Raw genomic sequence first — 60,852 nt, 5'->3', positions numbered from 1 at the left:
CTTTATAGGTGTAGGGAGTTTTATAGCGAGTTTTACGGGCTATTTCTCATCCACAGCCCCAGGTGGGACCCTGTCGTCTATCCACCCCATTGAGCAGCCAGGGATACTGAGGTTCTGGGTAGGAGGTGGTACAGTGTAACTTATCCCACTTGGCTGGTGGAGGCTGAGGTTTTGGGCCTTGTCACATATATCTGTTGGCAGCGACGGCTTAACAGTCTCACAGCTAGAGGCTTTGTGCCTTTTTTAGTGCTTTTTACCATGATGTGGAATAACTGCACATGTGGTCCAGTGCATACCTACCATAGCCCAGGGAAAGAAAGAACAAACGAAGAGGAAATTACAGGGCCGGAGACAGATGAGACCTGAATTCACTGCTGCCCGGGCCCATCACGGAGGCTGGTTGACAGTGACAGTTGAAGGGTCATGAGTTGGCTGGAGGACTCATCCGGCTGCGTCTGCCCGAGACCTTGGCCATCAACACTGCCAAAGGGGCATATTCATTCTAGGACATGCTGTGGGGACAGGGGCGTTGTCCTTGCCTCTGGGAGGGCAGGAAACAGGCAGTGACTCAGCTGCTCTTCCACTTTTGCTCACCTGTGAGTGAAACAGTTGTGCCCAGAAGCCAGAGGTGTTTTAGAGATTTAGCTGCCCAGAATGGGCATCCAACAGCCCCCAGTGACAAGGGCCTTTTTTGCTTTGGCCGACGAGAATTTATGGATAAGAATGGTTATAAGTTTCTTTTCTAAAATGTAGATGTTACCGTTTCAGTCTTTCCCCTAAGATCCTTCAGCTCCTGCTTGTTCCCACGGCACACAGAGTGAGTGTGGAGGTGGGTTCACATGAAGCCAACGAGGTTCATGCCTCTGGGTCCCTTCTGCAAGGTCCTGGGAGGAGGATATAGTCACATGGCCATTTGTGCTTGTAAATTTGCAGAAAGGAAGATCTTTGGTGTCCTTTCCTTTAAGAATCCCCTCCCCCAATTGTGCAAACATCAGGACCCCTAACACCTGTGTTGGTCGCATGTGAGTACCCCTGTGGCAGATCCTTTCCTTTCCAGAAGCCTCTCTCAGTCCTCCCGTCCCGCCCCATGATGTATCTACTGCACAGAATGCCTATTTTTCTTGGAAAGAGCTCTTCTCGCTGCCTCCCCTCCCCCCTACCCCCCGCTACTTCTGTGTTTTCCTATGCTTTTCCTTGACCAGGGATTTCCATCAGCTGTCTGAGGTCATTCCACTCACTGTCCAAGTCCAGCTGAGATATCCTTGACCTTCCCAGGAGAGGGGCTAGTCATTGCTCCCTGAGCTCCTGTGCATCTTGAGCAGATGTCTCGCGGCACTTAACACCTAGCTTCGCAATCATCTACCCATGGCACGTAGTATAGCTGCTCAAGAAAACAGTGACCAAACAAACCAACACCTGCGATGTCTTGCAGGTTATTCTGGTTAATCTTGGTGAGAAAGACCTAGAACATCTGGGTTCCTAATTTTCTGGCCCATCTCTCTGGAAACCAAGACCCTGGCGCCTTTGTGCGTGTAGTTCCAGGCTCTGAGGCTGGAAGTGAGGCAGCCATGTCTACTCGCCCTCACCTGCTGGAGTGTAGCCTGGAGCACACAGGTCAAGAGATGGCCTCGGGGGCACTGGGGGAGAAGCTTCTCTTTCATTCCATCTTAGGGCAGCAGAATGGAGCTGAGGACAGATGATCTGTAACTGTCTGCTTTTTCTTTTGAGAAAGTTGTGCTCTTGATTTCACCCCAGTGAAAGGAAATTGGGCAGATGGAAGGTGGGAAGGAAGGAAGGCAGGATGGGAGAAAGGAAGAAAAAGAGGTATCTCTATCATCTATTATCTATCTATCTATCTATCTATCTATCTATCTATCTATCTATCATCGATCTATCATCCATTTATCTCTCTATCATCATCTATTCATCCACCCACCTCACCCACTCATGTGTCTATCATCTTTCTATCCATAAGTCCACCCACCCACCCATCTATCGATCGATCTATCAATCATCCATTGGTATTTTAGTTCTCAAAAGAGACAGTGTTTGTAGAAAGTTTAGAAAAAAATAGCATCATAGAGAAAAAATAATTCATCTATTGTCTACAACTTAGAAACATTACTGAAAAATTGTTTGCATATATTCATCCAGTTTTTTTTTGGTCTAGCTCTACATACACATATGTCTTTTATAACAGACATTTTGTTCATTAATATTAAATAAACATTTTTCTGTGCAATTAAACTTTCTAGTTCTGCAAAAAAAAATCAACAGAAAAATTTTCGGAAAAAAAGAAAAATTACCCACTATGACCTTGACAAAACCATTTTCAACATGTTTACTTTTGTGTGCTGAACTCCCTAGACCTGTACTCGTGCGCTCGGAATTGTATCTGGTGCGCTCACAGCACAGACGTAGATCTATTGGTATTTGGCTTTATCCTTTCAACATCCTGTTGTAGACAGTTTGCCACACTGACATTTGTCCTCATAGTTGTCTTTTTTGATAACAACACTATACTTCACTACATTAACGTAGCTTAATTTACCTGATCACCTCCTTGCTATTAGATAACCGAATTGTTCCATTTTAATTTTTTTGCCTTTATAAGTAACACTAAAGGGAATATTTACTTGTTTATATCCTTGGCTGGATCCCAGCCAGGATATCACTGGGTCTAAGTGTGTGAACAAGTTTACAGGCTTTGCTTCAAACTGTGTGATTGTTGTCTTTCCCAAAGCGTCTCAGCTAATAGTTTAGGCACAAAATGACTCGGTTTAATTCGCAGAATGAACCGACTTTTAACAGGAAGAATTAAAACCCCTGAAGACTATTTAGAACTGACTTACATCTAACCAGGCTCAGGTGGCTTCCCTTGCCACAGTGGCTTTGTCTTCCCGAGGACCTATTATGTGCTTGCTGCTAGCTTCCATTGGCAAATTGAAAGTGTTCCTTTCCCTAAACACCACGTGGATGGCTCGCCCTTCCCTGAGCGCCAACTTAGTATGTTGGGGAAAGGATTGTTCTGTCAGTTAGCCAGGCAACTGGATTGGTCCCCCCGAGCCCTTAGAGCACAACCATCCGGGCTGCCAGCTGCACTAACGGGCCCTCCGAGCTCTAGACATAGCGAGAGGGTGTCTGAAAAGAGCTGGAGTGGGAGTGTGACCTTACCCCATCATTGGATTTCGACTGGGACTTCGGCAAATCCTGGACTTGTTCTTTCATTTAAGGGGGCACTTAAGGAATGTGTGGGCACTCGAAAAATTGTAAAGCTTAATACATGTGTACAGGATAGCTATTGTCTATTTTAACTTTTTTAGACAATTTACATTTCTTTTAGGCTTGGAGGCAGGTACTAGACTGAAAAATCTGGAGCTATGTCTTCAGCGATTGTCATCCCGGCATTGTGTGGGAGAACTCTGTCAGTTTCTTTCTCAGGGCACTGAGCTGGAATTGACAAGAAACCATTTGGGTCATTTAGTCCATTCTCCTGCCCCTACCGAGGACTGTCTCTTAACCATCCTTGGCAGGTGAATTTCTGTTTGATTTGAGAGTCCTCTAGAAAAAGGGATATTTTTTCCTCTGGAGGCAAGTCTAACAAGTTCCGTCATCAAAAGTTCTTTCTTCTGCCGCTTCTAACTCCCTCCTGCGTCAGTCCAAGTCCATGTCCACTCGATGTCCTTTCTGGAGGTGTACACACCTCGTCCCCATCTTGCGCCAGTAGTCCTCGTCCCCGAAGGCTGACGGTTGGCTCTTTTCCTTTTGGTTACTGCACCATGTCTGAGGCATGGCAGGGGCTGTGGTTCCCTCCAGACTCTCTCTCGGGTCTGCACTCCCCTTAATCAGAGGCCGAATGTTGTATGGAAATGGGAGAAGGAGGCAGAAGGAAGTCTCCCTATCCACACCGGGAGAGGGGAAGGTGGGGGATTTCGCCAGCGCGTGGGAGGGTGAACACTGTGGGCACTTTTGGAATGTTCTACATGTAGGCATAGGGCGTGGTCATTTCTCAGGGGTTTGTATCAGTGGGTCAAATAGTCACTCATCTTCTATCTATCCCAGGGACTGCGGTGTGGCACAAGTCTGGAACAATTAGGGGGCACCTTAAGACAAGAAAAAGATTCCACTGGATTCTGGAAACATCACTAGGTTATGATAAATGAAAGGCCTTTGCAGCCCGCGGGGGGCCTCGGGGAGCTGGCTATTGTGTCTCATGATGAAACTTGAGAGGTGAGGCTGTGACTTCCAAGGGTAAGAGGTTATTCGCAGAGGACAGGTGGCCAAAGCTATCTGCTTGCTCCCACATATGTTTCTTCGCCCTGGTTTGTACTTGTCATGCCAGAGAATCCAAGAGAGATCTTCTAGCTCCTCTGTTCCAGTCCCAACAAGTCCATAACTTTCTTTTTCTTTATTCCCTTTCCTGACAAATAGAAGCACCAGCTCCCACATGTAGGGGGCTGCGAAGGTCAAGGAAAGTCTGTAACGTTAAACTCTGCAAGAGAGAACATAATAAGAGAAAGTAATGTGTTCAGATGAAGATCATCACCTGACGGAGGTACCCTAATGAGAACAGAGCAGGCTCATTTTTATTGAAGAGAACACAGGCCTCATCCCATCTCTGTGACCTTGAAAAAAATCACTGGCGGTCAGAGTTGGAAAAAATCGTTATCATTCTGTCAACCCCCAGATTTGATGAAAAAGGAAACGGAGGCCCAGAAAGGTCAGGGGATTCTCCTGAGAGCCAGCAACTGAGCTCAGAAGCTGGCAGAGGGTTCTGGGGGTGGGAGGGTGAGGGGCCAGGCGAGACCCCTCAGGGTCAGGCGGTCAGTGCTCCTTAGCAGCGCCAGCCAAGTAGCCAGGGATGAGGGAGAGGGCACCCCATCGCTCTCTCTGCTGAGTCAGAGTTCTCAGCAGTGGGCAGGGGCTAGTGGCACAGATACAGGAATGCAGGGTGACAGGGAGAGGGGCCGTGGGAGCGTAGGTGGGAGGGAGGCAGGAGCCCTGTGTGTTAGCATGCCTTCGGAGACTTCTCACAAAGATGCTTCTTCTCATGTTCCTTGAAGCCAAGATGATCTCAGTGGGTTTTGGCCCAGGAGAGGGAGGCCGGGAATGGCCTCCCTGAGGCAGGCATGTGCCCTTGGCTTCCCAGGCGCTTCAGGGAGCAAGTGGTGGCTTCTGAAGACCAGGGGTGCGAGGAGCCCGCCCGGACATCTCTGGGAGATAGCGCCCCTTTGTCTTGCTTCTGTCATCCCTGCCTGCCCCACCCTGTGACCAGGCTGCAAAAAAAAAAAAAAAAAAAAAAAAAGTAATCAGGCAACGCAGGGGTGGCAGAGGGCTGGAAGGCCAGGCGCCTGGGCAGAGCTCCGCCGGCGGCAGACCCAAACACTGGGCACTCTGCCTCCCCAGCCCTTTGGAAGACAAGGAGGAGGGCGAAGGCACACAGGAGGGGCTGGAGAGGGCGGAGGAGCAGCCAGGCTGCTGAGTGGTTTCCTGCCCCTGGGAGCTGCTGTGACCAGGAGGAGGAGGATGTGGCCAGAGCCCAGTGTTTCCTGTCTGATAAGCCGGCCCCTCCCCGGGAGTCCTGGCCGGCCTACCCTCCAGCCCAAAGCCCTGCCCAGGGAGGGGCTGGCTAAGGAGGAAAATCACTTCTCCAGATTAGCTGGCCCAAGCCAAGCCTTCCTCCCCCACCCCTGTCCCCGAACCAGCCACAGGAAATGGGGCCGAGGCCCAGCACGCCCAGAAGTCCCCACCTCAGGGCACTCAGGCTCCAGGCCCAGGGACTCCTGTTTGTCTGGGGACCCCCACTGCCCAGCTGCCTGTACATGGAAGCCTTCTGGCTCCAAAGTCAACCACTTCCAGGAGGGCAGTGTCTGCGAACCTTCTCACGTACTTGTCCGATTTCACGCTTGGAGTTTGGGCCTAGAAAACTGGTCACTTGATCCACAGGCAGTGCATATACCAGCCCCCTCCCAGTCGGCCAGTTGTCCCTGGACACTGAGTAAAGGAGGTGGTGGGCTGGGAAGGCGAGATACCAGGCTAGCAGTGAGGGAAGGGTCCCCAGGACCCAGCTCCTGCCCTGCTCTGCCCTGACGGGCTGTGTGGTCGGGGCGAGACCCCCACCCTCTTAGCTTCGCTCCTCTTCTCTAACTGGGGTGACCATGTGTAAGCGAGCGAGGGCCTCCTTCCCTCCCAGCATTCAGAACTGAGGACTAGGGTGCTGGACTAGACCACTTCTAGGAGCACCAGGCACAGTGGCCATCCCTGAAATGAGGACAAAGGCCCCGGGGGGTCGGGGAGTCTGCCCAGAGACACATTCACAGACACGAGCCTTACCAGGACTGTGGGCCACCAATGCTCAGGTGAACCCCCTGCCACAACAGCATGGTTCCCCCCAGGCCCACCACCCTAGGCATTCCACCTCCAAATGTGGGTGCCAGCACCTTCTCCATACCCCGAATCTGTTACCCAACCATTGGTAAAGGCACCCCCTCTACCCTCGCTGGGGAGCCGGCTCTTGGTAATAAAAGCGAGTATTTCACGCCCAGCCCAGAGGAGCACGTGCTTGCCCTGGAGAAGGCATTCGCATGGGTGTCGACAGACACCTGAGCATGCGCACTCACGCAGACGAGCAGGCGGCGCCTCTGCCTTTCACAGGTGGGGTGCACCGCCGTTCACAAAGTGCCATCGCATTGGGTACTTCGTGTGATCATCGCAGCGATCCTGACATAAATGAGATTATGTCCGTTCACAGGTGGGGAAGTCGATGCTCAGGCGGGGCAAAGGGTCTGAGGAAGGTCATGTTACTGGCAAGCAGAGATGGGGCGCGAACTTGCCCTCCCCAGTTCCTACCCAGGAGGAGGGGCTGTTTGTCAGCCTGACCCCGGGGGGGGGGGGGGAGCAGCCACGCAACCACAGCTGAGCCCAAGCAGCTGGTGGTGGCTGAGGGGAAGGCGGGGAATTCCCTGGGCAGCAAGACAGCCTGCAGCCCAGCCGATGGCACGAGGCCACCGAGCTGCCGCGGCTGCGCAGCCCTCCCGGCTCTGGGGTCTCCTGGTCATGGGAGACCTGGTTTGGGGAATGGCGCGAAGGAAGAAAGATCGGGGCCTAGGCCTTTGCATTTTATATTCTGCAGGGCTGGCCCAACCACTTGCCACTGTGTGACCTTGGGCAAATCACTTTCCCTCTCTGGGTCTCTGTAAATTAGGAAACCAGACTTGATAGTTTCCAGGAGCTAGAATACCCTGGTTCTCCGAGTCTGTGAAGCAAGGAAGAGAGGAGAGTCCCCTTCTCTCTGCTGGTCTTGGCAAAGGAACGGTCTCTAGAGAGGTGGCACTGGTGAGGTGTCCTTCCGCAGCGATGTCGTGCGCCCTTGAGCAGAGCCGGAGCCGCACACACCTGTGCTGGCGCTGCGGCTCCCGCGTCCAGGCCCCGAGCACCTCCCAGTACATCGCCCACTCCTGCCTCAGCCGCCCCGGGCTGCCGCCCAGCCTCTGTCACCAGGCCACAGCAGGAGGCCCCCAGACACCTGGCCTGGCTCCATTTCCATGCATCGCCCAGGCCCGGGCCCCACCTCCTTGGAACTCTGCCTCATCTTGCCCACATCGCCTAATCTCTCCACCTCTCCACAGAGGGTGTTGAGTTGGACAGGACGGGGCAAGTGGCTTCTGTCGTCTGGGCCCAGCCTGGCAGGTCCTCATGTAAACTTGATATCAAAGAGCACCCTCCCTGCCAGGCAGGACAGGGTGCAAAGGTCGCATCTGGTCTCCTGAGGGGGTCCATGGAGACTCCTGAATGTGTGCTCAGCCCCACGACTAACTGTCCACTTCAGGCCCTCACGGTGCCTATCGCCCTGAGCCTCTCCCCCTCCAATCCAGCCGGCGGGTCCGTAAGTTCTGTTGCCCTTTTGCTTAAGCTTTCCCTATCAGGTACTGCCGACCAGGCGAAGCTCAAACTTTTCAGAGGGATATTCGAGTCCCAAATAACCAGCCAGCCTCTCCTCCCCTGACTGGTGTGTTCTGGGCATAGCCAATTTCCAAATAGAGTTTGTTTCCTCATACCCAGCTTCTTTGCATAGGCTGTTCCCTCAGGCTAGAATGCCTTTCCTCACATCTTCACTCTGGATTCCTACTCATGTCTCAGGACCCAGCTCAAATATTTCCCCTCTCAGAAAGCCTTTTCCATACACTCTCCACCCATCCAAACTATCCTCCCCCAACCCCCATTCCAAGTGAGTCTGTGACCCCATTTTCTGCATATTCCCACAACCCTCTCACGCAGCACCCTATGGGTGCTGATGCAATCTCTGTTTTTAAGCCTCTATCCTCCCGCTAGTCTGGGAATGCATTTATCTAGGAAAGGCATCTCATTTATCTTTGATTCCATGTGGCCTACTTTGTGCCAGGCACATAGTAGGTGTCCAATCATGATGAAACAGCTACTCAGCTCTAACACGTACTGGTCCGTCCTCTGCTCGGTGTTCGAGCTTAGTTAGACCTGTTGCTTCATTTCTCTGACTGTTTTTCTCTCTGTACATTGATACTGGTTTATGTCAAGAGTTTTAGATTATGGTAATAAATAGAGGCAATGGGAATAGCTCAGGAGATGATCAACGGTGAGGTACACATTTGCAACACAATTACCTTTGGATGATCCTCGGAAAAATTTAATTCTACGCTGACTCTCTGCCACTTCCTAGCCTGCGTCCATACCCCGCCCTTGGCCATCAGTCAGGAATGAAAACTACTTGGAATATTGTCCCCACAAGAGCAGATTAGAAGAAAATTTGTGCTGCACGTGGAGGTGAAACACACACGCGGACACACAGACACACAGACACACAGACAGACACGCAGACACACACACAAACACACGTCATGACTTTCCGAGCCCTGATATAAAAGACACTAGGATATCTTGCTTTCTGGCTGACCCCAATGAGACAGAAACAGGGGCCGTCGGTAATAATGATTAGCGTTGGGGTTTATTACGATGAGGAGCTGGCTGCTAATTCTATAGTAATAAAAATTCTAAGTTCTCTTTGGAAGTAATTTAGCCCTTCGGCAATTTCCCTTTTCCAGGCCTAATTTAAAAATTGTTAATTGTTTCCTTTATTAAATGTGTTATGTAGGTACATACAGAAAACTTAGAAATACAGAGACACAATGAGAGAGAGAGAGGTAGGGGGAGAAGTACTCCGTAATCTCACAGTGCAAGATCTTTTGTTAACATCTAGTCACGTTCCTTCTAGGCTTCTTTACGTATATATGTGTGCGCTTACACAAATGTTTTTGAACTTTATTTTAGAATATTGGGATTATATTGTTCCGTAAACTTGCTTTCTAAAAAAATAAAAATGTAGCCTGAATCTCTTTCTGTGTCAATGCGTGCCTCTTGATGGGTGACCAACGTTCTGTGGTGGGCTCTTCTAGGAGTCACTTTTCTGTTCTCCATGTTACTGGACCCCAGGAATGTCTTGCAGTTTGCTGAGAAGCATGAGTTGTCCTCAATGAGGACTTTCCTCTTTTGCCACAGAGCAGTTCACCTGCTGTTCTGATGAGCAACGTATACAATCCCAAGCTTTGGGGTTTCTCAGTCTTCGGCTGACCCTTTTCCCAGGAGTACAGCCCCCCACACCTGCCCAGGTCTCCCCACCACCCATGAAGTATGCGGTGTGTGTTATGAAAATAGGTAGGCATTTCACTTTCTAAATGTAGGTTATATTTTCCATTGAATATCAGTTTTCAGATGACATGTTTCCAGCCCTTCGCTATCACCTGACCTCCATCTCCACTCAACCAGCTGCCAGTGGCTCTGGCGAGAAGGACCCCTCTGGCACAGCTTGTGCAGGCCCAGATGTGGGCAGCGAGGAGCACCGGGATGCCCACTCTCAATGCCACAGGTGCCGGGGGGGAAGTGACTTGTCTGAGGGCTGTTCCGTGAGTCAGCAGTTTGGCCCAGCTGCCCTGAGAGTGCTGGGAATCGGCCTGGGCTGAGGGCTGCCAGTTCTCAGCCTCTGACGTGCGCTGTCTTGCTCAGGGCGGAAACTTCTCTTCCTGGAAGGAGGGGCAAAGGCCCTGGGGTGTCCCTGGGCCTGGAGATGGCTCCCTCTGCTAGAAAATTCACAGGGGGCTTTCGGGTGGTATTTTCCTGTGTGTGTCTCCTCTCTCCAGCCAGACTGTGACTGTGCAGGACGTGGCCTTCCTGTCTCCTGCACCTTTCTAGGTCGAAGCCCTTCCAGCTCGTCACTGCGAGGGGAGAAAGTGCTCACAGGCGGGCAGAGGCTTGGGCCTGGCTCTCAGCCCTCTGGTTGTTGGCTGTGAGCCCCAGCATGAGGTTCTTAGTTTCGTTGAGCCTCGATTTGCTCAGCTGGAGGAATGGAGACACTGAGACCCCCTCCGAGGGTAGATGGGCAGATTGAACTTCCCTGCTGTCATCGAGTGACTCAGAGCAGACGCTTAATAAATGAGTACTTTTCCTTTTGCTTCATCCTGTCCCTGACCATCTGGGCTTCCAACCCCGGAAACACCACTCAGATTTAGGCCCTTTCCCATATTCTTCTCCCAACCTTCGTCTGCAGCAAGGCGAGGTTTGTGAAGGGAGCACAGCACCTCCCTGAACAGCCAATTTGAAAAACAACATGGCTTGCTGTGCGAATGTGGCTTCAAGACAGGCTCTCTAGTTTCCTTTTATGAACTTGGAATATAGGAGACCCCCTCAGCTCTCCTTCACAGACATTTCAAGGCCCTGACACTGCCACCAACTCTAACCATCAGCCCTTCTTCCCAACACAGCCTTTGCGCGGGTGGGCGCTCTGCCTGCTCCAGTGCCCGGACCTGCCCTCCCTCTCTCCGAAGCCTCCTATTCCCGAGGCCTACCTTCCTGTGCCCTGCCGGGGTCCTGAGGTCCTTCCTAGGCCTGAGTCCTGCTTCTTCTGTGACTTGCCCACCCCATGCCTGTGGGCCTGTAGCCTTCGGTCACACACCACTCTCCAGACCAAGTGTGCAGTGTTTCAGCCTCTTGTTTAGATCGAACTTCCCAGAGGGGAGGGATCGCATCAGTGTGATGACGGGTTTAGAGAAGACAGTGGATGGTGAGGATTCGGCGAGATGGGCTTGGGTTTGAATCCCAGCAGGCTACTCATGAGCTTGGGAACAATAGGTAAGTCCCCAACTCCGCCAAACCTCAATTTCCTCATCTGTACAATGAGGATAATGAAATAAAGTACCCAGCACTAGGTAGGTGCTGAGTGTTAAGTTAGAGAAGTTATTTTATTGTTATTTTTGCATTCTCCTATATGCCACACATATTCCAGGGGTTTCACCATCACTCCCGAAATGGGAAGCAACACACCACTGGGGAGACAGTCGTGGGAGTGCTGGGCTGGGCCATGTGGCCACGAAGGGCGCAAACACGAAGCAGGCAGGCGAAGCTTGCTTCGGCTGGGTCCCGTCGGAGCTCCTCCCCCTCGTTGACACCCTCAGCCCTTGCACAGGCTCCCTCCTGTGCTCGGTTTGAAGAGATTTCAATAGCTGCTTACATCAGATTGGAGTGTGGCATTTCCGGGGGATAAAGACTTGAAAGGGACACCGAAGACTGGAGTTCCTTATGGGGAAGGCGGCCCTTCCTGCATTCCTCCGGCTAGCATCACAGCCGGCGCGGCGGGAAGGTCCACACTGCGAACTGGAGCACTGGCTTGGTGTCTGCCCTGCCCGTCACCGTGACGGCGACCGTGGGCGAATCCTTTCCTTTCCCTGAGACTCAGTTTCCTCAGCTGTACCGTGAAGGACAGTCTCCTGAGAAACTCTTCTGGGGTAATGGGGCCTGAAAACGTATTGTACCAGGTTCAGAAAACTGTCCCTGTCCTCACTCTAACCCAGGTGCCTTGCACACTTGGCCGGGAGCCACATCGCCACGTTCTTAGAATGTTGGAACAGGAAGAGGCCTCAGGAAGGATACAAGTTTTACTTTGCTCTTCATTTTAAAAATGTGGGCACTGAGGACATTCTCTGTTTTCTCAACTTTTGGAGTAGGTATGAAAGAACTTTACAGAAAATGTCAGAAAGCCCTTTGGGTTCTTTAAAGGACATTTTACAAGTTCCACTGTGAGCTATAATAATAAAACATTGATGGTTGACAAAAGTTTAGACTTAATGCATTTTATGGTAGAAATGCAATGGAACGAGTAAAATATGATGGCGCTGCTGTTGGGATAAACGTTTTCTGAAGAGAGAACAATGATGATTGGTAAATTCTGATCAGTGTTGCTCAAATCCTCCATTCGATTTTGTGTGTGCAAGTTGCCAGAGGAGAGGTTCTGTTTCCTGGGCCGTGAGTAGTTTTCCACCTAAGAGTAGATGCTGTGGCCTCGCTCAGAGTCCAGAACAAAAAGGGTGGCCAGTACCCATGTGGGCAGGGCGGTGGTCTTGGCTACAGGGACTGTGCCTTTTGAGGCAGTGGATGAGATATGAACTCTCAGCCAGAAGGAGGGTAGACATTCTGGTTGCTTCAGTCATGACTTCACACCCCTATTAGTCAAGTGACTTTGAGCAATCATTTCACCTATCTGAGCCTCAGTTTCCTCATCTGTCATGGAGAAAGCATTCCCTGCCCTGCCTGTCTCACTGACCTCAGTCAGATAATGGGTGTGTGCACGCTGGCTCAAACCACCGCCAGGGTGGAGGCTGCCTCCAGGGTGATTGGATTAAGGAGTAACCTCTCAATCTCTCCTTTTTCTCTTCTGCTTCCTTTTACATACTATCTTCCTTCCCTCTGGCTGGAATCAGAGTTACCAGCTGCTCTGACCTACTAGAATCCCTATAGCCTCCTAACCAAGAGAGAGAGAAACTTGCCAGCTGTAGGTAGAAAAATCCCGAATCAATCACCATAGCTCCGGAAGTGGTGGGTGGGGTGAGGATAGAGTATTTTGATTGGTCTAGCATGGGTCATGTGCCTATGCTTGGGCCAATCGCTGTGGCCAAAAGCAATGGAGTACTATGATTGGTCCACTTGGGAAATACGCTCATCCTTTGGCCAGGGAGAGAGGCACTATAGCTGGGGGTCCTCATCAGGACCACCTGATTGGGGCAGGAGGTGGAGAACAGATCTTCAGAGTTGTTGATCTGGGTAGTCAAACTGTAAATGCCCACTGAGGTGTAGGGTTATTTTATAGGGCTATAGGTGCCAGGTACCATCAATATTTTTGTTGTCAGCCCTGTACCTGAGTTCTGTGAGGAACTTGTGAGGGTGACTAGGGCCGAGGACCCTGCTCCATTCTGAGTACTCTGGCTGAGAAGAATGAGGACTTGATTAGTCTACTGATTGAAATATTAATCTCATCCAAAAACACCCTCACAGAAACACCTAGAATAATATTTGGCCAGGATTTATCACAAAAACACCCAGAATAATGTTTGGCCAGGATTTTAGACAGTCTTCTTAAAGTTACTGATGACTTTTTAATTAAACATTGATGCTTCTTGAGCAGATTTGTGTCTTGATTTTTTATGTAATTATTGACATCACTGTGATTCTCAGCAGGATGGTTAGCACAGATAACCATTTTGCGCATGTTACAGTTTCATCATTAATTTTCTTAAAAAAGAGAAAGTCAAGATAATTTACATTTTTACTACTCATGCACTTTCCTTTTTGTGTCGAACTCATTGCTACTAAGAGTTATTGAAAAATGAAAATGCCATAGCAAACACCAAGACAAACAGTTGTAGATTCACTCCAGATAGTAAGTAAACGGCAAAGTCTCTGCACAAGGCTGCTCCCGCCGGCTGTCTGACCCCTGCCTTCCAGCTCCTGCACATCATGCATGTACCTCTCACCTGTCACTCCCACTTCCCCGCTGACTCCAGAACCTGGTGGCTTCATGCATCTCACAGGCTGTGACACAACCGGCAGGAGCAGCAACACCGAGTCCCTCTCTTAGCACCACCCCAGAGGGGAGATCAGCTCTCATTATTTGCTTGTATCTGCGTCCATTTCACTGTCTTGGGGAGCCGCATGAGCTGCCTCTGAGAAGGTTACACTGAGTCAAGAAAACGTGGAAAGGAGAGTCAGGCCAGCCCTCGTTGCCTTCCGAATTTAGCCTCCAGTTGAGGTGAAAAGTTACTGCACATGTAACTCACACGCCATGATGTGCAGTCTTGGCAGAAGCCGAAAGTGCAAGTGGAGGGTCCCAATCCCATTCTGGATTCTTTCAAAGTAATTCTTAATAGGACTCCACCAAACAATGACAGACCAGGCAGGATACCAGGACACTAGGAGTCAATCAGGACATACGGTTACCTCACCTATGGGGTATTTTATCCTTGGGCTTTAAAGGATACTGCAATCTTAGCTCAGTTGTAGGGCATTCTCCCATTTTGGGGTTTCCACGCCCAGGTGGTGTCAGCATCCAGGCCTTGCCTGGGTGTGGGAGCATAGGTGGGAACTCTGGCCTCCACAGCAGATGTGGGGGCCTCCGCGAGCTGCTGCAGAAGGCTGCTCGGTGCCGCTTCTTCAGGTGGAGGAGAGGGAGGGGCTTTCCCAGTGGGGCCGCCCGTTCTCTGTTCTCACTTTGAAAGCCCAGCTTTAGCTCCCATGCCGTATGGAGCTTGAGGCCTCCACTCCTGTCCCGAGGAGGCCTGGCGTCCACGCATCGCCGTGGCTTCCCTCCTCATTTCTGGTCCCTTGCGACTTCCCTGTCCCCGCCTCTTTCATAAGTGCAACTCGGCTACACAAGAAATAGATATTTCACAAGTACTGTAACCAAGGCATGTACACATTTGGGTAGGATCTGAAGGAGGAGGGTCACTTCTCAAGCCTACTCAAGGCCCTGTGCTTGGAATTCAACATTTCCAAAGTCCACCTGGTTTTTCTTGGGTTGGGCTGGCCTTGGGGTTCCTTCCTCCTCAGACACTGATTCCAGGCCCCCTCTGCTTGCCTTTGAGCAGGTGACACCAAATGTCTCTGGATGTCATCTGGGTGTGGGGGTGTTGGTCTCCCTTGCTAGATGGGGAGATCTTCCATAAGGCAGAAACTTAACTCGGTGGAGGTTTCCACAGGGCAGGGCAGGGCAGGACAGGCTCCTACTTCCGCTGACTCTGCTTTTGCCCTTGCCAGGTCTGATGCTGGAAAGTCTGATGAACTTCTGTGGACAGAGGAATGAGGTTCCAGGACTTTCTTAAATTTTTCATTCATTCATCCATTCATTCATTCATTCTTCCTTCCATTTCCAAACATTATTTAACATCTGCTCCTAATGTGTGGCTGAAACTGTAGCTTCAACCCCAACTCTTCCGGGTTAGAGGACGAGCCACCCCCGAGAGGAAGGCGGGTCCTGTAGGCCGACCCCACGAGGCTGCAGGGACCACCTTCTCTGTCTCGCAGCCTCTGCAGCACCCACTCCGTCACTGGCTGCTTGGCTGGCGCTAGGATGCTGACCCTGGCCGGGCTGGGGGTCTAGTGCTTGGAGTGGTGACTGGGGCTTTCACGGTAAGAGTCCTCCTGGGGGAAGCCCAAGTCTAGAGAGGAGGACAGCATCAGTAAGTCTGCTACCCACACTCAGCGTCTGGATGGCCTGAGTCTGAAAGGGTTTAAAGCTCTGGTGGTCCTGAGGGTCTCTCTGGGCACTGGGAGGGCAAGGCTGGGGTGCTGCGTGTGGGTGTGGATATGGATAGGATAGTTGAACTTTCTTCAACTTGGGAAAAAGGTAAGGGAAGGGGGAGCTATTAATTCCTTTGTACCGAATTGACCCAGCCCAGTGTCAACCGATATTTCCAATGCCTTTCAGACACCTTACCAGTGCTCTCAGCCCAGTTTGCTTCCACGCTGGCCAGGGATCCTGACTTTCTCTTGCTCCAGCATGGGGGCATCCCCAGCATATGAGCTAGGCTGCAGCAATATCCACTTGCCCCTTTCACCTCCTGAAACACACACACACACTTGCACGCACATGCACACACACAGGTTGCAGGAGTGTTTTGGGATCAGCCCCGGCCAGGACGGGATGGCAGCTTTCACGCTTCTCTTTGGGCCACAGCAGTTTCACTCGCACTATAGGTTTGGATGGTAAAAATGTTTGTGGAATGAAGGATGAATACATAAGTGGATGAATGAAGGGTGAACATTTTAAGGAAATGCTGGAACCTCCTTCCTCTGTTCAGCAAGGTATTGAGAAGCTTATCGAACATCTCAGGTATAAGTCGCCTTCACTATGGCATCAAGGTAAGACGAGGACAGAGTCTGGAGTAGTGCTCTCGGCAAGGCCCCCTTCCCAGTCAGGAGTCTCGTGTTCCCTGGACTTCTCTCAGAGGGCTCCAGGGCTGGTGACATGCCCTCTCTGGGGCTCCCTCTCTCTATCTAAGTCCAGCCTGGACTTCAAAAACATACCCAGGCACACCTTAGGTGGCAAGGCCTAGAAAGCAGCTGTGTCCACGGAGAGATGGGCATGGTAATGACAAGGAAAGCTGCACTGTGGCCCGTCCCAACATGAGCAAGAGGCATGGAGCAGCTGACAGAGGTAACAGAGCGGGTCGCTGGCTTAGGAAGAAGGGGCGAGTGGTAATGTCCTTTCCGTCCTCATCTCCGTCAATTCGATAGCTGCAATAAGCCAATAGCTATAGGATTCGTGTGGCCGTTTGCTCGAAGCACAGCGCTGCAGACGAAAGAGCCCAGAAGTACGAGTCTAGAGACTTGAGTTCTAGTCCTGGTTCTTTCACTGCCTCACTGAGTGACTTCGAGTAAATACTCCACACCTCCTTGAACCTTGAACCCCTTGATGAGGAGGAATAGTGAAACTCGCCCTGTCTCTTTCCTAGGATGTAAGAGTGGGAGGAGGACTTTAGACGCCAGCCAGCGACTTCCTCACTTGACAGAAGAGCGAGCTGGAGCCCAGAGACGAAAGGGACACACGCAAGGTCACGCAGCAGCCCGGTGGCAGAGCCGGGTGAGAAGCCAGATCTCTGACCTCTAAGACAGCACTCGCTCTCCCGCGTCAGTCTAAACAGTGTAGATTCTCCCAGGAGGAAGAGTTTCCTGGAAGTACGTGGCTCCAGGTCCTCCGGCAGGAAAACCAGTGCACGCAGAGCAGCTGCTGCTGCACAAACCTCAGAAAGGCGACAGAATCCCAGGACCTGTTCGCCCCACGCCAGCTACAGAACCATCGCGTGAGCTGGAAAGTCCTCCCTGGTGTCTGGTGCCACCCTCCCTCTTACTTGCTTCCACCCACTGTCGGGAGTTCTGTCTTCAGCGTCTAAGCTCAGGCTTAGTCAACAAGCGATGTTTGCCTGCCTGCCGGACACAAAGCTCTGCACTCAGCAGAGGAGGACAGCCTTTTGCCACCATGCAGGAAAAATCCATTTGGGTTAGATTTTCGGATGGTAGATGACAGTTTCCAGAAAAAAGATAGAGGTAAAATGATGAGTGTTGTTTCTTTTAATCACTAGAAATCTCTGATCTATTGGGTCCTGAGCAGATCACATAAAACTTTCATCATTGTCAATGGTTCTTTCTCAACCAGAGTTTTTAGACAATAGGCACCAGGGGCCTTTTAGTTCTTGGCTTTTGCTTTCTTTCTTCTGTTTGCTCTGTTGAACCTAAGAGATTCATCCTGGCCTGGCTGGCCAGTGACGGAGAGTGGGAAAGGAACAGGAGCATTGAGATTTAAAGCCTTCTTCTGAAGTTTCAGGTCCAAAATATCAAACGTTATCTGTATCTCACACTGTAGCAGCTTTTTTAGATATTCAATCTGGATACGAACGGCCTCGTGGACAAGGTTTTCTAATTCCTGGAAGAAACAAAACATGGCTGGTAGAACAGGGCCCAGGAGAAGGTTAAAGGCAGCTACAGATCAACAGGATCCAATTCTCAAGTGGCCGGCTCCTTTTACTGTGTGCTCGGACCTTCCATTTCCCCGTCCAGATCTCCTCTCCACCCTTCTCTACCCAACTCTGTGTTCTGCGTTTCCGACTGATAAGGACAGCATTGACTGGCTACCTTGACCTTTGGCTTCTGGTTGAATTCTTTCAATGGGAGGTCCTGACAGGAGATCTGAACATGGGAGGGAATGAGCTCCCTCACCTTCCTCCTAACCAGCTCTGGGTTGGCCATTGCTATGAGCCTCTACCTACAGCCACACCTCCAGTCCTGTGGCCTCTCTTACATCTGTCGTTTGGGATTCTAGTAATTGCTTCTTTCTTCCTTCCTTCATGCCTACTGTGGCAATTACTCTGTTTAAGTGTGTCATTTATTACTAACATTGTTCAGGGCCCAGAGGCCAGTCCCTTATCCCCCGTATTTTGGCCAGTGCAATCTCTATTTGGATATCATTCTCTTTCCTTCCCTTCCTGCCTTCATCTCATCCTCACATCTCAAAGTTCTATTAGCTTCTTTGGAGGGGATGGGGACTAGCTCAGGGTGTGGGTGTGACCCCCAAACAGCCAGCCACTATCTGGTGTGTTAAACAGGAGACCCTCTCTGTCATCTCGATCAGGTCATGGCATCGTGGAATCCCAGAGACATGAACAGTGTGTAAGTGTGTTTCTCCAGTTTCTCTCCTTGAGCAACCAAATAGCAGAGGAGAGGTCGGACTTGCCTTGGGGGGTACTGGGGGACATACTTGGAGGATCCAGTCATCTAGAAGACATTTCTTTGAGATCTCATATTTTAACTTAGAATCTCTTGCAAAATCTTACATTTGCCCCAGAATGTTTTTCCCCTAACTCTTTGGGGAGGATGGTCTTCCAAGAGGAGGCATCACGTTGATTCCACAGTGTTGAGTGTCTCCAGCTCAGGCACACTACTGGGGTACACGGTGAGAGGACTCTAGCCCACAGTCCTACAGGGGAGCTGGAAAGAGCAGGGAGGAACAGCTGTGTATGTGTGTGCGTGTGCGTGTGCGTGTGCGTGTGTGTGTGTTGGGGCAGGCGGCGGGGGGAGGCAGGAGCTGGATGGGAGGTAGTACCTTCTACCTGTGACCTTGCCCGCATATTCTAGGGCAAGTCCTGGAAGAGAGTGGAGAAAGGCTGTTGCTTGGGTTCTGTTGGGTCCTCATTAGACATCTTAATGCATTAAGATTATGTGGCAGTCTAATGTGCTATTTATCTGGGAGACTTACCCTTATAAGAGTATCATTCATTCTCTTGTATTAATTATTATTTAGAGATTTTCCCCCAATGTTTTATATATATTTAAAGGAATACTTTTCCAGGGCCATTTACTCTTTGGCTGACAATTCAGAAACCAAAACCCTTTTGGAACACACAGGCTCTGTGTCTCCCAACCCCACACCCCAGCACTCAACACATGCGTACATGTACATACACATGCACATGTCTCTGTGTTCAAAGACGATGTAACAATGATGATATCGGTGCCTATGCATAGTTAAAGAACAAGTTTAGACTTTGTCAGGCCCTCAAGAGATTGGCTGCCCTGGAGCCAAGCTAGTCAACATTTATTGAAGACCTCATCACTGGGGACTCTGGCTCCTAGAGTCCCGGATGTCCGTAAGACCTGCCAGGAGGGCAGCCCAATTTCTTAGATCCACACACCAGACTCTCTAGGATCACTGTCTCCACCCCTTTGCCCACCTCATCACATCGCCTACCCTGAGCTGTCCCCCCCGGCCCATCCTTCATCATGACCCCCAGGCCTTGACGGACATGGCTCTGCAGGCAGACAAAGGGCACCCAAAGAATTTGTGGTGGTTCAGAGTCTGGGGTCTTTTTTGGTAGAATCTGTCACTGCTCGATGCTACAGTGGAAAGAACTTGGGTTTGGAGGTCAGCCAGGCCTCAGTCTAAATCCAAACTCTACTACGTGCTGGCTTGGTGACCTTGGGTAAATTGATTAAATTCTCTGAAGCCTTGGTTGTCTCATCATTAAAATGGGGACATGAACTGTACCTTACAGGGATGCTTGGTGAAATGTGCATGGAAAACCTGTGGGAGATGCTCAATGACTCTCTGTTCCTTTCTGCCCCCTCCCACGTGTGCGGACAATGGGGTCTCGTCTGTGTGTCTGACTCCAGCCTGAACGTTCTCTTGGTAGAAGTGGGCATTTGCACAAGGCAGGTGAGCAGCCTCCCACCTTGAGGGCACAGCTTTACCTCTCTCTTCAGAACCCGGGTCTGCCGTGCGAGCACCTCCGAGAACTTCTTCTGTAGCATGAGCTCCTGCTCCAGGTGCAGCGCCTCCTTCAGGAGCAGTGCATGGGCGCGCTTCTGCTCCTCAGCTGCGCTGAGCTCGGCCACCTGCTGCTCGTGCTTCCACAGCTCCCTGTCCATGCCCTCAGTGAGTGGGAGCGGCTGGGGCGGCACACACACCTCCAGGTGGGTGACAGTCAGATCGACTTCCTGGTCCTGGCCCAGGACATACTGGTAGAGTTTGTAGTGGCGGATGAAGGTGTTGTGGAAGTAGTCGCAGAGGGCCAGCAGGTGGGTGGTGTTGAACTGCCCCTGGTAATCTCTGAGCTTGTTCCCTAGGATTGTCACAGCCTCAGTGATGGAGTAGCCTGTGGGCACAAAGAGGCATTGGGTGTGAACTGAGGTAAAGCTACACTGATAGCTGATTGATATAGACTCTGAACCCAGGTACTCTGACCCCAGAGCCCACGTTCCACCAACTATTCTATATTGTCCTTTATTAGCCTTTGAAAGCTCTGAAATGTGTCACATTTCTCCTTTTACCTTGGTTTCTTGGAAGCTCAAAGCCAATTTTGCGTAGTATCTTACATTTACCCCATTTTTAAAAAATATGATGATCCCGACTCCTTACCTATATTTTGCCTTTCGACTCTTGTTTTAGAGCCTTACTTCAGCTGTGCTTTATGTTGTTTCCACCGCAAACCCTCTGGGAAGGTGGCGAGGGTGTGGAAAAGGGATTCTGATAAGAACGGCCCACGAGGTGACCGGGAAGACAGACGCCTGGACAATGGCACTGGAAGTCTGTGCCGCAGAGCTAGGCAAATACTGTTTATACCACGGAAAGGACTCCGAGGACGGTGCCACGGGCCTCCATCCTCACGCTGCGGTACGGCGGCTCCTTCATTCTTTAATTCTGATTTGGTTGCTCCCCACCCCCGGCCCTGGCTCCTGGGACACTGGCCTCGGTCTGGGATCCCCTTAAGTTTACTGAAAATAATTTTTAAGGAATTAATTTTATCAATTATTTTGCTTTCAAAAGTGACAGGTTTGAATGATAGAAGATTTTATTACATTGCTATTATCATTCTGAATTTACCTAAACGGCTTCTTTGCATACGTAATTCGACAATTATGATTTAGATAAGCAAATGAATTACATTAAAATTTACTCAGAAAGTACAGTTATAATGTTAAATTAGATATTTATAAGCTTTTAAAATTATCTTAAGATTTCTATTTAGTCATCTTTAGTTCCGAATTGAGTATAAGGAGTAAGCTTATATGTGTATAAAGTAGTTACTGTTTGCATAGAGCATGCAATCAGATATGCAGACTATGGTATTACAATGTGACAGAGGTGGACAATTACTGAAAATTGTCTAAAACGGCTCCTCAATAGGATCCAGCAACCCTGCTTCTGAGCGTCCACATGCAGAGGAAATGAAAGCGGGATCGTGAAGAGGTAGCTGAGCTTCTGTGTTCGCTGCAGCATTATTCACACTAGCCAGGACGTGGGAGCACCCAAAGCGCCTGTCCACAGATGAACAGACAAAGAAATTGAGAGATTATGTATATATATATATGGGGGAGTGGGGAGGGAGAGAGGGAGAGAGAGAGAGAGAGAGAGAACAGAATGCTATTCAGACTTAAAAAGTAGGAAAACTTGTCATTTGGGACAACATGGAGGAACTGGAGGACATTATGCTAATTGAAATAAGCAAGACACAGAATCACAAATACTCCATGATCTCACTTCTGTGTGGAATCTCAGAAAGTGGGACTCACACAAGCAGAGAGCAGAATGATAGCTGCTGAGGGCTGGGAGGAGGGGGAGTTGAGGAGATGTTGGTCAAGGGTGCAGAGCTCCAGTTACGCAGGATGAGCAAGTTCTGCAGACCAGCTGTGGAGGACGTTGCCTATGGTCAATAGCACCGTTTTGACTGTTTGAAATTTGCTAACATAGATCTTAAATATTCTCACTTTCTTTCACAGGACTCGCTCCTTACCCGCAGGAGAGCCACCTGCTCACGGAGGCCTCCCAGACCACCCCACCCCACCCCACATTCCACATAAACTAGTCCTTTTACCGTACCAAGCAAAAGTTCAAAGCTGTTTGCCGAAAATAATTTTTAAGAAATTAATTTTAAACAAATAGAAGTGGTAACTATGTGAGATGATGGATATGCTAATTAGCCCGATGGCAGGAATCATTTTACAGTGTGTATGCGTATTAAAATGTTACCTTATATACCCTAAATATTTATTTGTGAATTATTGACAAATTATTTGTCGACGATACCTCAGTAAAGCTAGGGGGGAAAATACTCAAAACATATTTTTTAAAAATGCTGCAGCAGCAGGCGAGATGCGGCTTCGGCGAGATGCGGCTTCGGCGAGATGCGGCTTCAGCGCGCTGCAGTACGCAATGCGCTTTCCTTCTCTGTGTCTCCTTCATCTTCACGGCTTCTCGCTTGTGTCGCAGAGACCCTGCGGGCCCTGAGACCGCGACCTCTGCGTTCCTCGACACGGCACTGGGAAATAAGTCATCTAGGTCACTGATTCCAGGGACCTCTTCATCCTTGAACCTGTGTCCCAGGTGGGTGAAGTGGCCCAGAGCCAGCAGGAACTTTATGTTCTGGAATCACCCAGAGCGTTCTAAAATTCCAGAGCCTCCCTAAACACACAGAAACACACACACATACACAAATATCTCAAAAAAGGAAGTGCTGATTCCGCCCAGGGTTTCCAGGGTGGGGATGGCTTGGGAATTGCCGCCTCCTCACTTTGATCAGAGTTATGAGCCAGATGGAGCCAAAAGAACTCAGACGTTGACACACAGGGGCCATTGAGTCAACATGTGACCAACTGCAGACGGATGATGCCAAAGGTTCCAAACGCCCTGTTCTGCCGAGTGACCTTGACGCGTGGCGCCCGCCCTCAGAACCCCGGTCCCCTCGCCTGTGACGTGACTGCTCGGTCTCTCCCTGAACGTGCGTGCACTCTGTGCTGCTTGTGATGGGCGTTTTGTTCTATTCCGTTTTGCTTTTGGAAAGAGGCTGTTAAAAATGATGTAATACATATAGTCTCTCTCTTTTTTTTAAATAGTGCTCGTCATGTACCTTGCCTAATTACAGAACGTAGTTGAGAACTTTTCTAAAGGCAACGTACAAGTGAGAACCCAGGCACAGAGTGAAACCGGACACCCGAGCGCAGAGGGGAGGAAGGGGAAGTGCAGCAGGACTGAGCAGGTGCTCGCGGGCAGGGCGGGGCGGGGGTGGGCGGGAAGGTGCCCTGACCTAGGAGGGCGGGGAGCTGTGAGCCAGGGAGGGTTTTCTGCAGAGAGGGCACTGGAGCCTAGAAAGAGGATGCGTTCGGCAGAAATGGTATTTCCAGTGGACGGACAGAAAGAATTAAACCCTAGAAGCAAGTGGAGGGCAGCGTGGGTGTGTGCAAGGACCCGCATGGCACTCGGCTTCCAGGAGGCGAAGCTGGCGTCTGGGGGACAGAGGACGCGAAGGCCTCAGTTTGCAAAGGGCAAGTCCTGGGACCCCCTGGAATTGCATCCAGAATTTTATACGCACATATGTTTCTGGGGAGAGTGTGCACAGAGAGAATCATCACAGTTCTGAAAAGAAGGTTAAGAACCACAGCTGCGGAGTCTCTCAGGAGTTAAGATAAGAAGTGGGAGGCCGGCCGGGTATTTTAGAGGGATGGGGGTGGTGTGTGGGGGGGGATGGCAGGGCCGACCAGTAAAGGAATCCCAGAGGGTGGGGAGCGGGGTGAGGTCATTGGTTCCTGATAATCAAAGTTGGACTCCAGACCTGTGTGGAGGTGACAGTGTGTGAAGTTCATGAGGTGAATCATCACATCTTCTCTGGGCAACTTGGAGTTGAACCGCTGGAAAGTTCCCGGCTCCTCCCTCAGCCCGGCCTGACAATGCATGGGGCTGGGTCACCGGCATCCTGCACATGTGGGGGCCGCGACTGCCTCGTTGCCAAGCCAGCCTCTCATCTTCTCTATCCACCTGGCATTCATGTACACAGCCCAGGTGTGGACCAGGGAGTCTGCGGGCCCAGCTGTACTGAGTGCCTCCGGCAGTGTGTGCATGTGGCTCTGGCTGCCTGTCATCCTGGCGAAGGCCCTACTGTGGGCATGAGCTGTGGCCTCAGCCTAGAGGTCAGAAAACACAAATGTGGACTTTGTCCCCTGTCAAAAGAGAAGGAGCTCCTGGGCTGAATTCTAACTTTCACCCCAAGACACTTGACAAGGTCTGGTTCTCAGCAGAGCTCGTCGCCGGCTGGCTCCTGAGACACCCTTTCCTTGCTCCCAGACCACTCTCCATTTGCCACAGGTTCAGAAGTTCCAATGACTCAGAAAGCTGAGGATTAAGTCTCAGGGAGAAGCCTCTTGCTGCCAGGATGGACAGATCTGTACCTGCACGTGGCTCTTCAATAACAGGGAGTGGCCTTCATTTGCATTGGCTGCTGGGAACTTCCTGAAGATGGTCCCCCAAGCCCCTGGAGGCCAGCACCTGCGCGAGGACCCGGGACTTGGGAGTGGAGGAGGAGAGCAACGAGCAAGGAGCAGCGGGGGTGGGATGACAACCCTGGACGCTCCCGAATCAGGGCAAAAAGGCACTGGGTTTGGACCAGGTGCTCTGGGCGCCCTCCCACTGGCCCTTACCTGTGGGGCTGGCGCTGGGTGAGAGCAAGGGTTGGCACCAAGTCTGGGCGGGTGGGGGGGTCTTGGGAACGGTGAAGAGGGCCTGCTCCTTCTGGGTGGGTATGAGGGGGAGGATCCAGGTGCCACTGGTGCCCCCGACAAACCAGTTTGGTGGCCCCTACCTTGGCTCCCAGAGGAGGAACCAAGTCAGGCTGCCATCTGGCCTTCTTACCTGCCTGAATACCTGAACACCTACTGAGGCTGGCCTGGGGAGGTGCAGAGCAGATGATAGCACAAGGCCCACCCTTCCACTCCATCCTGCATCCTAAATGCTGCCCCCTGCCAACCTTGCTGCTCTTGAGAAGGCTCTGCCAAACTCATTCACCTCGAGATGCCAATGGCAGTGACAGGTCGAAGGACCCTCATTTAGGGAGCTCTCGCTGTGCCCAGGGTCACCTTGGACTCCACCCAACCCCTCCTGTGAGGCAGGTGTAGGCGCTGCCCTGATTTCACCTGAGAGAGAAACCAAGGCTCAATGAGGTCAGAGGATTTGCTCAAGGGCACATGGCTGGTTAGTGATAGAGCCAAAATTCAAACCCCGGCCTGATCTGGGAGGCCCTTTTCAGCCATCCAACTCCAAGTAGCGTGGGTCTCTCTTTGTAGACCCTTGAAGGTGGACACTGGAAGGGGTTCCCAACCCTCGCAGTCAGTTTTCCAAAGGATGTTCTGCCACAGGTGAGGATTACACAGAAATGAACGCCCTGTAGCCGGAGACCTTGAAAATATGTTGGATCAAGAGAAATGAAACAGAGCCCTTAATATGCTAATGAGCTCAGCGAAATACACTCCTAGGCTCAGCAAATGGCCCAAAAGCGTTGAGTGTATGCAGTGTTTTTCAAATTTATTTGAGGCAAATAGTTTCTCAGGGCAAATGAGCATATTTTAGTTTCTCAGGACGAATGAACATATTTTGGTAACTACTGAACTGGTCTAATATCTTCATTCTTTGGATGGGAAACTGAAGCCCAGGGAAAGGAATGGACTTGCCTAAGGTTCACCATGACAGAGTCAGGATCTGAATTCCAGCCAGGGGCTCGGTGGTTTGGGACCTCTTACCACTTGCAATGTGGGGAAGGGACTGGTTCTGTTTTTCATCACTGCACCTTGGCCCTGGGCCTTCTTGGTAGGTCAGACATGTCTCAGAAGGCTAGGCGGGGCTGCTGCCTGCCCAGAAGAGGGGAGAGCTAGGTCAGGAGACATGGGTCAGGTTCTGTTCTGGAAAGTTTGCTCTATGGCTGCCTGCTGATCACTGGCCATGGGACTGGCAGAAATATGGGGTTGGAGCCTCGGAGCTCTCCCTCTGCTTGGGACCCCCTTCTGTGGCTCCTGCTTCCATTCCAGAAGGGTCTACACTGCTGGCCTCCCCACTTTCTGCTTCAGGGTAAGCTAGTTCTTTGGGAACACCTCTTTCAAAGATGTCCACTGGCAGAGCTCTATGGTGAGCTGCAGAGAGAGGAGAGTGGGTGGGCTGGTTTGGTGTGACTTCTGGGGAGGAGGGCCAGCAACATCTCTGCTGACCTCGTCAGCACTGCCTGGGCTTGGCCAGAAGAGGTCTGAACTAGCTGGGGGTGGAACTTCCGCTGACCCGTGACCACGGGACCAAGGATGCTCTAGCACTGCATCTTGCCAGTCACATGCTCCGTTCTCAGCCACCGTGCACAGGCAGAGGCCACCAATGAGCCAGGGGAAGCCTCTGGACTGAATCAACACTGGGATCGTGGTGTGGGTTGCTGGGTAAGGGAACAGACTGAGAATTCAGACAGACGTGGGCCTGTATCTTGCTTCTGCTTCTTAATTGCTTGCACAGGTTACTTGCTTCTCTGGGCATCAGTGTTCTCATGCATAAAATGGAGGTGGTGAAACTGATGATCTCATAGCGTTAGACGAGAGCATGTGTGTACAGAGCTTCCCACTGTGTCTGGTATACACCAAGCACTCGATAAATAACGGGGCCGTCGTCATGGTCATCGTGAAGATGCTGCTGGCATTCCAGCTCCCTGGGGGCTGTGAACTATTCTGGAATCAACCTGGCTCTCAGAGGGCACACATGAGCCTAGGGCAAAGCATCCTAGAGACTGGCTTTCCTCATTCCACTGCCTCCTAGGTCCTTACCTGAGACTCTCTTTACCTTGCTGGGAGTGGAGTATGGGATGCTAATGTGCTTTCTGTCCCAGCCACACTGACTGCTGAGGGGAAGAATGGCTGGGGGTCAGCTGTCTCCAGTTGCGGGGTCGAAGAGGGTAGGGGATGGGGCGGTCCTTCCAGTCAGACCATTCACTCAGTAACGCAACAGTTCGTAGTTCTCCACAAGGCCTCTTGGGCGTCCTCTTCTTTCCCTCTTATTGCGAGCTTCTCAGTGGTGGGGACCTGCTAGAATGGACCAGATTCTCCAATCCCAAAGGATTTTTTCAGAGAGTTCTGGACATGCGGATGCTGCCCAGGGCTAAGCTCTCAGTAAATAATGATACAACCAATCTTCATTGGTATACTACTTTACAGTTTTAAAGCATTTTGGTTATCTACCAATTTATTTAATTGTTCACTATCAAGCTACGAAATAGGTAATTGCTGCCATTTAACAGATGAGAAAACTGAGGCTTAGAAAACGTATGGAAAATCGGGACTTAAACCCAGATTCTCCGACTCCCAGGCAAGTGTACCATAGCTGCCGAAGTATGTTTAAGGAGCAAGCAGAAGGTATAGGGAATTTATAGAACAGCAGTACTTCCACTGAGACTTTTATTTTTTTATTTTTTATTTTTTGTGGTAAAATATATATAACATAAAATTTACTATCTTAACCATTTTCAGTATGCGGTTCGATGGCACTAGGTACATTTACATTGTTGTACAGCCGTTACCCCTACTTATCTCTAGTATTTTTCATCTTGCAAAACCGAAACACTGACAATTAAACGCCGACTCCCCGCTTGGCCCTGGCAGCCACCGTTCTACTTCTGTCTCTATGGATCTGACTACGCTAGGGACCTTACGTAAGTGGAATCTGTAGTACTTGTCCTTTTGTGACTGGCTTATTTCACTGAGCCTAATGTCCTCAAGGTGCATCCATGTTGAAGCATGTGACATGATTTCCTTCCTTCCTAAGGCTGAATAATATTCTGTTGTATGTACCTACCACATTTTGTTTATCCATTCATTGTTGGTGGACATTTGGGTTGCTTCTGCCTTTTGGTTGTTGTAAATGATGCTGCTATGAACATGCGTGTGCAAATTTCTCTTTGAATCCCTGCATTCACTTTTTGGATATATACCCAGAAGTGGAATTTCTGGATCATACGGCAATTCTGGATTTAATCTATTCAGGAACTGCCATGTTTTCCTATCCATTAGGTAGTTCCTCCTCCTCCTTCTCCTCCTCCTCCTCCTCTTCCTCTTCTTCTTTTCTCTTTCTTTTCTTTCTTTCTTTCTTTCTTTCTTTCTTTCTTTCTTTCTTTCTTTCTTTCTTTCTTTCTTTCTTTCTTTCTTTCTTTCTTTCTTTCTGTATTTAAGATCAACCAATCACCTCATTAGAGGAAAAAAATCTACTCAAACACTAAGATTGGAAAGAATTTGTTGTCCTTTTAAAGATTTTCTTCTCTGTTCACTTTCCTGGGACTCAAAGGGCCAACACAGGGCCATGCATATTAAAGACTGTTCTGGGCCTTTGCCCAAGCTCTTCTCGTTGCCCACAGCGACCCCCCGACCATGTCTGTTTAGGGAAGGCACTACTCACTGTTCCTTGCCCCTGTTCCTCAAGAAGTTGGCACGCTTCATGCTAAAGAGCTTTGGCAGAAAGGACAGATTCTGAGGCCAGAAGTTCTCAAAGTTAATGCTGTTCTGCTATTTACTATGTGATGATTTGCAAGCTACCTAACCTCTCTGAACCGCAGTTGCATCATTGTGAAACAGGGGCAGTAGTATCCATCCACCCAAGATTGCTGTGAATACTAAATGAGCTGATCTATGTGGAGAGCTGAGAGCATCATGACAGCTGATTGGATGTCCACGCTTCTCCATTCCCTAGCACAGTGCTCTGGCAATGCTTGCTGGAGAAGAGTTGGGTGAGTGGGGCAGGATTAAGCTGATTTGGAATGGGCGGGTTCAAAGGTTGGAGCAGGAGCCACCAGAGGGAAGGCTCAAAGAGACAGATTTCAGTTCAGCGGCAGGAAGAACTTTCTAGTGCCAGAGCTTTATCATCAGAACGAGTCTTGTCTGGAGGGGTGAGGAGGCATTTAGTCAGGGAGAGAATTCCTGAATAACGTGTGTGTGCTGGTGATGTGGGGGATCAGGTGACCTCTTGTGTTCCTTTTGACTCTAAGAAGCTATGGGCATTTCCGTGGAACTGACAGTCCCCCGTAGCCACATCTGGGGTGCTGTGGGTCCTTCTGGCCAAGCTCTGCATCTGTCTCAAGCTTGGTGAGGGGAACCTCACTTTGGATCTTCGTCACCAGCTTTGCTTTCATTATCCTCTAGGTGAAAATGACCAAGTAACCCCACCATCTTAGGGACATGGCACTTAATGGCACTTGTCTCCTCTGATGCTGGGAGGCTCTGAGACTACCCAGCATGTCCAGCTGACTGAGGGGGGACAAGTGAGGTTAGAGGTAGGGTGCAGAGTCATCCAAAGGGCCAGAGGTCTGGTCTCAAGGGCACCAGTACCTTCTGCCCGCACACAGGTGGAAACTCCAGACCAGAACACATTAGTCAACTGGCATAGCTTGCTGTCTCAGCTGGGCCTGCACCACCCACCACATTGGAGCCATTCTACTGGGGGCCGAGATCCTAGCTTCATGTTGTGAGTAACTTCAGGTGACCCAGTTAGGAACTCAGGGCCCAGGTGTTTCACCTGGTTCTTCCGGGCTCTCAGCAGTTCGGGCATGCTAGCAGTCTCATTCTACTCACTGTAGTATGCTCTCCTGGGCTACCTGCTTCTCTGGCCCTCATGTGCCCAGTGTACAGATCCCACTGGTCAAGATGGAAGGTCACATGGTGAAGCTTGTGCTCTGCTGTCAGACTCTGGGTTCAAATTCTGACTTCACTTACTCGAGGTATGACCTAGTGCAAGTGGCTTAAACTCTCTGAGCCTCTCAGTTCCTTCGTCTTTAAAATAATGCTAAGGTTGTAGTGCAGGTTACAGATGCTCTGCGTTAAAATGCCAGGCCCGAGCAAGTCCTTGCCGTTCTCCCTCTGCGGGCTGCATGGCCTCTTGGGAAGGTCGGAGAAAGTGTTAAGGCGCAGTCTTTCCTGGCAAGCCGTGTTGTAGGTTGTATTAATACAGCGTCTCCCTCCGGCCACCACTGCCATCCCCGCCGCCCCTGCACTCAATTCATTTGTTGAAGACCTAACCCCAGGACCTCAGAATGCCACTGTACTTGGAGATAAGATCTTTAAAGGGGTAATTAAGGCTAAATGAGGTCACTGGCAGGGCCCTAATACAGTATGACTGGTGTCCTTATAAGGAGATTAGGACGCAGATACACACAGAGGGAAGGCCATGTGAGGTGCATAGTGAAATGACAGCCATCTGCGCACCACGGAGGCCGGCCTCAGAAGAAACCAATCCTACTGACACCTTGATCTTGGACTTCCAGCCTCCAGAACAATGAGAAAATAAATTTCTGTTGTTGAAATTGTCCAGTTTGTGGTACTTTGTTATGGCAGCCTGAGCAGCCTAAAACACTCGGGGAAGTAGCTCTGAAATTATAGTTGCCCACTTGCGCCAAGAAAAGTTCTCCCAAGATCTCAGTCAATGGCTGAGATCAATGGAAACTTCCTGTCTCCATCAGCAAAGAAGTTGCCTTCAAAGGCCCCTTCTCCGAGTTTAGTCTGAAGGGCATTGGGCTCCTGCTGGAAACATGTACCTGCTCTCTGCTCAGGCTAGTCCTGAATACTGGAGGATGCTCTGTGTGGGGTGGGTGTCTGGGGGCCGACAGGTGGGGGCATGGCCGTGAGTGTGCCTGGAGGAAGTGCTCACACACAGAGCTTGGGAGAAGTAAGTGCCTCCTGCCAGCTTCGAGCTTTTGGGGCGGGGTGGCTGTCTTCCATCCTACATCTGCCCGAGTGACATTTCCTGGAGAATCAGGAGTGGCCACGGGTGGAACTGCAGATACCAGTGCTGTGACACACTTCACAGGGCACTTGCCTGGCTACCTCGTGCCTCCACTGACAGGTCATCAAGGCCCACTTCCTCTTACCCCCAGCATTTGGGGACCAGGGCAGCAGGAAAGGGGTTCTTTCTATCCCAGTGGAGCATCAGAGAGAGGCCAGTGCTTGCCAGACAATGACAAGCAAGGGGCAGAGCTGCGAAGTGGCTGAGGTGATGTCTGGTGCAGAAGGCTCTGGTGGTGGCGGGTTCTGGGCAAACATCTGCACTGGCTGCAGCACCTCCAGCCCTCGGTTCCCTGCTGAGTGAAGTCTGGGGCAGGGGAAGCCGTTCCCCCTTCCACAGCCCTCCTGATGCAACGCGCCAGTCACAGGTAGGAAGTGCAGGGCCTCCCGGGGCACCCTGCATCTCTGCAGCTCCCACAGGCAGAGGAGGAGACCTCAGGGTCCCTTTTGCGCCAACATCGCCCTCTCCTCTCCTCTCCTCTCCTCTCCTCTCCTCTCCTCTCCTCTCCTCTCCTCGGCAGTGTATGCAAAATCTGCCCACTTCCTGCAATTTCCTCCCACCAGGTCAGACAGAGCTGGCAGCCTCTGGCCCTCCATGCTGTGACGGGTGACTTCACCCTTGACCCCAAGGAGGCAGGATGAGATCTGCCCGGGGCTTCCCAGAGGCTGGCAGAGGAGGTGCAATGAAAGAACTCTTCTGGTATGGGGCCGGGGCCAGAAAGTCCTGGTGAGCTATTTGCCAGGACATGGAATCAGTTTACACTTTTGAATAAAAAGGGCCACCTTTTCCCTCCAGGCCCTGAGGCCAGATTGGGTGGGGAGATAAGCTGAGCTGTCAGGCTGTCCCTGCGGAGCTCTGAGTCATCATTGTGCAAACACGACTCTCCTAAAATGCTGTCTGCCAGCTTTGTTATCTAGTATGCAAGCAGAGCTCAACCATCCTCAGCCCCAGATTAACCAAAAAAAGAAAGAAAGAAAGAAAAACCCTGGAGAAGCTACCTTCTAAAAGGATTAACAGCCCAGTGTGGACTTTAACCTCGGCTGTCTGTATCCCGCACACCACGACCTGCAATCGGTGGGACACGTGCCCAGGAGGAGGGGCAGGGAAGAGCCTGACCTGCTGTTTGCCAACCCTTCCTGCCCCTCATCGCCTAGATCCCTAACAAGGGCAGTGAACAGATGCCCGAGTGTGGGCCACACATGTAGGGCATTAAGGGCCAGGCAGGTGTCTGAACCTCCATTCTGCTGGCCTGTGGTTTAAAGCCATCTTTAGCCTGCCTACAAGAAGTGGCACCAGTAGCAACTCCCCTGAGGGGCAGGATGTAGCAACCTCTAGCCCTGAACCGCCAGCATCTGCTGTTCATCCCGCCTCGCCTCCGTGTGTGACGGGCGCATGGGAGCTAACGTTTGCTGAGCACTTACTATGTGCTTGTCATTCTGTAATACGTTTTGCATGCCTGTCTCATTTAATCCTGCCAACTTTCTTATGGGTCGGGGTTATTACTGCCCTCATTTTAAAGACAAGGAAATGAAAGCTCAGAGAGAGGTAAAAAAAAGTAACATTTTCAAGATGACATAGTAATAAGTGATGGAGGTGGGATTTAAACTCAGGTCTTCTGACTGCAGAGCTTGGGGCTTAATCACACCGCTGTACTGCCTCTGACATCACCTAGATCTCAATGGAGTAAGCCTGGGACGAGTCGAGCACCCTAACCTCCTCTCCACATACAGAACGTGTCGTCTCCGTGAGCATAAGGAATCCACTCTCTCATTCGCATGTTCATTTCTTCATGCAACATCCACTGTGTGCCATGTGCATTGTTTGGCACCGAGGGGATGGATATGGAGGACCAAAATGGAGGCATGGACACTGTCTACAGAGGTTCAAGCCCCCCACTTTGGCCTCCCTCGCTGTGCCATCGTAGATCTTTGGGGGAGGAGTTTAGATATGAAAAGGAGGGAGGCCGGCCTGATGGAAACAGGGTTTGAGGAGGGTGAACGAGGCAGCCACTGCAGGCCAGAGGACGGTGAGCATGCATGCAGGTGGCCAGGGACCGTGCGCCGCAGAAATCCAGGTCTTTCTCCCTGTGGTCCACTCCTAAAAACAAGAGCTAGCTAGCACTCATTGAGCACTTACCAGGCACCAAGCACCATGCTACGGACTTTACAAATGTAACCTCGTTTAATCTTCAAAAAAAAAGAAAGAAAAACAAACAACAACAATAACATCTTAGGAAGTGGGTGCTCTTGCATTTTCCATACAAAGATGTGTACTCAGAGACTCAGAGGCTCAGAGGTGATGTGACTTGCCCAGGACCACACATCTAGTAAGGAACTAAACCAGGATTTGAAACCTCCCTTTGAGTGCTGGGCCTCCCGATGGATTCTATTTTCAGTGAGTTGAATTCCAGCAAGGGGAGCCCACCTGAGAGCTTGTTCTTACTCCGTGTTTGTACCAACCTTGCTTCACAAATTTTAAGATGATTTAAAGGTAAGAGGAAGAATTTGTAAGCTGGATGGCCCAGGATTAAGAGCTGAAAAGGTCAGGAGAAAGGTTAGTTCGGCCAACATCAACGAGATGGAATTAATGAAGATAATTGTAAAGTTCCACATGTACACCCAAAATCATCATTGCACAGGGGCAGGATGGGAAAAATGGTTCCCATAATGGTCTTCCTGACCAACATGAATTAATGTGACCTTGATGCTGATAAAATAAATGCAACTCTAGGCTCTGTTAACAGGAGCATCATCACCAGGATGGAGAGGTGATAAAATCCCCGATTACTTCACTGATCAAATCACAGGTTGTATTGTGTTTGGATCTGGATGCCATATTTTAAGAATGATATTGATGAACACAGTATGCCCAGAGAAGGGCAGCAAGAAAGGGGGCAGCGGCGGGGAGGTGGGGTGGAAAGGTCTATGGAAATGACGCCGTATTAAGAATGATTAAAGGCACGGCGGGTAGGTCTAAATGTGAAGGCATGATAGCCACATCACATAAAGCTCATTAAATATCTCTAGGGCCTGCACTCTGCTTCTAGAGGACAGACGTTCAGCATGCGAGTACAAGGTATAAAAGGCAGATGTACCTAGATAAAAAGAGAACCTCCTAACAACAAGGGCCGCGTGAAAAGGAAGGCGTGGCCTCAGAAGGAGGAAGGCTTAGGCTGTGCCGCGCAGGCGGGAAGAAACTTGCTGGCTGGTTGAGGGGCTCTCTGCAGAGAGGGAGTTAAGTTTTCTGATCACCAGGTCACCTTCTGCCTCTAAGGTTTTAGATGTCTATGACACACAGATTGGTTGTGTGGGCAAGGTATGCCATAACTAGAGATGCCGATAGCTCCCGTGCGGTCTGATCTCCGCAGTCTGAAGTTGGGTTTGCATCATCATCCTCTGCTTTTCGAGGGTTTGGCCTGTGGAAGGCTCTGATGGAAACTTGAAAGAGCCCGAGTTCCCACCTGCTTGGGGCTAATATTCTTCTTCCCTCTCTCTTTCTGCCCGCTCATCAGAGAGAGAGATTCTCATCCTCTCGTCATGAAGCCCAACGCAGGCAGGGGTTCCCTCTATCATCCACCTATAGATGTTTCCTCTGCAGACCCACCTGACTGCTGTTCCCCCAGCCCCGCCTGCAATCTGATACCTGTAAAGCAAGGGTCCCCAACCGCTGGTCTGCAGACCAGTACTGGTCCCTGGCTTGTTAGGAACTGGGCCACACGGCAGGAGAGGAGGGTGAGTGAGTGAAACTTCATCTGTATTTGCAGCCTCTCCCCAGCGCTAACATCACTACCTCAGCTCCGCCTCAGATCTTCAGGCATTAGATTCTCATAGGAGTACCGGTCCCTGGTGCCAAAAAGATTGGGGACTGCGGCTGTAAAGGATTCTCCCAAAATATTCAGCATAGCAAAACCTGATACTGGGAAAAATTTGCATTCTTTCAAAAGTGCCGCGGCAAGTCATTGAAGGGTTTTAAGCAGAGAGATGACACATTCAATTTATGTTAAGCAAAACAAAACTAAACAAAATAAAGACTCTGAATTATGATCCCTCCTCTCTCTTCCTTGAGGGAATTTGAATTCCTTCTGTGCCTACTCTCAACCAGCTACCCCAGAGGTATTAATCTGATGGTGAAATTCATACTAAAGTGTAAACATCTGACTGGCTTCTGTGCGAACAACTAGGAGTGGTGCAAGATTTTCAGCCAAGGAGAGCAGTGGAAAAAATTCAGCAAGACCATTCTGTTTGTTCCACTTTACAGAAAACCTGGAGGGGAACCCTGTTGATGAGCATGCAAGGATCCTAAATGTCAGAAAAAAAAAAAAAGTAGATGCTCCCAGCTCTTCAAAGGGGCCATGGACTGCAGAGGAGTCCTCTGTATCCCCCTCTCTCTGCAAGGTCCCTGACTCCTGCCCTGGATGCCCCATACCTTTGGTTTCTTTGATCAGCTCTTCTGTGAACTTGACCACCTTGGCTACCTCCACCCACGGGAAGCCTTTGCCCACGGCAAAGATGATGCTTTCATAGAGGGTATCCAGGAGGATGCTTCTGCGGGAGTCTCTCAGTTCATCAAACTCTTCCCAGTTCAGCAGTCTCCGTAGGTGCGCCCGACCTTCTGTTTTCTGCAGGGCATGACGTGAGGAGCGGAGGGTGAAACTGAGGGATCAGGATGCCATCCTCTGTGGGAAGAACACTCCAGGGGGCCCCACACAGCTCCCCACCAACCTGAAGAGTGCCCCGGCATGTGGCTACGTCTGGCCAGAACTTCCATCTCTGGACAGCTTTCGTCCCCATTTTGGGGGAATGTACTCTTTTTTTCTAGTACTGCTTGGTCCTCTGAGAGTTCTCATGCTAGCCTTGGCAGCCCCGAGTCTGTAAACCTCCAGGAGGCCTGCAGTCCTGAATTATGGTCCTTCTTTCCTCTTTGCTAAAACAAAATTTGACTTCTCTCAGAGCCTACTCTCAACCAGCTGCCCCAGAGCTATTGATCTGATAACGAAGAAACTCATGCTGAGGTGTAAATGACTGCAAAGAGGCACCATAAGGCAAGGAGGACTGTATCTTGCTTGGTGAAAATTCAGGCACTCTGGCAGGTCAGGGGGTAATTAGGGCAACATTTGTTTTTCCTGTCTGTAGGTAAGAACCTATTTCACTTGAGAGTTCTCCTGGCCCTTTCAGAAAAGCTCTCATATATCGTCAATAGGCGCAGGAGAAGCAAGGGTCTTTAGAGGAGGGGGTAAGAAAAAGCATGGCGTGGCGTGGAGAGCCATGAGAGCAGGGGCGCTGCTGCCCGGGGTTAGGGAGTGCTCCGGGGTTAGGGAGTGCTCCGGGGTTAGGGAGTGCTCCGGCTGGGGTGACCGCGCGTGGGGGTGGGACCCGGTAGCTGACTCGGTGCCAGGAGGAGGCGCACAGCCCCGTCCACAGCTCCCAGGCAGCCCTTCCCTGCAGCCCTCACAGATCCCCCGGTTGGTGCCTGATGGAGCAGCTTGTTGGAAGGTGTAGACAAGGTGGTAAAAGCCACGTCTGAAGGTGGGGACAGAGACCCCACCAGGGGCAGCCTTCACCTGTTACTTGCCCGACAGCTCATAGCTGCGGGTCAGAAGCTGACCTGAGTGCACATTTGGCGTGAGACCCCTCAGAGGGGGTATGCTGGGAAAGGGGTGCTGTCCAAGGCGTCCGCCTAGGAGGCACCGTCGAGGGGCCACTTCTCACATACGCACACCTCACACTGTTAGACCAATCTGAGCACGCTTCCTTTTAAAAGCCACATTTGCTCTTCACCTGAAATTGGAAGACTTCTTTCACTCCCTGGGGTGTTAAGAGGGCCATGGCCCCTGCATCCAGTTGCTAGGAGACTCAACCAGACTGACTCAGAGTTCCCAGAACCTGGGGGTGAGGGTGTGGCTTTGTGAGGTCATGAAGACCTGATCCAAGATGGCTTTTTCCAGCCTCTCTTCCTCCGGGCCCCTCCTCTCCAGCTGGGCTCTGGGTCTCCTCCGCCGCCACCTGTCCGGGACTCTGACTCTTCTAGCCCCCAGCCTCTCGTTCACAGACTGCTGGCCTTTAGAAAGTGAGACTGTTCAGGCTTTCCGGCAAACACGCACATCTCCCCATTGTACGTATTTTTTTTACCCGAGCCCCATTTCTCTCGTTCTTTCCACAGTCAAGGATTTGTCTCCATGAAACGATGGGCCTCCACTTGCTCTTCACATCCTCGCCCACTCCATGTCCCACTAGGATCTGGCTTCCGCCCCACTTCTTTACTGGCCAGTGCCATTGATGACTCTGTTTCTAGTATCCTGACTTTGCTTTGGGGTGCAGGAAAAATCTCCATGGGAGGGGTCCCCAAGCCAGTGCTCAAGTGTCGATTTTCGTAGGGCTCCAGTTCCTCCCTTCTGCCTTGTTTTATCCTCCTCTGTCCTGCAAACCCTGGCACCCTCTTCCCTGCTCTGCTCTGCCTCCCTGACTGTAAGCCCTGACTCTGTGCCCAGGAGCCTCAGCGAGAGCATGCAAGGATGTAGGCTGGGGCTGCCGCTGAGCTGCCTGGCCCTTGAATCTGCCTCCGGAGGTGCCCGGCCAGGCCTCCTCAGCTCTTTGGGTTTCCGCCTGGCCGGGGGTTCCTGGCCAGAAGTGAGAATTCCCCGGGCAGAGCTCTTCCCCTGGATGGGGAAGGAGTAAGAGCTCCCAAGTTTACAGCATCTGCCACCTCAACCACTCAGAGCCATTGTCCCCGTGGGCCACATGACTCCAGCAAGGCTTGTTCCATGGGCCGCCTGCCTTGTCTTCATGGTCATATTACTTCAATGCCCTTACTGCTCTTCGCACCATGAGAAAGACTTTGGTCGGGGCCACTTTTCCACCCCCTACAGATTACAAGGGACGAGAGGTTGAGGAAGGGTGTCCCTTGCCTCCCAGGAGGCCTGGCGGGTTCTCGTGCGTTCTTTCTTCAGCAACTTTCACACTCTTGCTTATCTCATACTGTCATTTGGGTTCGGAGTTGTGAGAATATAGGAATGAACGTGCAAAGTGCAACCTGCTGCAACACGGAGTTGCTAGCTCGTGGAACTCTGTCCGCCCTTGTCATCCTGGGTGCTTGCTTCTGTCGGGCACGTATTTGTGTCTTGGTTTCTCATAAGCTGCTCTATCCCGGACGACCTCCTGTCTCTCCACCTACCTCTCCTCTTCCTTCCGTAAAGACTTCTTCCTCCGTTTGTCGCTTTTAAGTGGGTACGCTCTGGGGTTCTGTCTGTGCCATCTTTTCTCTCTAGGTGACATATTCCTTTCTTAAATTCTGTTACGGTACGAACACAACATGAGATCTATACCCTTACTACATTTTAAGGGCCCAATATAGTACCTGTAAGGACAGGCATAATATTGTGCGGCAGATCTCGAGAATGTATACAAATTGCATAATTGAAACGTAATACCTCTTGATGAGCAACTCTCCTTCCTCCTCTTCCCCCAGATTCTGACAACCACCTGATTCTATGAGTTCGACTATTCTCCTTATCTCATGTAAGCGCAATCATGCGGGACTTGCTCTTCTACGACTGGGTTACTTTGCTTAGCATGTCTCCAAGACTCGTCCCATGTACTCTTTTTTTTTTTTCACTTTATTTTTTTCTATTGGGGTAAAATATAAGTAAGATTTACTTTTTAAAACCATTTTAAATGTACAGGTCAATCCGTAGCACTAAGTACATTCACGTAGTTGTGCGACCATCACCAACATCTATCTCCAGAACCTTCCCAACCTCCCAAACGGACTCTGTCTCCATTAAACACGCCCTATTCCACCCTTCCCCCTACTTCTCTCAACCGCCATTCTACTTCCTGTCTTGAGGATTCCGACTCCACTAGATATCTCACACAAACAGAATCACACAGTATTTGCCCTTTTGTGGCTGGCTTCTTTACTTAATGAGTGTTGTTAGGACAGTTAGCTTCTTTTTCTGCCATTGTATACGGGGCATGCTAAAGTAGACTCTGACATTTAGAGCTTTGGGCAGCAAGGACATGACAGAGAGGAGAGCATTATCCAGAGATCCTTTGTATCCCTTAGTGGAAATGCGAGGTGTATGTGAATATAAATGTGAAGAAGGGTATTTATGAATGATGGGTAGTTCAAGAGGGTAGATTCTGCCAGATACTGCTTTAGCCTGTCCAGTATTTATTCTCCTCTAGTTTTATCAATAGAACTCCAGTTTTCCAAGGGGCAGCAATGTGCAAAGCTAAAGATGAACATTTCTCTGCCTTCCTTGTAGATTGGAGTGGTCATGTGACATAGCTCTTGGATAGGTTTCCAGGCTTTGGAAAACTCATTTGACAGTTGTCTCTTTCTTCTTTCTGATTGGGAATGCAAAGGTGATTGCTGGAGCACCAGCAATCATACTGCAAGCATGTGAATAAGAATCCCATCCTGGGGTCCCTGACAATAGCCAAGGTCTGCTGCACCAGTCACCGACTACTGACCTTTGCATTTTTTGTGATTTGAAAGAAAAAAAAATCATGCACATCTTGTTTAAGCTGCTGGTATTTGGTTTTAGTGCTACAGGTAGATACACTCAATCTCTCAGTGCTAAAGAGACTGATTTCTGAGGCTCAAGTTGGGTTAAATCAGGTCATGAGGTGGACCAGGCGATGAGGGGTTCTTGTTCACAGAATTAAAGTGATTTGCCAGAAACAGGAAGTGGGGGCGATTAGGTTGCAGGATATCTCCTCTGGTCACCAATGTGAGCTGCACGTCCGACTTCCTGTCAGAGTCCTGAGAAAGGGACAGTCAGTCAGTCATCTTAGGAGACTTTTCCAGGGCTGGGGGAGGGTGGGAATTCTGCCCATTAACACGAAAGGAGCCCCACCAAGGACAAGCCATCACGACGAATCAGGAGTCTACCTGCTTGTGGCTTTGTGCTCGGTCTGCCTTTAGACAGGTGGGAAGTTTAATTTCCCTAGGGAAGAACCCCTGGAAGAGGTGGTGGGGAGATACAGTCAAGAAAGGTCGTTTTTAGGACACTGTAAATCTCGACATGTTTCTAAGTGATCACTCGCTTATCCACTCAAAAAATGTTTACTGTGCATCGAAGAGTAGCCATTCTACTAAACGCATGAGATGCAGAGATGACCTGTAAAGCCGCCTGTGACGTGGCCCCTGGATTCCTCTTCTACTCTGTTTCCTAGTACTGCCCCTTCCTCCTCCTCCTCTGCTTTATCTGCACGGCTGGACTTTATGCGTTGGGCACACGCCTCCTTGGAGCTTTTGTACCTTTTCCTGCCTCTGCCTGGAATGCTCTTCTCCCAGGTACTAGCTTGGCCGGCTTCCTTGGGCCTTGACTCTATGCCACATCCTCAGAGACGCATCCCCAGATCACGTCTCCACAATAGCGACCCCCTCCTCCTCCGCTCTGTCCCCTCACCCTGCTTTATTTTCCTTCATAACACTTATTACCACCTGACGAATATTTATTGACTATGTGTTTGTCATCCCCCGCTAGCACGTAACGTCCATGAGGGCAGGAGCTTTGCTTTGCTCATCGTGAGGACCCCGTGTTTGGCATGGGGCAGAAGCTCCATGTGTATTCGTTAAATAAATGAACATGGGCCTCGCCCTCGAGGAATGCCCAGTCCAGGAGAGGAGCGGACCAAGTCACAAACCTGCCGTCTAAGTGTAATGACAGCACATTGGGGGAGGAGTGGGGGGTGTGAGTGAGGAGAGGAGGGGTGCCCAGTCCAGACAGGGACAGCTTCCTGGGGAAAATGACTCTGCCAGAGACAGAGTGGGAACTGAGGGCTGGTGCAGAGAAAGAGGATGGGGCCTGGTAGGTTAGCCATGCAGGGCAGGTTGGGGACCCTTTTGTCCCTTAAGTCAGGGGAAGAGGATGGAGGATAAGACAAAAGAATGGCAGGTGGGAGTGTGGGGTCACGATGGAGGGCTGAGATGGGCCACCACACAACTTGGTTCCAATTTCAATGTGGGAAAGAGATATGAAATCAGCTTTAGGACCAGGGGTAACATTCCCCTTGGGAAGAGATTTCTTTAAATAGCTTAATGAGCCCCTTTGGTTGTGGAAACATGGCCCTGGGGAACGCTGAAGGCTAAAAGATTCCTAAATGGCTCTGCGTAAGAAGGGGGCTGGACTTTCAATATTCAACTCCAAAAAGTGGGGCTTAATGAAGAAAGTGGGCATGGCAGTTGGGTAGGCAATCAACCCTACCTGCTGGCAACAACACCTTTCTGCCTCGGGATAATAAATTATTGGCTGGGGGTGAGGTGGGGGTTGAGGGGAGAAGTAGCAGGACCTTGGAGATAGGAGAGGTGAGAGATCTGGGGTTCCAGGGAAGGGGTAACACAATGGGGGAAGCTGGGGTCCTAGATGGGAGGCCACCAAGAAAAGTCCACAGCAGTGGGGAGGCCTGGGCATACAGGGGTGTGCTGGAGAGGGGCGTGTGGCAGGGCAGGCAGAGGAGGGCACCAGGAACCAGAGTCTGGCAAGGGGCGAGCTTGGGAGCCCAAGAGGTGAAAGAGATTGGAGACCCAGAACGTCAGCCCGTGAGAGCACTTTTTGTTTGTTTGTTATCTCCAGTGCCTGGAACAGTATCGGACACATAATGAGGAACCGATTAATATTTGTTGCATTAATGAAAAAAAGAAGGTCCCTGGATGATCGTAATTTTGGTGCCAGAGTCCCTATTGGTTTCTTGTTTATAAATGGTTGGACACTTCAAAACTGAGTCAAGGTCCTCAAAATCCTGCCATATCTGCTGTTCTGTTATGATTGGAGAGCTAAGGTGTTGGCAAGTGTCAGGAGTAGGATGGAGAAGATGCAAAAGTTGGAAGGACTGCGTCCTCCGTGTGTGACTTTATTTGTATCATGAGCTGAACTGTGTTCTCCCCACATTCCTATGTTGAAGCTCTTTATCCCCAGGACCTCACCATGTGACTGCATTTGGAGAAATAGTGGTGCATTAAAGAGGTAAAATGAAGTCACGCGATGGGATCTAATCCGCTATGACTGGTGTCCTTATAAAAAAAAAAGAGAGGAGGACACACACAGAGGGGAGGCCGTGTGGAGACACAGGGAGGAGGCGGCCGTCTACAAGCCGCGGAGAGAGGCCTCAGCAGAAAGCAGCTCTGCTGACACCTTGGCCTTGGGCTTCCAGCCTCGGGAACTGTGAGAAAATAAACGTGTATTGTTTACGCTCCCAGTCTGTGGTATTTTTTTATGGCGGCCTGAGTAAACTGGTACAGTGTGGATACCAGCACTTCGTGGGTGAGATGGGATGAGAAATGCACACTCGCAAGTAGGTTTCCTCCCTTCAAAGAAAGGGGAAGGGTGCTGTGACTTCCAGGGCAGGGAAGTGCTTCTCAGACAAACAATCCTTGGGGGAAGACCCTGTTTGTTGTTTAAATTTCCAATTCGTTGCAGGTCAATACGTAAAAGAACATAATAACATGAATTATTGGAAAACCTATTAGACATACAAAACACAGGTCAACTGTTTTCATACCTGGATATCACCACAGGTCAAACTGCTATAAAAGTTTCTAAATGCTTCCTCTCAGTATCGGTCCTTGCGTCATTTTGCTTCTAGCGGCACTCAGTCTTAGTAACACCAGTCTAAGGTGATCCCCCTCATTCTTGAAGTCTGGCTTTAGAGGTCCAGCACGTGGCTAACCGTGTCCAGCTGGGAGCTCTGGAGGGGCCCTGCCAGCTGCCTTTTCAGCGATGGGGCCCTGCAGAGGTGGCCAGTGAGCGGCCTGGCTGCCAGCAGGCTGGGAGGCCCTTCTCTGCAGCACGGAGAAGGGAAGTGGGCCTCCTTCCCTCCCGAGAGTCGCGAGGTGAAGAGTGGGAGGGAAGAGGAACATCCAGATGACGACAAGAAGACAAAATTCCTGTCCCACCACACTAGCTGTCTTGGGTCTGAGAGCCGCACCCGAGGTGGGTTTCCCGTCGAAGCCGATCTGAACGCCACAGGACTGCAGAATGCAGCTTCCTGCAGCATATGAGTGAGGCGATCATGGAGATGACATGGCGACAGGACACTTAGCGAAGTCTTTCGAGGGCATTTTCTACTCCTCTGCAAGTGGGAGTAGCTTTAACATGGACAAAGAGCCCAGCTCCTATCAGAGGTCTGTCGAGACAGTGACTTGGGGAAATTGTGACGGTTTGGAATAGCTACGGTGAGGACTGGGCCTGGCCGGGGAAAGGTGGAAGTGTTGAGGAGCGGCAGTGGAGGCTCCGTTAATGTCGAGAGCACGAATTTGAAGGAACGTCAAGCCACAGGAATGAGTGAGTTCCTTCAGAAGCTTCCAACCCCTGGAGGTGGAAAAGAGGAAGTGGCTGGATTGACGAGCAAGAGAGAGGTCGAAGTGATGTCCCATAGGCTCTGGGCTGGGCACAGAGCGAGGGCAGGGTACAGGGATCCGAGGAGGGTAAAAGTCTGCTCAGGGCGAAAACATGTGCAGTGGGAGGAAGAGCGGCAGGGAAGCCGGACACAGAAGGCCATGGCCTGAGAACGAGCTCGCAGAGTTGAGGTTTCTGGAGCTGAGCACGTCTGGGTGCTCAGACAGGGGAGTGAATGTGTGAGGTGTAGACAAAGGTGTTGCGCCAAGATCGTTTGAGGCCAGGTTGTGGGCTGGGTGCCACGCAGAGCTGATGTTAGCTTATCTGAGATTTCTTTCCATTGTCAATAGTGGTTAAGGAGGCTCTGGAATATAGTAGGTATATTAGAAGTGCTGAGTCATGGATCTGCTCTTGATTGAGATGAAAGCCTCCGAGGGTCAGGTACAAAAGTTTCGGTTCTCATTGTAGAGCTTTGCATAATTTACATAGGTTCTCTGGAGGACAGATTCTGTTTGACCATGCGACTCATGGAATCATGGATATTTACACATGGTCCTTTTTTTAGAGGTAGGGCAGTCCCAAGCCCGAATTGCCTGAGGAAGTCCCGGTTTACTTCTGATGTCCCGAAGTAATTGACAGGATCCTGATTCACTTACTAAAGTGTCTTGGTTTGGCTGATAAAATATATGGTCACTCCACTTGGAGGTCACTGGTTCACACCCTTCTTTTCATAAATGTGGACATGGAAAAATTTACTTTCCCTTTGCTTGCAGCGATTCCCACACCCTTCTGGAAAATTAAAAAGCTAGTGAGAAGTTCAGCTGTCCTTGTGTGCTTATTCATATGTTCAGATGAAGTGATGTTTATTGACTACCAATGAATGCTGTACACTTTGCAGGTGCACAATAAATAGGAACCAACACACGCCACCTGAAATTTCTTTGTGCTGCCCATATTCTGCCCTGTGCATGAAGAATCTGGATTTCGGCCCACGGCTGTTGTGTTTCACAATGTTTGTTCTAACTTATTAAAATCACTTGGGCAAGCCCAGTGCGATGGTTAATTTTTATGTGTCATTTTGACTGGGCTAAGGGATACCCAGATAGGTATTTCCGGAAGAGATTAGTATTCATGTCGGTAGACCGATCCCTCTCCAATATGAGTAAGCATCATGCAAACTGTTGAGGGCCACAGGAGAACAAAAAGGTGGAGGAAAGGAGAATTTGCTCTCTGAGCTGAGATCTCCATCATCACCTGCCATTGGACATCAGTGCTTCTGGTTCTTGGGTCTTCGGACTCAGACTAGGACTTGCAGTTCCCTGGTTCTAAGGCCTTATGGCTGGAGCTTGAACTACACCCCAGGTTCTCCTCAGTCTTAAGCTTGCAGATTGCAATTGTGAGACTTCTCAGCCTCCATCATTGCATGAACCAACCCTGCATAATACATTTCTCTCTATATAGCTTTTTATATCCTAATGGTGCTGTTTGGAGTATCCTGACTCACACACCCAGCCTTCACGTACAGAGCGATCTCCATTCTGGAGCTCACATCCGCACACACCTGATCGTTTGGCAGCAAGCCTTGAGTGATTTCGTTGGCATAATTGATCAGAGATATTGATTTTGAACATACTTTGGCTCAGGTTTTGCCTCTTGTTGACAATGCAGTCTCAGGCCCGGTTGTGTCCACGGGTGGTTCTTGAACTTAATTAACTCCCAGGGAGGAAACTGTCAGCTTCAGGCCACATCCTAGTTCGTTTCTCCAGGCAACCCTGTATCTAAACACAAATATTCTAAGGAAGAATAGTTTTCTGCCCTCAGAGAGAACGGGTTTAATCATTCCAGGCTTCAATAGTTCCCCCCAAATGTTGCCAACATACAGTCCAAATGATCGATTTTGTCTAACATCAGGAAGGAGGGTCCTCTGAGGGGGAAAGTGGTTATTCCGCATCAGCAGAGAAAACAGCTGATGGATGGGTTTCCTTGTCGGCCGGTTCTTTCAGGATTCCATATACTTAATTCCTGTCTCATGCTTTATTCAGAGAGATGGCAACCAGCCAGCCACCTTTTTCCCTACTGTCCCTGACTCAAGATTTGCATTTCTATGGGGAACCCTCTGTGGACTGGGCACCTCTGCCAGCACAGACTGTGTGTGGTCCACCTAGGTGGCAGGAATAGGGTGGGAGCCCCCGAGGCTGGGAGGGCTCCTTGCAAGCCCATGGGACTGTATTTAACAGTCGTGAAGAGTGTATCCTTGGGCAGAGAGCCAGGAACAATCTGTGTAACCCACTAAGCTAATTACTCTCGCTGCAGATGGTGTCCCCCACTAATCCTCTTGGGTTTGTCATAATCCAGCCTTGTTCTGGGAGAGCTGCTGGGTGGCTGGCCTCAGTGCAAATGGGCCTTCTGCTTGGGCAGAAGAGGCTGGGTGCCCGCTCTGAGGGGCTGGGGCTCTGGGCTCTTGAGTCCAGGAGAGTGGGTGTGAGGACCGTCCAGAGGAGGGCTGCCAGACCTACAGCCCCTGGAAGTCGGACCAGCCTCCAGAGCAGCCGGACTTTCTGCTGCTGCATGTTCCCCTGAGGCCCAAGGGGCTCAGGGAGCTGGCCATGCCCTTGCGCTCTCCAGAGGACGGTGAGTCTGTGTCCCTCAGGTCACGCACCCGAGGGCAGCGTGTCTTGGCACTGGGAAGTCACGGCTAATGGGGAGGTGCTTTAGCCTGAGACTCTGGGGAGGAACGTCTTGAGCAGGATGCTCACGGTGATGCAAGCTTGGAGTTCTTCCCCCAGCCTGCCGGGCTGTTTGGCGTTAGGTCATGTTTCAACAAGGTGCAGCTGAGATTCAGGCTCCTGCTCGTTGATTTATGGGATGTTAACAGCCTGTCTGGTTCTCCCACCTGGGCCTGGAGGGTGAACAATGCAGTCTCTGGAGCCAGAGAAGGAGCAATGCCTTCTGAGGACCCTCTGCTGGTCCTTGGAGTGGCAGGGGCACTCGTTTCTTTCTTGGAATTTCAAGACTTCAAGAGAAAGTTATCAAAAGCCAGTGAGAATATAGAGCGTGGAATGGGTTTGGGCGTCCCTAGGACTGACCTCATTGAATTTTTTCGACCAGCCTCAAGGTTAACAAAACTAGGCCTATTTCTACAAAAGAAGAGAGTGAGGTGCCCTGAGATTAAGTTATGGGAGGTCCACAAAATCAAATGCAGGTCTGCCTTGACCTTATGTTCTCCTCGCTGCCCTTTTTATGGTCAACCCTTGAGGCAAGTGCCATCCTCCTGTCCTGGGTTGACTGGCCAAGATGCTGAGGTTTGGGCATGGGTGACTCGCAGAAGGCATGTAGCCAGTGAGGGCAGGCCCTCAGCCACGTCTGGCATGCTTGCTGCTAACTGTCCCTCTGCCTTGGCTCTGTACCTTCTGTACCCCACTGCTGACTCTCCCTGCACAGAGGGCTCCCTTCATGGAGCAGGAAATCCACCCCATGGTGACAGAGAAGGGGCAGAAGCCACGGCCTCCCAGCAGCGGAATTGGGAGGCAGCTCTGGGAGGGCCTCCAGCTCCCTGCCACAGCAGAATGCACCTCAGACAGTGAGAACATCACCTGCTTGGGGCAACCTCCAGAGGAGTATAACCCACAACGTTCTCTATCTACCCTCTTAGATATACAAGCATCATCCAGAAATCTTCTTATCGGTTGTGATGACCTCACACAGGCCTGCTCTCTTCATCCAATCTTAGGGGAGAGAGAAGAGCTAGTTCCCATTTTCAGCCCCTTGTTGCTTAAACGCGTGTTTGTGTATGCGCGTGTGAGTGTGCATGCCTGCAGGTGCATGTATGTGCGTGTGTGTGTCTGTGCGTGTTTGTGCACATGCTGGTTGGGGAGACCTGGTGTTGTACAGAGAGCACTGGACCAGCAGTCATGAAGCGCGGCCCCCTCTGGCTGGCCATGTGGTGCCTCTGTTCTCTGGGCCTTGGTTTCCCAGGTGGGCCGTGAGTGGGTTGGACTAAATGAGCCATTGCTTCTTTCATGGCCATAGCCTATACACGCAGCGTTCGGCAGCTTTCTCAGCTCCAAGTTAAATAACTCCAGTCCCTATAACCTTTCCCTGTAAAGCACGTTTACCAATCCTTTAATCATCTTGGTTATTTTCCTCTGAACTCTCTCCAAGACACCTATGTCATTGGATAAGTATGTCATATAAATTAGTCAGTAAATCAATCTGTCAACAATATCTCTTGAGCAACCACTCTGTGGCTTGCAGGAGGTGCTGGGCTGATACAATTCAACCACCCAGAAACAAAAAGAGTTTTCACTCTGGCTCAGACCAAGGGTTCATTTGTCCAGCAGTGGCCTGAGGCACTGGGGTCATGCTGGGAGGACATTGTTCTTTTTGATGCCATCATCCTCCAAAGATCAAGGCCTTCTCCCAATATCAGTGTCCGAAAATGTTTTAAGTAAACATGAAGTAAACATTTGCTTTGCTCAGAGCCCTGTGCTAGGCTCTTTGAAAGCTACAAAAATGAGTGTGATACAAGCCCTGACCCCCAGGATGAGAGGCAGGGGCATGAGGTGAAAAGTGGGGGTATAGGAGCAAAGAGAGAGTCCTAAGTGGGGAGCTAGGCTATAGAGGGGCCACTGGAGTTAGACATGGGCAGCTTTGAAAGGATTTCTTCCAGGCACAGCATGATCAATAATAAAATGAAGTAGCCAAAAGAATTCAGAATTTGGAGAAAACTATTCCTTTATTTGAATAGTGGTTTTAGTACTCCTTAGCTAGGTAAACTTCAGGTGAGTTATTCAAGCTTTCTGAATCCCAGATTCTTTAAGAATAACGTGGCAGGATTACAACTACCCGGAAAGGTTGTTTGAGCTTCGATGACATCACGTTTGTAAAGTGTCTGGTGCATTGTAGGCAATCCATACGTATAATCTCCTCTGCAGAGCAGACTGTGGATCAGTTTCAGAAGAGTCTTCGACTCTTCGGGATGGATTTATAGTGTTGGCCATCCCACTCGCTGGGATTCTAAGTTCTATTAGGCAATTATGTGATGTGTACAATAGTATCTTCTCTGCTTATTGATCCTAAAATAATTTTCTTCAAGTTTGAAGGATAATTTTTTATTTATAGTATAGAGTATGTGTCATGATTTTATAGTCTTAGATCAATAGCTGTGATCTTGGCTTTTGGAGAAGGTATATACATATAGATAGATAGATAGATATAGATAGATAGATATATAGATATATATTTAGTTTAGTCTCAGTTTTCTGTATTAGAAAGAGCACGTGACCTTTGATTAAGGCCTCTCTGGCTGACCTGGCAGGATAACTTCGGACAAGTCACCAAAGGGCCAACTGTGGTGCAAAGCAAATACTTCTCAAATCTAAGTGTGCATCAGGATCACCTGGAAGTCTTAGTGAAACGAAGACTATTGGGATCCACCCTGGAGTTTCTGATTCAGTGAGTCTGGGTGGAGCCGGATAATTTGCATTTCTAAGAAGCTCCCTGGTGATGCTGCCGCTGTGGGTCCAGGGCCTGCACCGTGAGAAACATTGGTGTAGGAAGAACAGCCCTGGAGCCTAGTGGAGCTTGGCCAAGTGAGTTGACCCTCCTGAGCCGGCTTTTTCATTCATAAACGTCTACCTTACAGATTAGATTTAAAGGTAATAATTAGATAAATTATGATGCGAAAGACACTTTGTAGACTATAAAACACAATATAGCTATTAATAGCTTAGTATTCCCCATCAGTTTTAGCTTATTCACCTATAAAATGAAGATAATAATAGTAATTTTACAAATATTAAGTGAGAATATCTATATAAAAATAATTTGTGAAATATAAAGAACTTTAGAGTCTTCCTATAAATTCCTGAGCCTCAATTTCCTGATTCATAGTAGGACAGGATGGCCAATAGCTTCATCCTACATGCCAAACTTGCTCGTGAGGCAGTTCATTATTCTAAATGTGGATAATGCAAATTTGTATTAAATGCCCTGCTGATGCTATCCTATGTCCTGTTGACCGCTTTGGTCAAAGCTACATGTCGGGCCACTATTCTGTTAAGACTGCTTCTGGCTTCAAGAAACGGAATTCCCAGCTCAAAGTAGCTCTAAGTTTGTCATCTCATCTAATAAGTCCAGTGGCAGGGTGGTCTCAGGGTTGATTAATTCAATGGCTTGACCAAGTTAAGACTCTGGAATTCTCTTGTCTTTCTCCTCATGGTTACATAGTGGCTGCAGCAGTGCCAAGCATCACATCCACATCTGACAACAATCAAAAGCAGGAAGAGCTGAAGCCCTGAAGTGTATTCCTTTTCATGGATAAAAAATACCTTCTTAGAAGCCACTTATTGGCTAGTGTTGTACCATATGCCCTATGACAAAGAAAATGGAATTACACGATTGGCTTAGACTAGTCAATATTCAACCTCTGTGGCAGGGAAGAGGCCCAAGAAACACAGGGTTACCCAATCGGGCCTCTGTGGATAAGAAAGAAAGTGATGCAAGTGTGGCTGGGGGGGTGGGTTGGGGGGTGGGTGGGAGTTGGGCAACCAGCAGTGTCTGCACTCCAGGCCCTCTTTCCAGTAAGAACCATGTCCATAAGCGTTTTACTTACACATCTGCCACATGACATTGTGAGACCTTCCTGTAGCTGAGAGCTTAGCTAGAAAGCACCCAGCAGAACCGTAAAAGGCTGTTTAAATCGGTGTTTGTGAACCGTCAAGAGAAACTGAGCTCTCTGGGAGCTGAGCAAAACAATGCAGTCGCTTGCCCTGGAGGGGCAGGCCTAGAAGGTCAGGGCAAGACCACAGCCTAGTGGCCTCAGAGGCCACAGGGTTTTTCTCCAGGCAAAGTGCTTGACTCTGAGGATTCAAAAACCAATGTCATAGTGTTACTCTTGTGTGCGGTGTTTCCTCCTGAATCTAGCATGATGCCAGTACCATGGCAGATGCCTAACAAATACCTACGTATTTGTTCCTTATGAAAGAAGCTCTAACTGCCATAATTGAAGTAGTTTGGTCAGCAAGTGCGGATGGGAAGAGTGAAGACTTTTGTGGTGGAACAGGTTTTGCCGGCATTTTTAAAAAGCTGCGTCTGTAAATTGTTCCAATCTCATTCTTTCTTCCTCCTCTGTAAGAGCTTTGGGAATCCATTAGTGTGGCGGGTCCAGGGATTTTCTAAGGGACAGGGAGGGAAGACTTTGCCGGATTTTTATTGTAAGGCACAGCCTGCTGGGCTCAGAGATGGCCACGCAGCTCTGAAAGGCAGCAGGTGGGGAGAGGAAGGGCTGGTGGCAGCCTCACTGCCCTGACCCCGCATGCCCGCAGGGTGAATGTCTTTGGCCCTGAAACCCTCTCCCACCCTCTATTAAGTATAGTGTTAAAGCTGCGAGGTTGAGACCCTCAGGGTATCGCTAGGAGAGGTATGGGCGGGATCGAGGAAGATAAACACCGAGAAGGTAAAAGATCGCCCAGTTCCCCTGTGTGTGCACTGTCCGCCCATGCTCAGCAAAAGTGATTTCTCTAAATGAGCTCCTGGCCAAGTCTCTTACCCAGTTCAAGTCACAGAATGGTGAAGCCAAAGGGACCTTATTGCCCTTCTGGTTAAAAGCTGCTGTTTTCCTGGCAACGTCATGGAGGCCACTTCAAAAGAGACAAAGAGCCCTGGGCTTTGGACGTCGGAATCCCAGGCCTGCCCCACCATTCCTTGTGACGTTTGTTTTAAAAGTTTGGAAATACAGATCAGTTCCGTGCGGGAGAGGAATGCTGTGACTTCAGGATTTCAGAGCTGAGGCTCTCAAACCCGTTCGTGTGTTAAACTTGCCTGGAGCACTTAAAACACGCAGCACCCCTACGCTGAAAAACAATGGCAGCTATTCCGTGGGCTACTATCAAAAAAAAAAAAAAAAAAAAGCACAAAATAGAAAAGTAAAGAACAAGAGTTGGTGAAAATGTGGAGAAATTAGAACCGTTGTACACTGTTGGTGGAAATATAAAATGGTGCGGCTGCTACAGAAAATAGTATGGCGGGTCCTCAAAAGTCAAACATAGGATTACCGTCTGATCCAGCAATTCCTCGTCCGGGTATCTTCCGAAGGCAATTGAAAGCAGGATCTTGAACAGATATCTGCACACCCATGTTCACAGCAGCATTATTCCCAATAGCCAAAAGGTAGAAGCGGCTCAAGTGTCCATTGACGGATAGATGGATAAACAAAAATGGCGTACGCACACACACACGCACTCACGCACAAGGAAATTCTGACACATGCTACAACGTGGATGAACCTTGAGGACGTTATGCTAAGTGGTATAAGCCAGTCACGAAAGGACAAACACCATATGATTCCACTTAGATTACTAGAGTAGTCGCATTCGTAGAGGCAGAAGGTGGAATGGTGGTTGCCAGGGACTGGGAGGAACTGGGAACGGGGAGTTAGTGTTTAATTGGGACAGAGTTTCAGTTTTGCAAGATAAAGAGTTCTAGGGATGGCTGGTGGTGACGATTGCGCAACAATGTGAATAGGCTTAATGCCACTGAACTGTCCACTTAAAAATGGTTAAGATGGTAAATTTTATGTTATATGCATTTTATTGCAATAAAAAAAAAAGTAGCAACAGCAACAAAAACATACTCTCAGTTGTCACGGATTGGGTTCCCCAGAAAGCAGAGTCTGAGAGGAAGATTAGGGTGCCAAGGTTTATTGGGGGGGTGCCCCGGGGCCCAATCCCTGTGGAAGGAAGAGAAAGAAGCAGGGCCAGCAGGAGGAGAAGCCAGGCCACCATGTAGTCTCAGTGGAAACTCAGCCAGTTTCACAGGGAGTTCTGAAGGCAAGACAGCTATTTACTACTGTCCCAACATGGGGTGAGGTGACCAGGCTGTTATAGCCAGGCCTGGATCTGTCATTGGATGTGTGCCACCTTGCAAGGCTATGGCCTTGGGCAAGGCTGTCTTCCGAGGAAGGAATCCTTAAGGGGGCTGAGAGCTGAGGGTGAGAAAAATGGATGCAAAGCACCTAAGAGCACAGATACATGATAGGCCTTCAACACCCATCCGTTAACCTTTACTATAATCTGCATAGCCCTCTCTGAGGAAAGCAGCATCTTTTTGTTTTGTATATGAGGCACTGAGGAGTTAAGTCACTTGCCTGGCCACATAGCTAGTGGTAGCTGAGCTAGTGCTGAGATACAACCTTCCTTTCTGAGTCTGGGCCTCTGTCCATGCCTGCTACCCTTAGAAGTGGACAACGGAGACTCTGTGTTGAGCCCTGGACATTAGATGGGCTGCTCTGGCCCTCCTCCATCTATCTGCACACCTTCCTAGAGGATGAGAAGTCCAGAAGGATAAGGGGCTAGGTCCCATCCTGAGCGCATATCTTTTCCCTTCCTTCTGGGCTATACACTGGAGGCCTGGAATTTCCTGGAAAGTTCTAGGGCCTGCATCACATCTTCTCTGGTCCGTCCTCCCTGGTAAGGTATGCGAATTCCTTCAATGGCTCAGAAAAGGAAGACGAGGTCTTAATATAGCACATCAGAAACCTAGCCATTCAGAAACCAGCACTGGTTTTCACCTGCCTCTGGATAAGTTACATCTCCAGCCCCCGCATTTGCTCTATCACAAAATGGAGACAATGACAGTGGGTCCTGCGGAGGTCCGTGGGGATCAGGTGGCAGGGTAAGCAACTCATGCATGGATGCCGACGTTCTGAGATCCTCATCACCAGCTCTCTCAGCAGTGTCCCTGGGTCTCATGCCCGTGGTGCTGCTCCCATGGAAACTTCTGCTTTTCCCGACACAGCATGGGTCTTCGCCCACCTCCCAGACTAGACTCTAAGGTCCGAGGTGAAGAAGTAGCCTCTGTCATGTTCTGAGCGCTGAGCCTGGGCTCAATCTGTGTCTGCCGAGTGAGGGCATGAAGAGGGGGCAGGGCGGCCTGCGGGGTGTTGAAGAAATCAAGGCTTTCTGAGCGAGACAAAGGGCAAGCAGGAGGGAGGAGAAAGTCGATGTCGCCAGATGCCTTTGGCGTCCACAGGGTGGAATCCGAGTTCACTGGTGGCCAATGGATGGACGTGTCCTCCACCTGGCCTGGTCGTGGCACAGGGGCCGCACTCCCTTGCAGGACGTGAAGCAGCCTGTGAGGTGTGTCTCTGAGCATCTCCAGAGCCCATCATTTACTGGTGCCCCATTTCACGGTTGGGAAAACGGAGGCCCAGAAAGCAGAAGCGTAGGCTCGAGGTCACACGCCCACTTCTCTTCCTGGGGCCTTCTTTCCTGGCAGGATGTGCCCTTCCCGGAATGCATTAGCAGTGATTCTCCATCCTGGCCACATGTCAGTCACGATCACCTGGAGCCCTGATTTTACCCTGCTCCCACCCCACCCTGAGAAGGTTTGCATTCAGTTCTGTGGTGTTTGGAAGATCTGTGATTTCAAACAAAATCTCTAGCGATTTGCATATATTTGGTGTTAAAGACGAATGTTTGGGGACAACTGGTTTGGAGGAGATCTTTACAAAAATGAATTTAACATTTTATCCTTTTCTATTTATTTTCTCATTCTCACAAGAATCTGAAGCATTATCGAATTCCAAGCAAGCACTGTACGGGGTCACGCGATGACATGTGGAACTACGTTAAAATGAATGGTCACTAGTACAAAAGTCGATCAAACCGGTTGTTTGTTTGTATAAGCTAAATAATTGCTCGGCTGAATTTTTCATCTTTAGTGGCAATAGCAGCTGCTGTCTTTACGCAGAGTTGGAGAGAGGTGGGTGTCATCTCTGGCTACACGGGGAGCGTCAGAACAGGGCAGATTCAGCAGGGATCCCTGAGCAGGCTCTGGGTGGTTTCTAACGTGCAGCCAGATTTGACACTTGCTGCTCTAGCATTGACAGAGTTCCCGGAGTCACTGGCTTCACGTCACCCCCAGGGCAAGCCTGTGAAGTAGGCAGGGATTTTGTTTTTTATTTCATTGATGAAAAAGGATGAAAAGGCTGCGGTCCAGAGAGGCGAATGGCCCGGCTAAAAGCTGTAGAGGGCAAGGGCTTCTTCTGCATCTCTGTTCACGGATGTCGTAACCTCACAGTTCTCCACTTGGTTGAGAACAGGGGTGAATCAGACCCATGTGGCCTTGTGTGAACCTTCCAAGGGGAGGGGCGAGACAGGGGTGGTAGGGAGTGCTGTGGGCCGCCCTGCTCTGGGAACTGCAGTTCAGAAGAGTCGTTCGTGTCCTGCAGAACCACGGACTTTCAAGATGGGCAGGCTCTTCAGGGGTCACCTTGTCCGGCCTCTTCAGTTTTTGAAGAAGAAATCACAAGTCCAGAGATGGGGTGTGAAGTTCCTGAGTCGTCGCTGCACCAGTGAGATAGCATCCAGGTCACCTGGCACCTGAGCGCTCCCTGCGATGCCAGTTGCCTTGTCCTTGAGTGGAGCCCGGGGCCTGCTAGAAGAGTGGCCCAGGGAACTGCCACAAGCTTTCCCAGAGGGCAGGATCGGGCTGCATGCTCTCAGCACCCAATAGGGCCTCTCCACACCCCACGCCAGTTCCTGGCAACAGGCCTTCTTGTTGACAGTTGCTGGAAGGTTCTGTTACCCTTCCTGACCACCACCGCCTAGTCTCCTTCCGCCCACCCCTAGCCACATTTGCCAGAATGACGCAGACTATACCCAGTTTTATTGCCTTGCTCTTGTAAATCAGTTCCTTGTAACATTCTAGTTGCTTCTGCTCTCTGAATTTCCATGGATCTATCAACATGTTTCTGGAATTGGATGCTTTGCCACACCGCCACCTGCCCAGGTGAGAGGTGGCTGACAAGCCCCCAGGCGAGGAAGGAGTGTTTTTCCAGCTCCCACATCATGTTGTTGGCTGAACCAGGATCTTCTCTTTCCTGGTGCAGGGACTGGCTTTCCTCTCCCAGGCAGGAAAGACCACATTCCAGCTTTCTCCAGACTCCCTGTCACCTGGAAAAAGAGACGGGAAGACAGTGTTGTCGTGATGTTTTTTCCAGGACCTTAATATAAATGCTTTCCCCTCCTTCCTGAGAAGCTAAAAATGTGTCTCTCACCACTGATCGCCAAGTCTTTCAGCGAGCTCCCCGCAGGCAGGCCGTCCTATGGGAGAAGTCAGATTAAGAGTCATCAGAAGGGAAAGAACCCACATGAGCGCCTCCTGTGCCCCGCAATTCTAAACACTTGCTCTTGGGTTAACACCTGGGGTAGTTTTTATTTTCTTTTTCAGATGAGCAAACCTAGGCTTGAGGTATTTGTTAATTTACCCAAATTACATAACTAGTAAGTGAGGGGGTGGGGTGGAACATAAATCTTAACTGTGTCTGTGCGACTCTCGGCTTCATTGTGCTTTGGTTGAAGCTCCGCGTTAGAAAAGAAGCTCCCTGACTTCCCTCTTAAAAGCTATTTTTTGTAGTTTTTAAAAGTCGATCATAGTTTTGCTAGAGGGGATGTTCTCCTGCTTGTACCTCCTAAAAGCACCCTGCTTTCTTCTTAGCTTTCATTTAAGTTATTTGAGCATCTGGCTCAGGAGACCTGGGGGCCTAGACAATTCTTGAACGGCCCAAGGGCATGTCTCGACATGCTGTCAGCATCAAAGAAACACTGTTCTGATATTTTAAATAGAATTTTCCAGAAACCAAATCTTTACTAAAAACTTCCTTAAAAAATCACCCAAGGGAGTAATTTCAAAGCGAAACAACCCAAATATCTTCATCAATCTTTTCTCCCCACATTTTCCTAGAAGCTTCTAAAAAAATTTTTTCTCTCTGGGTCTTCACCAAATATTGTTCGTTACTCTCTCCTCTTTTCCCTCACTTCCAACTTCCTAATTAATTTCGTTCTTAAGTGTCTCTAAAGCTTTCAACACGAATAAATTCAGGTCTTGTCTGCTCTTTCAATTCTGCAGACCTACTCATTGGCCCTTAAGCACAACCAAACCCCAGGCCAACAAATCACCTTTCCTCCGTAGGGAGTGGGGCCAGCGGGGCAGGGAAAGATGAGCAGAGGGAAACGTGGCAATCATACGGTATACCGATGAGGGTGAGGTTTGACATATCGGTGGCTTCCATGAGCAGCTCAGAGGCGGTCCAAGGCTGGGACACTGTCTCCATGAACATTGGCATCTAAGCTCCTTCTCACCTTTATCCTTAGTGTTCGATTCCACGTCGGTGGCAAAATGGTGCCAGCAGCCCCGGCCATCGTGTACACATTCCAGGCATCTGGAAGGAGAAAAGAACAAAGAGAAGAGGGTTTTTAGCAGCTTCAAAAGAGGTTTCCAAGAAGCCCCTCAAAATGACTTCTGCTTGAAACTCTTTGGTCATTCCCATCTGAAACAGAATTTGGGAAATGTAGTTTTATTAACTGGAAGCCCCTAATATATAGGACTTCTGTGAGTCGGAGGAAAAAGAGACAATGGCTATTAATAGGGACTGCCACACATAGTAATAATTTTTGTCTCTGTCACTCCTGGGACTTTTTTTTAGACCTCTTAAAAAAAACCTGTAGATTTATAGGCAGGTTTAAGAACTATCAGAGAGATCTCTGGTACCCTTTATCCAAATTTCCCCCAATCATAACATTTCATAAAACAAAAGTACATCACAACCAAGATATTGACATTGATACAGTCAAGATTCAGAACATTTCTACCGTCGTGAGGATCCCTCGTTTTGTCCTTTTATAGCCATACCCACTAGCCTCCTTAATCACGATAACCATTCATCTGTTCTTCATTTTCATCATTTTGTCATTTCAAGAATGTTATGTGAACGGAATCATAGAGTATGCGACATTTTGTATCACAATTTGTCATGTGCATGAATAGTTTGTTCCTTTTTATTGCTGAGTAATATTCCAGTTTATGGATATACCACAGTTTGTTTAAGTGTCCGGTCAATGAAGGACATCTAGGTTGTTTCCGGTCTTTCACTATTATGAATAAACTTGGGTAAAGGTGTTTTTGTGAATCTAAGTTTTCCTTTCTCTGGGATAAATGTCCAAGAGGGCAATAGCTGCCATACAACACAGCAATTGCCCTCTTGGACATTTATCCCAGAGAAAGGGATAAATGTCCAAGAGGGCAATTGCTGTGTTGTATGGCAGCTATATGTTTAGTTTTCTAAGAAAATTTCTAAGTGCTTTCCAAAGTGCCTGTACAATTTCACATTCCCTCTAGCAACATGTGACAGACCCAGCTTCTCCTCATCCTTACCAGCATTTGATTTTTTATTTTAATCGTTCTAACAGGTAGGTAAAGATATTTTATTGTGATTTTAATTTGCATTTCTCAAAGGCTAACGATGTTGAACATCTTTTCACATGCTTATTTACCATCCATATCTCCTCTTTGATGAAGTATCTACTCGTATCTTTTGTCTGTTTTCTAAGTGGATTCTTTGCTCCTTGTTTTGTCTTGAGATTTTATATATTCTAGATACCAATTCTTTGCTAGAAATGTGGTTTGTAAATTTTTTCTTCCACTTTGCAGCTTGTCTTTTTATTCTTTTAGCAGGGTACTTTGCAGAATGAAAGTTTTAGATTATGATAAGGTCCAATTTAATTAGTTTTTCTTTTTCTGGATGATGTGTTTGAGTCTAAGAACTTTCATCAGGGTTAGATCCTATTGATCTTCTTCTTTTTTTTTTTTTTAAAAGTTTTATTGGTTTATATTTTACATGTAAGTCTGTGTTTAATTTTGAGTTAATTTTTAAAATAAAATATAAAGTTGAGGTTGAAGTTAATTTTTTCAACTATGGATATCCAATTGCTCTAGCACCATTTGTTGAGAAAACTATCTTTTCTCATTTTGTATCTTTGTCAAAAATCAGTTGAACATATTTCAGTGGGTCTATTTTTGGCTTTTTTATCTTGTTCCATTTATTTATGTGTCTATGCCTCCAATAATAACTTTTTGGGCTTTTAAAATAAACTTTTTCCATTTAAAATAATATATTACACTATAAAATGTTGAAATATACTAAAAAAGTTTTAAGAAATTTATCTGTAGGTACTATCATCTGAAAACAGAATTATAAACACTTTGAAATATATTCTCTGTGCATTTAAAAAAGGTATATTTTTATTTTTGCCATTCTTATGTTTATAATACATATTAGTGTGGATAGGCTAGGTTATGCGGCAGTGACAAACCTCAGTGGCTTGGTCCAATAAAAGTTTGTTTGTTATTTATGCAGCATCATAGTCAAACCAGGCAACCCTCTGGGGCTATCATGCTGTAAGTGGTGACTCAGGGAGCAAAGCTGCTTTTATTAGCTCTGCTATCCCAACTCGAGGCCTTTAAATTTAGTGCCTCGGCATAGTAATGACATGTGTCATGTCTGTTCACATTTCACTGGCAAGAGCTGGTCATGTGACCCACCTAACGGCTGGGGACAGAAAGTGTGATCATATACTAAAGAAGAGGAACATAACACAGGATTTGGTAAGCCATAGTATTGCGTCTGTTTCAGACTGTATACAAAAATGTTGTATTTTATTTTGTAGATTAATATAATACAATCTCATTCTTACTTACAAATTCTTCAAAAAAAATATTTTAGAATGATTTATAGCCTAGAAAAAATGTTGACATTTTATGAAATGAAATTTTTGTTATCTAGAAAGTTGACTTTTGTAAAACGGCTCATTCAACTATCTGAGATACACAAGGCCTCACTGTCAGAGAAGTATCACTGCTAAGATGAAGGGGACAGAGTTAAGCATTGGGATCACGCAGCATTACTTCCTGGGCCAGTCTAAGGCTCCTGTCAACCTCACTCTAAAATCTTTCAGTTTCCATACTTTCCTTCCTATGACTGGCGTTATTACAAGTTAGCTTTATTTTTTGTTTTGTTTTTAAATAGAATAAAGTAGACCCACAAGGCAAATTTAAAAATTTTTAAAAAACCTGACCATTCAGCATCCCATGCAACATTCTGCCAACACCATCCCCCAAAAGGAGAAAGAAGGTCACAGGACCTTTGCTCATGCCATTCCTTCTACCTGAAATGCTTTTCATTCTGCCTTTGCCAAGTTGAATGCCATTTATCTTTTGTTGAATGGGGATACCTTGATGCATTGATAGCCTACAGTTTAATCAAGCCTTCCTTGAGGTCATGAAACAGAAAGGCTCATGATGAGGTGCTCAAATAGCACAGTTTATTAAATAAATTGAACACATCAGCAGGAAGCAAAAGGAAGGAGGTGGGACAGGTTAACACATTGCATTACCTGAATCCTGGGTTACGTAATGTCCATATATCCTATCTTTCTCTCTGCCTCTCTTTCCTGTACTGCTTTTCCCTCTGATGATGGGGTTACAAGGACCAGAACCGAGAGTGAGCAAAGGGCCTCAGCAGAGATAATGCGTGCTTGTTCTATCAGAGAGCAGAGTTGAGAACACCTGGCCCCAGCAACTCAGCTCTAGCTCCTCCACTAATGGGTTTACCTATGTCCTTCTACCTGGTGAGCCCCCTTACTTGTTTTCAGCTCTAGTCTCAACAATTCCAACCTTTAAACAATTTGAATAGACTTTCTTCTTTTTCTTTTTCTTTTCTTTTTTTTTTTTGGAGAAGCACATATTTTTGTTATTTAATTATCAACAGCATTCACAAGACAAAAAAGACAAGCTTGTACAAGGGTGACTCAAGATGGCCGGGCCCAGCTGTACCTGAAGCACAGACATACACACCTGGAGCAGCGAGAACTCGGTGCTATCAGAACAGATTTTCCTGCTGATCGCTGAGGGCTTCGGCAGTCATCAATGCCACTTGCCACTTTCAAAAATGCTGAACCTCCCCCAAAGTTCTACACAACAGGGCCGTGTTCACCAATTTCCATGCCTCTGCAACTCGTGCAGGGATAAAAGTCAAATATATTTTTGCTAGAAGATATTTCACATTGGGTACACATCTGGGCAAAATTTACACCTCCATGCCAACACTGTTTCCTCACATCTTATTTTAATGGGATCAATTGTCTAATTCAGTAAGAAAGTTTTAAAATTCTGTATTAGTTTTGAATTCTGAGGAGTTAAACATTTTATTGACAGATTTATAATCATAATTGAGAAAGAAGACTTGAGTAGACATTTTAATCAAACTCATAAGAAAAAAATGAAGGGAATGAATTATTACAATTCTTCAATTTTTTTTCCACATAAAACATTCAAGTTCCCATTTAAGTCCCCAGCATCCATGGAAAGTTTCTACTTCATCCTTCCCAGGTGCCTGTAGATAAATGGAAATGTGTTTGCATGTGTGTTTAATTTGTAGAGGTAAGCTTAGTCAATATTTTTCTGTTCACATATTTAGTCCACATAAGCCATACCTGAAACTAACAAAATATTTCAAAGCAAATATTTTCCAATTGTTCTTTCACGTCGTGGATTTAGGACATGTACCTCCTGTGCTGCTCTGGACTTGCAGGCAAGCATCTCCAGGAGTGGGTGCCATTGGCACCCTTGCTGCAGAGGGGATCTGACCCTGGGGCTACAGACAGGAGGGTGGGGCCATCCGAAGAACTAGTTTCTTATCAGGAGGATACAG

General features: G+C 49.1%; 2 protein-coding genes across 2 annotated transcripts in view; one reads left to right on the top strand and one right to left on the bottom strand.

The window, feature by feature from the left end:
- SOX7 (SRY-box transcription factor 7) overlaps positions 1 to 1,810 on the top strand; it is a 9,259-nt gene extending 7,449 nt beyond the window's left edge. The window contains exon 2 of the mRNA XM_016160932.2: positions 1 to 1,810. This exon is cut by the window's left edge and continues 3,582 nt beyond it. The gene's annotated coding sequence lies outside the window, so the exon portion shown is untranslated.
- A 15,729-nt stretch (positions 1,811 to 17,539) lies between these two features.
- CUNH8orf74 (chromosome unknown C8orf74 homolog) lies at positions 17,540 to 36,789 on the bottom strand. The gene is made up of 4 exons (XM_036233336.1): positions 36,742 to 36,789; positions 35,390 to 35,582; positions 20,098 to 20,501; positions 17,540 to 17,776 (listed from the first exon to the last, which is right to left on the bottom strand). Exons 1-4 carry the CDS (start codon positions 36,787 to 36,789, stop codon positions 17,540 to 17,542), a joined length of 882 nt encoding a protein of 293 aa, XP_036089229.1.
- Between the last annotated feature and the right edge of the window lie 24,063 nt (positions 36,790 to 60,852).

Source organism: Rousettus aegyptiacus, unplaced genomic scaffold, assembly GCF_014176215.1.
Source record: "Rousettus aegyptiacus isolate mRouAeg1 unplaced genomic scaffold, mRouAeg1.p scaffold_m13_p_16, whole genome shotgun sequence".
Taxonomy (NCBI): domain Eukaryota; kingdom Metazoa; phylum Chordata; class Mammalia; order Chiroptera; family Pteropodidae; genus Rousettus; species Rousettus aegyptiacus.
This window is presented reverse-complemented; position numbering and strand designations above follow the sequence as displayed.

Bases quoted from the DNA above. Each gene is read 5' to 3' on its own strand.
- CUNH8orf74 (XM_036233336.1), bottom strand. From the start codon at position 36,789: ATGGCCCTCTTAACACCCCAGGGAGTGAAAGAAGTCTTCCAATTTCAG. The intron at 35,583-36,741 runs GTGAAGAGCAAA...CATGCCCTGCAG, and splicing joins AAGAAGTCTTCCAATTTCAG to AAAACAGAAGGTCGGGCGCA. The intron at 20,502-35,389 runs GTATGGGGCATC...TTGTGCCCACAG, and splicing joins GCTGATCAAAGAAACCAAAG to GCTACTCCATCACTGAGGCT.